This window comes from Podarcis pityusensis (genome assembly GCF_964106645.2).
Source record: "Podarcis pityusensis genome assembly, chromosome: 10".
Classification (NCBI taxonomy): domain Eukaryota; kingdom Metazoa; phylum Chordata; class Lepidosauria; order Squamata; family Lacertidae; genus Podarcis; species Podarcis pityusensis.
In genome coordinates this window covers 26,795,106-26,860,108 of record NC_138035.1, presented here as the reverse complement: position 1 = coordinate 26,860,108, position 65,003 = coordinate 26,795,106, and the positions used below count along the sequence as shown (strand labels likewise).

The 65,003-nt window shown below is 43.6% G+C and overlaps 4 protein-coding genes and 1 long non-coding RNA gene across 14 annotated transcripts in view; 2 read left to right on the top strand and 3 right to left on the bottom strand.

Moving 5' to 3' along the window:
* The first annotated feature begins 6,265 nt into the window (after window positions 1-6,265).
* LOC308457721 lies at window positions 6,266-18,674 on the top strand. Of its 2 annotated transcripts, XR_013977078.1 has the most exons (4): window positions 6,266-6,326; window positions 7,392-7,562; window positions 15,346-15,397; window positions 17,840-18,674. It is a non-coding gene; the product is annotated as an uncharacterized lncRNA (long non-coding RNA). The 2 variants fall into 2 exon arrangements; XR_013977079.1 differs by lacking the exon at window positions 6,266-6,326 and having other exon boundaries at window positions 7,319-7,562.
* Window positions 15,311-17,153, bottom strand: ASCL4 (achaete-scute family bHLH transcription factor 4). The gene has a single exon (XM_080971839.1). The coding sequence runs from the start codon at window positions 16,232-16,234 to the stop codon at window positions 15,668-15,670; it is 567 nt and encodes a 188-aa protein (XP_080827965.1). The 5' UTR covers window positions 16,235-17,153; the 3' UTR covers window positions 15,311-15,667.
* A 4,159-nt stretch (window positions 18,675-22,833) lies between the features above and the next one.
* On the top strand, window positions 22,834-40,873 carry PRDM4 (PR/SET domain 4). Of its 6 annotated transcripts, none has more exons than XM_080971684.1 (12): window positions 22,834-22,853; window positions 27,900-28,033; window positions 28,521-28,697; window positions 29,404-30,192; window positions 31,417-31,566; window positions 32,232-32,279; window positions 33,335-33,453; window positions 34,269-34,354; window positions 36,257-36,384; window positions 36,860-37,174; window positions 37,948-38,116; window positions 39,874-40,873. In XM_080971684.1, exons 2-12 carry the CDS (start codon window positions 27,901-27,903, stop codon window positions 40,184-40,186), a joined length of 2,427 nt encoding a protein of 808 aa, XP_080827810.1. In that variant the 5' UTR covers window positions 22,834-22,853; window position 27,900; the 3' UTR covers window positions 40,187-40,873. The 6 variants fall into 6 exon arrangements, with proteins under 6 accessions (XP_080827810.1, XP_080827813.1, XP_080827808.1 ...); XM_080971687.1 differs by lacking the exon at window positions 22,834-22,853 and adding an exon at window positions 23,051-23,377 and having other exon boundaries at window positions 29,509-30,192; XM_080971682.1 differs by lacking the exon at window positions 22,834-22,853 and adding an exon at window positions 23,053-23,377.
* Window positions 40,098-56,383, bottom strand: PWP1 (PWP1 homolog, endonuclein). Of its 2 annotated transcripts, XM_080971749.1 has the most exons (16): window positions 56,218-56,383; window positions 55,024-55,082; window positions 53,476-53,651; window positions 52,245-52,330; window positions 50,984-51,080; window positions 49,791-49,901; window positions 49,051-49,178; window positions 47,958-48,031; window positions 46,738-46,834; window positions 45,094-45,155; window positions 44,568-44,679; window positions 44,007-44,097; window positions 42,413-42,534; window positions 41,717-41,822; window positions 41,217-41,333; window positions 40,098-40,135 (listed from the first exon to the last, which is right to left on the bottom strand). In XM_080971749.1, the coding sequence occupies exons 1-15, from the start codon at window positions 56,281-56,283 to the stop codon at window positions 41,221-41,223; spliced, it is 1,500 nt and encodes a 499-aa protein (XP_080827875.1). In that variant the 5' UTR covers window positions 56,284-56,383; the 3' UTR covers window positions 40,098-40,135; window positions 41,217-41,220. The 2 variants fall into 2 exon arrangements, with proteins under 2 accessions (XP_080827875.1, XP_080827874.1); XM_080971748.1 differs by lacking the exon at window positions 40,098-40,135 and having other exon boundaries at window positions 40,221-41,333.
* Window positions 56,384-58,754: 2,371 nt separating this feature from the next.
* ABTB3 (ankyrin repeat and BTB domain containing 3) overlaps window positions 58,755-65,003 on the bottom strand; it is a 250,373-nt gene continuing 244,124 nt past the window's right edge. For all 3 annotated transcript variants that reach the window (XM_080971667.1, XM_080971669.1, XM_080971668.1), the window contains one exon: window positions 58,755-65,003. This exon is cut by the window's right edge and continues 9,622 nt beyond it. The gene's annotated coding sequence lies outside the window, so the exon portion shown is untranslated.

The following is a 65,003-nucleotide window of genomic DNA, read 5'->3' as shown; positions in this document are numbered from 1 at the left end:
TTTGTGTGTGTTTGTCTTTGCTAGAGACTTGAAGTCTACCAATCAACCAAAGCCAAGTGCAAACTGTAGCTCAGGAGGGAAGAAAACCAGATGTGAAATGGTAGCTTAGGGGGCCAACGCTTACTGCACCCTGTGATCCATATGTCAGATGAATATGAGAAAGAAATATGTATTTGAGTTATTACAGATAGGGGTTCCAACAGCCCAGTTCAGCAAGAACAAAAAATGTCTCTCTTGCCAGTTGTTAAATAATTGTTGGAATTGTTGCCAGTTGGAAAGCCTTAACCTCCAGTAGATCCCAATACACCCGACCCCTCCAGTAAAGAAGCACTTCCCAACAGCTTTCTGAACAGTTGTCCGTTACCGTGGCTGATCTCAAGCCTGTATTCTGAGAAAGGGAAGAAAGCAATTCTGTTGGTGTGTCCACCATGTGCCCCTTCCCTCCGTTCCAGCTCTTCAAGGGGATATTTTTCCACAGGTCAGGCCATCCTAGACACTCTCCCAAGCCCACATACCACCTGCCTCTAAGCTGGTGGTCCTTCTGCACAGTCCTTTTTAGGAGTGTGCAGTTACTCCTCCTTGGCAAAGGCAGCTGCACTGTTGCCTTTGTTCTTGTATATTATAAATATGCTTAACTAGCTCCCTGCTCTCTTCAAAGAGAGAGCCTGCCTCAAGCATGTATCAACATGTGTGCGAGGCTTCAGCCGGAAACCTTCCATTAAAGAGAGAGCGAGAGCCTGGTTTGTAGCTGGTATTTCTTTCCCTTTGTCCTTTTCCGGTGATGGGTTAAGGCATGGCGGAGACCCAAAGCTGCTAGCATCCTCAAAGCGGTTTTTAAAACTTAACCGGCCACGAGTTTAGCTTCAATGCAAAAAAGAAGGAAAAAGAAAACATGATGAGGTGCTGAGAAATTAATGGAGGGGGGAAATGTGCTATGTTATGGCCTGGCATGTTTCAAGTATGATAATTATATGACCCAACGGCACAAGGCAAATCTATATATTTTGGAAAGCTGTCTGTCTGTCCTTCTGTTCTCTGAATTTAAGCTGTCACAACCAAAATTTTACATAGAGGTTCCTGAGATCAAGGAGTGTTTTTTTTGGTCTGTGCTTGGATACAATGAGACGCCGTTAGAAATCAAGATGGCAGTTGGAATATTTCGAAACTGCACTGATTTTAACTGCTGATTTCCAAACCACTGATTTTTTTTTAATGGTTTATTAGAATTCCCAAGCAATGCTCGCTACAAGGGTATTATAAAAATTTAAGAGAAATAGAATGCCTCAGGTGTCAAAATAACTTGGCTGGCCTTTGGTAGTATGCACCTTGACTCCAGCATGGTGGTGAGGTTCATTGGTTGGTCAGTCTCAGACAGCAAAATGTCTTTCCCAGTGCTGCTCCTGTGCTTCAGATACAGACGGCTATCTTCCATCTTTTACACTGCTTGGAGGCCAAGACCCAACAGTCCCTTCATATAACTTCTCCTTTACTCCTAACATTGCTGAACAAACCAGTTCTAAGGGCTAGATGGCACATTTTTCTGGTCGCCATACGTGAGCCATGCTGGTCTCCATGCAAAGGAACGAAAAAAGTGTTATGATTTTTTATTTTTTTACCTGCTAGAAGCCAAATATAAGTTGCACATATTTTTATTACAGGGCTTTTGCCACCCACAAACAATATCCTTTGCCCCTTCCTTCCTAGAGTAGAACATAAAAGTGATAATTTTGAACTTTCTAATTGTCATCTTGCAAGCTGCATGCTTAGCTGCCACTGATCATTACGGGGGATTATGCTAAGCGCCAAACTGTTGGTTTGGGTTTCTTTTTTTAATGGTGCAGAAAAACAATTTGGGCTCAGAGACTGCCGTAACTTTAACACAGAAGTCTTTTCATCCTAAACAGGAACAAAAGGAGCTCAGCTGCCTTGTAATCAGCAGATCCAAAGGGCCATTCGGCAGCTTGTTATTCCATGTCCTCACTGCCTTAGGTCTGGGACCTTAAATCCTTAAACTGGAGCAAACCTGGAGCATTATGCATGCCAAACATGTATGCATGTAGAGTTCTAAGGTCATACATGCAGCCTAATTGGGGGTGTCAGTTATGCATTGGCAAAAAACAAAAAAGGTGGGTTGCATCACAAAAAAAAGGGACACAGATTTGCATGCAGTCATTTTTATATATACCGTATTTTTCGCACCATAGGACGCACTTTTTCCCTCCTAAAAAGCAAGGGAAAATGTGTGTGCGTCCTATGGAGTGAATGCAGGGGGGAGGCAGGTGGGAAAAGCCCCCAAGAGCCGCACACAAGCTCTGTGCACTCTTGCGGGCTTTTCCACAGGAGGGAGAAGGGATTGACTGGCAGCATCAGTCCCTTCTCCCACCTCCCAGAAAAGCCAGGAGAAGCCGCGATCTCTTTAAAGGGGTTGCGCGGCTTCTGCGGGCTTTTGCGAGAGGTGAGGGAATTCCCCCACCTCCCAGGAAAGCCAGGAGAAGCCGTGCAGCCCTTTTAAAGTGTGCGCGGCTTCTGCCGGTTTTGCGGGAGGTGGGGGAATTCCCCCACTTCCCAGGAAAGCCAGGAGAAGCCGCGATCTCTTTAAAGGGGTTGCGCGGCTTCTGCGGGCTTTTGGGAGAGGTGAGGGAATCCCCCCACCTCCCAGTAAAGCCAGGAAAGCCCTGCGCAGCCTCTCCCGGGAGGGAGAGGCTGCACGGGGCTAAAGAGGAAGCCAAAACAGCGAGCGGGATCCATCCTGCTCGCTCCCTTGGCTTGTGCCATAGCCGCGCGCAACCCCTCCGGCAAGGAGAGGCTGCACGCGGCTATGGATTCTTTAGCCCTGGGCAGTGTCTCCTGGCAAGGAGAGGCTGCATGGGGCTAAAGGGGAAGCCAAAACAGTGAGCGGGATCCATCCCGCTCGCTGCTTTGGCTTCCTCCATAGCTGCGCGCAACCCCTCCGGCAAGGGGAGGCTGCACGGGGCTATGGATTCTTTAGCCCCACGCAGCCTCTCCCGGGAGGGAGAGGCTGCACGGGGCTAAAGGGGCAGCCAAAACAGCGAGCGGGATCCATCCTGCTCGCTGCCTTGGCTTGTGCCATAGCCCCGCTCAACCCCTCCGGCAGGGAGAGGTTGTGCGCAGCCTGTACGCTGCTCTTTGGGGCTGGGGGGGGGAATTTTTTTTTTCTTTATTTCCCCCCCTAAAAACTGGGTGCGCCCTATGGTCCGGTGCGCCCTATGGTGCGAAAAATACGGTAGATGCAAATTTAGAAGGGATGACTGTAGTGGGAAAGACACCAGGTGGTCTGTGTGCCTGCTCAGTCAGCTGACCAGGTTCTGCTAATTATGGATGGGCAGCTTTAAGGCTCCTGCTCTCCCTTCTTATGGTTCCATATCTTTCAACCAGATTTGGACCAGATAGCCCTGAAACAGAGAATCCCCTCAAGTAATGTCCTCTGACAGCCCTTCAAAACAGAGAACCAACCACTATATAGTAGGACATATTGTGACCGTCAGCATAATAGGTTTCAAGTTAATTGCATTAAATATTAATTATAAAATAAACTTTTAATTCTGTAATTTTTTAAAAGAAATGCTCATCATTTATCCCAGAAGGCAGAAACAGACTTCCTTCTTAGTGAACAATTGGTGAGAATTTTGACATTTTGCTGCCTGTCTTTATATATAAAGGGCTAGAGACGTTTTTGTATTAAGGTGATAATTCAGTGAAAGGGCCTGGAATATTCCAAAGGAGAACTGGATTCCTTTGGTGCTTTGCCACTGAACTATTGCTTCTAGGCTGGAAACTTATTTAGCGGTAAAAAAAGAGGAAATGCATCACAAGTTTCCTTCCCAAGTTTACAAAATGAAAAACCTAAGTGTCTTATTCAGCAAGAGAGTAACATTTTTCATTTTGAAAACTTGGGAAGGAAGCTGTCACCATATTTAAGATTTACGGCAATGGCAGCTTTATGGCCTTCACTGCAGTCCTTTAAAGGCAGGGGTCAGAAATCAGAAACTTTACAGATGCAGCAGAACTTCAATTCTCATCCTCACTGGTCATACCGGCTGAAGCTGATGGGAGTGGTAGTCCACCAAGCCCTAGAGGTTGGTTCCCCATCCTTGCTTGTAGGGAACACTGAGCTTCAAATCCCTTCTAACTCATGAGCTAATAGGCCCTTCAGTTGTTGTTTGACTACAACTCCCATCAGCCCCAGCCAATATGACCAACGGGATATGTAGTCCATCAACATAGAGACAGCCACAGATTCTCTAGTCCATCACAGGAATAAAGGCAGTTTCTTATAAAGTACTACACACACTAAAAGCAGAGTAAAACTTGTTATTTCACTTTTGTATCAGCAGTTTAGTGGAAGGGGAAATATAATAGTTGGTGATAATGATACATCAGTGCCTGTTCCCTTTATACACTGAGAGTCAGATAAATGAGAACATGTCAAGGAAGCTGGAAGATGGGGGAGCTGGAAAACCCTTGATCAGAGATCAGAGCAAAAATAACTCCAATCCTATTACAGCATAAACTGGATTAGAATAATTTTCAATTGTTTTCTGGTTTCAGAAAACATCAAATGAAAGTCAGAACCCCAAGCACTTGTGTTTTGAAAACAGTCACATCCTCCTTCCATGGAATCCTCAGGCTGGAGCTCATAGCTCTTCCGTTAATGGTTACCAGACTAGAAATAGACAAGATCTTCAGTGAGAAGCATATGGCTCCTTTCCATTAAAAAAAGTGCATTAGAACTTTCTGATAACTATCAGCAATAACAAAAATTACCTCCAGGGATGTCTCCAAGGGAAGATACAGATCCCCCCCCCCCCCCCGGAAATGATGGCCGCTTTCTTAGAGTTATGCGTGGTCTTGGTAGTTAAGGTTAGGGATGGAATAAATAATACATTTGGAGAAGTGGCATTAATTTGGATCGATCCATGTGCACCCTGCAGCCTAAAGTAACAAACCTAAACGGTTCAGATTCTAGGCAAACCACTCTTCCCATCAGCTCCTGCTTCATATTTGAAGGAGCCCCCACCTCACACCCTGCTGTGTTCCAGTTTGGGTTCCCCCTGCCCCACCCTGGAGAAACTTTAATTTTAAAATTCAAAGCCATAATAATGCTGCTGGTGGAAAATAAACCAGACTACCTTCTGTTTTACATAAGAGTTTTCCAGGGGCAGCTCCTCAGAGCAATGCTGTCCCTGGCCAGCTTCAATTCCTGAAAAAGACACACGAAGCACATTGTTCAGAGACACACGTCATTTTTTTAAATGCAGTTTAAAAAACACACCATGGAGGGGGAGAACAATGGATATATTTTCCCTGCTAATATAGTTGACTTCCTTCCGAATATGTCCCTTCCTTTCCTCCAATCCTTCCTGTCACTTGGGGAATTCTAGTCTTCTTGCCTGAAGAATAAATCATTCTTTTTCAGACAATAATCTCTTATCTGAATATCAGCAATGGAGGCTGGCCCACTGGGGCAAAGGGGGCAGCTCCCCACCAAGCACAGTTTGCCCTGCCACATCAGCCTGCCTTATTCCTTTTAACCAGGCCAAGGGGTAGTCCTGACTGTCAGTTTTGTGCAATGCTATTTGTCTAGAAAAAGAGGTGCCTGAACTCACCACAAATGCCTCTCTTGTTCTCTTATAATAGCAATGACACCCATCTGAGAGGGGCAGGGCTGAGTTCCAGTGAGTTCCAGCTGACTGAAAAAACTGTTGGGATACTGCCAGGGAGACAAAGTCCATCATGGCCCCCAAGCCGGCTGCCGGACGATCCATCGATCTCCCGTAAATACAGTATCAGCAATTAGCGACACGAGTTTCTAGAAATAGCTTGCCACATTCCAGAGCTCATGCACACTCTATCAGCAGATAATTCACAGCAGAAGTTGCACGCAGGAGAGCATTATTTACAAGTTTATTCAGCGTTGGTCAGAACAAAGAAAAACATGACTGCCTGCATCAGTGTCTCCAGACACAGAGAGAGAAACGAAAGCAATAGAAAACGTAAACTTCCTGTGAACAGGAAATGCGCAGACTCTGTGACTCACAAAGCCTGCTCCCTTTTAGGGTGGAACGGAAATATCCTAACAAAAACCACCCTGGTTTTGTGGAAGATTAGCAGCCAAGCCTAACAAATTCATGAGAAAGAGCTAATAACGCAGTGCTGTCTTGCTGATAGGCAGCTACTCAGACCATAAAAATACAATTGGTAGAGAGGCTTCTGTGTGATGTCATTTCCCCTCCTCTCCTGGAGAGGAAGGAGCACATAGTCCTTCCTGTTCCTTTTTCTCTTCCTTTGACCAGCTTTGGATGCTGGTAAGTAAGTAAATCTTATTTTTAAACTTACTTTACAAGTTGCTGCCTGGTTATTTGTTAAGCGGGGTAAGAAGGGGGAAGCCAGCTTACTTCCTTAGCTGTGCTTGCTCAAAACAAGGCTTTGCAGCTTAATTCCTATGCTTTTATTTTTTTTCTTCCAAGGATGGGGTTTTAAAAGTCTGTTCAACCTACACACGTGCACGCCTGGAGAGATAAATTGCAATTAATATATCCTCTCCTACCTATTGAAACCCATCCCTCAAGCTTCCTCCTCCTCAGTTTCAGCATTGCCATCAGAGAACACCATAGGGAGGAGCAGGGGGCAACACTAGAATTGCCTGGGAAATATTCCTACGGTGTGGGGAGGGATACTGCTGGAACAATCAAGGGGCAAACCTTTCCACCTGCCCTGCCCTACCTCTGCAAATGTTTATCCCTGTATAACTGCTCCATAAAAACAAGCAGAAGAAATGCTCATTAAAGACCAAGCAAAGTCTAACTACCCTGTAAGCATTGTGCAAGCAAATCGGGAAGAATGTTGAACGAGCAGGTCATCTGGAGGAGCCCAGAGGAGCCCAGTTCCAGTCTGAGAGCTGGTCACAGCATTCTGCACCAGCCGCAGGGTCAGATTCAAGTAGATAGTTGCTCTAGCAGAAGCCAGTGCAATGAGTCCCGCTAGTGCAACTGGCTTTTGCCCCTTCTCCTCCCCTTGTGCATTCCCAATAGGCTCAATGGGGGGGGGGGTGTAGAACCTCCCAGAACAGTGCAGAAGGGGGAGAAGAGGGGAAGTCCTTCCATCAGGCAAGCAGAAACATTTGCACTGACGGAGCGATCTCCTTTGAATTCCCCCTGCAGTTGCCAGTCAGGTTTCAAAGGCAGACCCACACAGAGTGCATTACAGGAATCCACACATGACGCGGTGTTGCCACTACCAAGACATGCTGCCTTTCCACCACACCTTAGAACAGTATATCTGTTTTTATTTAGATCAAGCTGTGTTCTGCAGCCACATTCTGTCTATTCCTTAGTGACTCATTGTCTTAATTTTCACTCATTTGATGCTAGTGATAATACATAATACCAGCAAAGTGGTGTTTGTTTATCCTGACCTGAAGCCATGATGTTGTCAGAAGAAACTGATATGGGAGGTGCCAAGGAGAAAGAGCTGCTTTGGAGAAGGAACTTCACCTTTGCTTTGAATTGTCAGTACATCAAATGGAAATTTCCCTTTTTGAAGTGAGTTTTCTTTTCATCTCTCTCCTTTAAAAAGAAAAAACAACCCACACCCCCAAGTAAGTAGATAGCTTGCTTTCATTCGCGAGTAAATGATCTGTTACTGTTTACAGTCTGGAAGTGGCAGAGGAAAATACCTACTAATGTTCCACACTGCTGAGTTTACGGGATGAGCACCAGAGTGGCTTGTAGCCACTGCTGGATTCGCATGATAGTTTGACATGTTGGGCTTCCTCCAGAGATCCTTGTTATTGTGCATTTGTGATTACAGTATTTGTTCTCATGATGCTATCTGGGCAGCCCCACACAACCCCATGTTCAATACTCCTGGCATCTGCAAATGTTTGGGGTGGTCACACTGCGTCAGTGCATATCCAGTCAGTGCATATCCCATAACACCCTGCTCAAACGCCATAACTTTTTATACCACAAATGTTTGGTAATACAGTGGATGCTCAGGTTGCGAATGTGATCCGTGCGGGAGGCACGTTTGCAACCGGCAGCGTTTGCAACCCGCAGTGGCACGTGCAGGTTGCGATTCGGCACTTCTGCGCATGTTCAAAGTGCGATTTAGCACTTCTGCGCATGCGTGACCACTGAAACCTAAAGTAACCCATTCTGGTATTTCCGGGTTTTGGTGCATCCATAACCCGAAAAAATGCAACCTGAAGCAACTGTAACCCAAGGTATGACTGTAAAACATTAAAAATGTTTCGTTTTTGTCCTGCTTTTGTTGCAATATAACCCCTCCCAGCAGCAACAATGTGGTAGCATTGGGAAAGCATTGCAGTACAAACCAAAGCAGAATGAACCCACCACTAATGCACCATTATTGTGTCAAAAACAGGTTGCAGAATGCACCCACATAAAATGTCATCCTGAATGAGACCTTAATCTAGTTTCTGAGCCATATTTATGCATTGCAATAGCTCCCTCATGCCCAGCATGGTTAGTATTCAGATGTATAAGCACATGCAAATGCAACATCAGGGTACCAACCTGTTTACTTCAGGAAGTAAAATGTCTTGGGCTGGCCTTGTGTATGAGCTTGCTGAGAGAGGGAGCAACAATTCTGGTCACCAGCAGTAATGATAAACCTCTTTGAAGTGGACTCTCTGCCCCTAAAAGCCCATTGTGAATTGAGACACTTTCCCACACATCACAAAAGAATGCAGGACTTCTCACTTCCTGTCCGGTGGGAGAGACAGAGCCTGCTTTGGCCTCCAATACCTTTGGCAAGCTCAAGGCAGGACTCAGGGAATGGGTGGGCCTCAGTTCTGCAAGGGTCTTTGCAGAGGTACACTCAGGGTAGACCTTAAGAGACAGAAATCCAATGACACTTTCAGCAGAAGGGCTCCTAAACACTGCAGAGTTGGATCCCAGTTGCCATAGTGGCCCCAAGGAATAGAGGGCAACCAGCGGTAGCCCAGAACTTGTGGTTGCCAGGAATGCAAAGAGAGAAGGGGCATGTTGCAAAAGCATGCGGTCTGCAGGAGCGTTCGTTGAATAGCTGGAGGCTGGTTCTCAGTTCATGGAATTTCAAACGGATGTAATTATCACTTGGATGAGGTTCAGGTCTTAGAGGAGCTGCCAGGTCTTTCATGAGAGAATGAATCCCTCCCATGGAGAAACCGTAGAAGAAAGGGAAGAAGAAAAGAATGGATGGGTTTGATTTTCCCATTTGGGCGTCGTCTCAAGGTTCTGTCTGAAACAAGGTACCTCCTGCACTATTCAATATGGAGGTGCCAAGTGGAACTGGAAGAAACAGTTGCCATGCAGAGTTCCAGAGTTCAGAGTTCCAGCCATCTTCCAGACTACTCCATTTCATTACTCGCTCCCTCTTGGTTCTCCATGCCATCAATCGGCATTACAGGTCTACTGAACATGCTCAGTCTTCATTGAGCTCCCCTACCCCCAAAGTTTGGTCATAGTTCTGCAAGCTTTGGTACTCCCCCAAAACCTGCTGATACTCCCTCTTTCATGTGAGTGATGCTTTCTTGCCTACTGGCACTTGGGGAATTGAGACCACATTCATATATGATAGATAGATAGATAGATAGATAGATAGATAGATAGATAGATAGAGTGGTTTCTTCATAGCAGTATTCTTTTGTCTTCTAGTTGTGGGGGGAAATGAAGTTAGTGTAAAAAGAAATCTGGCAAACAAATTTTTGGGGAGCAGATCCGTCTCACATGAAAAAGATTCTTCAAGCCTTATTTCAGATTTCCAGGGACATACGTTCTGTGTGGATACAAAAATGAATTCCTTTTGAAGCTTACCCTGCTCATTCCCAAGTTCTAAATAGATATTGAGTGACTAATTACTTTTGAGTGCTTTATTACGGCTCCTTCTGTTTTTCTTTGGCCGTTTACTGACACTGAGTAATGCAACTTGAAAGGAGCTAGTTATTCCTGAGGGGGAAGTCAACTTTATAAGCTATTAGGGGTTTCAAAACAATCTCATGGCTCGGATTATACATCTTTAAAATAGTGATAGTATCAAAGTGCTGGTTGATTTGTAATTTAATGGGGATTTATTTTTCTTTTTTACCCATGTTTGATAGATAGATTAAAGTGTGCAGAAAGCTGATAAAATTATTGAGCATGTGTCTAAGAATATCTGTGAAGTATTTTTATGGTAACCAGTAATCACACCACATGGAGAAACATCTCCTGGTCTGTTTTTATTAAAACATTAATTCCAAGAGTGACAAGTTGGATCACTATCTTTCAAAGTTTGGTAATGATATGCTCTGCAGACTTTGAAGAAAACCTTTGTCTAGACAAAAGACATCTTAGGAAAGATTTCAAAATGTACAGTTTATCTGAAACCTCTGCTGACTTTGTTGCATTTATGGCTGGAATTATCTGTATTTGGGAGATCTTTAGGGGCCAATATACTGTGCTTTCTCAGGGTTTTGGCATTTGAACTGCAAGAAAGCAGATCAAATTGACAAAATGCAATCTACCGAAAGTTAGTCTTAACCTTGGCTTAACACGCCATACATTTAAAGAGCATTTCCCCTCCCACAAAGAATTGTGGGAACTGTAGTTTACTGTTCAGAGCTTTAATTCCAAGCACACTCAACAAACTACAGTTCCCAATATTCTTTGGGAGAGGAAATGTGCTTTAAATGTATGGTATGAATACAACCATGGCCCCATTGAAAGTAACAGAAGTTCATACTCCTCTGATTCTAGCACACCCTCACTGTGCTCCCACATGAGATAAGCCACAATCCAAATCTATCTTTTATCTAGCCTGTTGTTTGTTATGTGTTTTGACGTATTTCCCCCCCAAACCAGCTTTGATCTGAATTAGGGAGAGCGGGGGCCAGAGAGATAGCTCTGAACTTGGAGACGGAGAATGGGCTTTGGATTCCCCCTCCCCACCACTCCAAGGCCCCTGCTCTGACATTGCAACATTGGTGGGGCAGAATAAGGGGGGAAGGCCAGAGGAAGGTTTGGATCCATAGTCTTCTCAGTCCCCCAGCATGCCTCCAAACCAGGTATTGACACCAGCCCAGGGGCTAGTGCAGTTTCTTCCAATGTATTATTATTTAAAATAATTTATTTGGTTTTTTAATGGAAAGAAGCACAATAATGCTATTCCACCCACACACCAGTCTTACGGGTGACAGCCCTGCTGGGGTTGGACGAAGCAGTTCCTTCCTTCCAGATTTAGGTCTGCAGGCTAAGAAACGGTGCTCCGGCTGGCCCACCCACAATACCTCTTTAGTCTGGCTTTTGACACTTGAGATGTATATTTCAGGACCCCCCCTTATTTCTATGACAGTAAGTTGTTTTAAACTGTTTTTAATGTTGTGCTTTAATTGATGTAACCCACACTAGGACTCTAGGGTGAAAGGCAGGTAAATTGTAATAATACTGTAATCACAAGGCATTAAAAGTAACCAAAAAGACACCCAGAAAAGGTTGTTCGTTATATGCATAAAGCTAGAATGCTTGGGTAAGAGTCAGTGACTTCCTTTCATGTAGCTAAAAGGTAATATTGCGCTTTTTGCAATCCAGCAGTGTATAATTTTTAGGAAACAAATGAACAGTACTAAGGCAAGTTGGCTTCTGAATGATGTAGCCAGGATTATTTCCTATAACCATCTTCAAGAGTAGGTCTGGGGAATCCTATCCCTGGGGCCAAATGCCTCTCTTTCTCTGGCTCCCAGAATTCTCTCCAGGCCACACCTCTGCACACCCTCTCCCTAAACCACATCCCTCACCAACTCTGCTTTGATCCCTCATTGTGGGTCCTTGACTTCTGAAACAGTGGTACCCCGGGTTAAGTACTTAATTCGTTCTGGAGGTCCATTCTTAGCCTGAAACGGTTCTTAACCTAAAGCACCACTTTAGCCAATAGGGCCTCCCGCTGCTGCTGCACCGCCGGAGCACGATTTCTGTTCTCATCCTGAAGCAAAGTTCTTAACCCGAGGTACTATTTCTGGGTTAGTGGAGTCTGTAACCTGAAGCGTATGTAACCCGAGGTACCACTGTATTGCCTGGATGGAGGACAGAGGAGTGTGAGAGTGCTGTACAAAGGCAACATTTACATTCATTGGCCCACCCCCTGGGTCTCCAGCAGGCTGCCCAGAAAGGAGGCAGCCCCCAAAGGGGCTCTTTTCAAGAACTTCCACTACCATGAGGCTTAGTGGTTTGCTTCTTCCAGTGACTCTGTTGCTGCTGCTGCTCCTGCTGCTGCTGTTACTACTACTAAAGCTAATAACGAAGATAATTACACTTGTCTAAGGCTTTTCATCTTTATGGCACTTAGCTACCAATTTTGCCTCAGAACGTTCCTGTTGTGCTTCTGAATGTAAATGTCCATTAGTCATAGGCGATGAAAGGCAGCTTCAGCACGGCTGTTTAAGTGTAAAATGTGATTCGCGCCACACACACAACCTCACTCCCAGGTAGTCCACGTTAATCCAGGATAAACACCACCCTTAGCATTGTACACAAAATTGTGGGTGTGACTTGGAATCCTCACTTTAGATATAATGCAACAAAACAGTGGTAGAAACCCACTCTTGAGCTACACTGCTTACGGATACAGGTGGGCACAGTGAGGTAATTTTAGGGCTTATCCACGATGTTTGCCCAACTGCTTTCCCCTGGGAAAACCTGCAATTTAGCACTGAATTAGAGCAAATGGCAGTCAAGTTCCCCATGGATTGTCTTTGTTCTGAGTGGTTTTCTGGGGAGAAGAAGTGGGGCAAAGACAAAACTGCTTGGATCTGTGCTTCTAAGCATAGGACAAGCGGATGTATGGATGAACCCTTGTACTCTAGACATAATGGTTTTAGGGAGCCCCTTCCCAGTGATGGCTGGCACCTATTGGAACTGGTAAGGCAGAAGGCCGGAAGATCAACAGTAGGTGGAGCCAGAGCTAATGACAGGCAGATCCAGCTAAGGCCGATTACACATTACTCTGGCTCCAGTGCACTCCCATGGTGGCATTTGAAGCGTTTCTCCTCAAACTACCTTCCATCCAATTAAAAAGCGGAGGTTTACGCATTTCAGATATCAGGCGACAACTTCATTGAATAGAAAGGTGTAGAGAAACAAACCGGGTAATATGTGCACAGCTCAGTAAAACGCGACTTGAAATGCAGCAGGAGGAAACGACCTCACTGAGCTTTAAGCCACTAACATGTCCATGCCCTAAATCTAGTTTTGTTCCCATCCTCCTCTTTGCTGAGTTGTACAGAGAGCACCACTGAGGCTGCACATACACCATACAGTTTGCTCTGTCTCAGCTTCTGCCAACCCAGCAGTTCAGAAGCACACCAGTGCAAGTAGATAAATAGGTACCGCTGCGGCAGGAAGGTAAACAGTGTTTCCGTGCGCTCTGGCTTCTGTCATGGTGTCCCATTGCACCAGAGGCGGTTTAGTCATGCTGGCCACATGACCCGGAAAGCTGTCTGTGGACAAACACCGGCTCCCTCGGCCTGAAAAGCGAGATGAGTGCCACAGCCCCCAAGTTGCCTTTGACTGGACTTAGCCGTCCAGGGGCTTTTTACCATTTTTTTAAAAAAAAATTTTTACAGATAAAGCACAATTTCAACAAAACTTGGTTGAAGGCAGGCTGGTTGAAATTGTGCAAGCTAAATCCAAGGCAAGGTAGAGATCTTAAAAGCTCTTTTTGTACCTGGTTTGCTTGGGGTTACCTGGCAAGAGCTTTTAAGCTCTCTCTACCTTGTTTGAGGGCAAGGCCTGCTCAGTGCACCGGCTCTGGGATGCAAACGATAGTGCACTGTAACCCAACAACCGGTAAACTTGAGTTTGTGTTTGCCCTCCAGAGTGATTGGCTTGATCCTGGTTTGCAGTTTTGGGTTGCATGGCAAGTGATAATCACAGTTTGGTGATGTGGATGGAACAACAAAGTATAGCTGGTGCTGAAAGGTAAATAACTTAATCTGAGCACACAATGAAAGGAGAGAGCAGGAGTTAGCATTAGAGAGGCCATGAGCCCATGGTAGGTTCTCAGTTATCTAAGTCATGACTTTGAAGGGCCAAAACATTAAATTCAACCATAGCACATTTAGGCTTTATATTTTAGCAAGTATTTCTAATCTTTAAAATGCCCACATTTTCATACAGAAGATGTGGGGTTTTTTCCTGTAGAATTCCACTGGTGAAATTTTAATTACGCAGAATAATTATTTATTCAAATTCACTTTGTGACCCTCCCCAATAGAACAACTCCCATTAGTTAATCACATACAAGTTGCTTGTTTGTTTAGACTTCTGATCACCTATTTATTTTGGATATCATCCACCAACAAACCACACCAAATGGAGTGTTTTTTTCTTCCTGTTTTCCTTCTCTCACTCTTACATGCTAGCGTGTTGGCATATTTCACAGTGGCAAACCTACATTTTGGGGGGCCCTGAAACTTGAACTGTCCTGGGGGACCGCTTCACAACCAGCAATGAGGTCTGGGTAATAACTGTTACCTGCTTCAGTGGGGTTGTTCCACAACAGATCACCACATTAAAAGAACAAAACTATTACATCTCAGATTTTGATTAAAATTGGTGCTCTGGATTATCTCACATGTCAAAGTCATTGGTGTGAATAAGATTTTTTAAGCGACTAAAGTCGTTTCTGGGGCCCTTCTGGGATTGAGGACCCTGAAGCTTAATTAGTTTCATAGTAGATCTGCCCCAATATTTGACACACATGCACATGGAATCCGTCTCACAGTAACTGATGTTATTTTCCCGAGGCACCGCAACAGAAGCAAAATAGATCATGTTTCTAAATTAGAATTATCTATAATGAAATAATAGCTAAACGTATGTTAATGATAAAATGTGCACTGATTCTAAAGGGACTTTGGGTTGGTTGTTAACTGACTTATTACTTAAATAAGTGTCTGTAAGGATGACATCATCACTATTATTATGACATTCATTGAAATCACAGCCTGATGAAACATAATGGAATCTCTGTTCTCATTTTCCAGCCTCCAAACACCTTGGATGAAAATGCCCCGATGTGTGTGGGATTAAATGTGTTTCAATGCCATTCTAATCAATGGAATAAGTATATCACAATGAATTTAAGTTCCATTGAAATCATGATATTTGTGGCTTTAGTCCCATGGATTTCAATGAGGCTCAAGCTCAACTAACTTTCTCTGGATCGGGGTGAATATGTATTTAGGAAAAAATGTCCTACTAATTATTTATCATATATGAATACCCACATATAGATATCTTGAAACCAACTGTTTCACTTGGTTTTATTGTTCCCTTTGGCTGACAGACAGAACAAAGATCACAGAAAGTGAGGAATATTTCAGATTTCAAAAAACAAGGTCAGTTATTATTTCCCTCTCTGCTCTCTCACACACAGTTGTTAATAGCATAAATAAGAAAACAATAGGAACAAAAAGGAAACATTTTAGGAAGAATACAGATTTTTTTTTTCTTCCTATGGCCAAAAACTGACCAGAACAAGTAATGAAGATACCTTTTTCATCCCTTTGCTGGGGACTAGTTTTGTCCTTTGAAAAACAATGTAGCTCTTTAATATTAATAGTTAAAAGGCAGGCTTGAAGAAGGTGTCCATTTCTGAAGATGTTTTCTTAACTGCAGACTTCTTCAAATTCGCTATAGGGCGATGAAGCCAATGAAGTTTTCGATTCTCCATCACTGTTGCATTCCCTTCTTAAGCTAAGATCAGAAGCACCAGTGGCCTCTGCAGCTGGGACTGCTATTTTAGGAATTGTCCCTAAAGGCTGATGGTCCAGCAAATTCTGGAGGTGTTTGATATAAGTGATGGCAGCTCTCAAAGTCTCCACCTTGCTGAGACGCTTGTCAGCAAACTCCTTGGGCAGGTGGTCTCGGAGGCGCGTGTAGCCCTCATTCACACAACGAACCCGTTGCCTCTCCCTCTCGTTCCTCTTTCGAATGAAGGCAGGCTCAAAAGAGTAGTCATAGACTCCTACGTACCCAGAAAAGGGCAAGTAAGAGAACCTTCCTGAATATCCACCGCAGGCTTGGTGGTCCCAGTATGCTGGGTCAAAATGGAAAGGAACACCAAATGGTTCTCGGAGTGGTAACCCATGGGAGCTGGGGTGGCCGTTTCCGAGGGATGCTGGCCCTGAGAATGAGATCCTGTTCAGTAGCCCCTCGTCGCTATTACTTCCCATTTTGAAGTGATGCTGTGCCAACGTCCAACACGGGCTCTACGGAGTTAATCCATTGATGAGAAGGCCAAATGGACCAGATATATCTTTGTGGTGGTCAGAACAGTAGTATACGCCCAAGGTTTCTTTTGTAGCAGCAGCAACGATTCCAGAAAGCCGCTGTTGTGTCTGGATATCAGCTCTGCTCCTGGATCTGTTATTATAGAGGTAGGATGGCTTCTAATTTATAAGCAGGCTTCTAGGACCATCACTCCACACGTTAAACCCAGGTTTTCCTCTGATCTTCATATTTCAAAAGATAATGAGAGGGTTCCTGTGTTCCTTTTCTCCTAGCTTGGATGTGTGACTATAGAGGCAAAGCCAAACATAAATAATCTTCCAGGCTGTAAACACTCCTCATGTATTGTAATCCATAGTGCCCTTTGATATTACCCATCTCCAAAAGGATGGGTAACTTGAAAAGTTTACAGGCAGCTGCCAAGTGTTGCCAGAGCTCCTCCTTCTCAAGAAGCAAGGATCTCCTGTCTGCTGAAAAATTAGCCAAGGGCTTTCGATACCAAAAATCCAAAGGGGGTAAGGTCAGCCTTTCTGGCTTCCGCTGTTCTAAAGAAACTGAAGAAGCTTATAGAAAAGTTTGCAAACTTATACCATTATCTGACTACTTTGGGATGAAGAGTGGGGGGGGGGGGGGTAGTAGGATTCGGAGATATAGAAAATCAAGGGAAAGAGTGCTCCCTTGTGGTTGAAAGCTGTCAGGTGAAGCATGTGCTTTGCAAACACCAGAGGGGCTGTGAACACAATCTGGTTTACTCTACATTCAATGCATTCTTACCACTGGTTTGTGAAGCTGTGAACACACAGTGTTAACCATAATCCACATCTTTGCTGCGGTTTCTTGTGAAATGCTGCATTTTGATGTGTTTTCCCCCAAACCAGCTTCAATCCAATTTGAAAACACAAGCCATATGAAGACATCCACACTGCCTCTCCACCCGCTGGTGTGGACAGACAGGTGAGTTGAAAATACATCCCTCTGTATGGATGTGTACAACACATCATGCAAAAGTTTGAAACACAGCAGAGGGAAATTACCTCGCTGCATTTTAAGGTGATAATGTGTACAAAGTCGGGGATTGTTTTGTTTTCTGGTGTGTTTGTGCAACAGCTAAAAAGGAAATATGGAAGCACAGTGGGTGGTTATGGGGTTATGGGAAGTCCAGGAGGAGGACGCTCTCCCACTCGTGATCCCCAGTTACCAGTATTTAAAGGAGAAGAGGATGACAGAGGACAAGATGGTTGGATAGTGTTCTTGAAACTGCCAGCATGAGTTTGACCAAACTGCGGGAGGCAGTGGAAGACAGGAGTGCCTGGCATGCTGTGGTCCATGGGGTCACGAAGAGTCAGACATGACTAAACAACAACAACAAAGGTATACAGCTCTGATACTGTAGAGAGTATACCCATACACAGTCTAGTAGTAGCTGCTGGTTAATAGTGCAAATAACTTAAGCTGCAGTGGGACCATGTTCTCCAAACCCTTCAGCCAGAAGTCAATTGCCAGAATTACATTTCATTATTGTAGTGTAAACTCTCTCTCTCTTTCTCTAGATATTAGACGCCCTACTTCAGTGTAGACTGTACACTCACCTGCTACTCCTGAGCTGAATTCTAGCCCACGATCAAGATGATTACATTTTCCATTTAAAAAAAAAGGTTTATAAATGTTTGCAAGAAAATTAATGTAAGCATAAAGGTGTCATCTTGTGAGATTAGAGAAAATGATATGGTCTTTTTCTTTTTGCAAGCGGTACAAAGAAAATAGTCTTGAACAGGTTTGTGGAGCACTCTATCGCCCCCAAGAAATGAAAGTAATTACTCTGGAGTGTAAAATGCCCCATTGGGCATGTCATCTCTTGCTTATGAAGGGGGGTGGGGGAGAGCAAGAACCGGCTATCCAGGCTGTAATATACAAAAAGAAAAAGAAAGCCCACAAGCAATTTCATTGTGCCAGATATTAATCTGAACAAGGCTAGTCCTGTTTCAGAATAGGCAATACTTACCAAGGACTAACTTCTCTCTGAAGTTAGCAGGCACGTTTCTGAGCAAATATGCATTGCATTGCATCTTGGCCCCCACATTCTTCTGTGTTCCTAATACCCTAGTTTCCTTTTTGGATGAAATCCTAGCTGTGCTTAACAAAATATGATGAGAGAGGGAGGGCGAGGAACTTGCCTTGCTTTATTTTAGTAGAGCTGGGTTTCACCATTCAACCCCTTTCATATATATATATGATATAATGGATCGGTAGCGGCAGAGCACATGATTTGTGTGCAGAGGGTCCCAGTTCAGTCCGCAGCATCTCCAGGTAGAGATGGGAAAGATTCCTGCCTGAATCCCCAGACACAGAGATGTTGCCATCCAGTGCAGACATCTCAGTACTGAGCCAGCAAACATCTCAGTACTGAGCCAGCATAAGGCTGCTGCCTCTGTTCCTAATCCTAGTAAATTCTTAGCAGTGGAATCCTTTCACACAGCAATATAAATCATAATTAACTTCATCAAGCCACACCTGGAAAGAAGGGTAAATGGTTATTTAGTTGTTAACCAAAGTGGTTAAAGATAGGAAAGGTGCATTACACTGCAACAAACCGTTGAGGGAAGTAACATTTGATTCCTACTGTGCCTGAGCATTATTTAGCTGAGCAAATTCACATTCCATACCAGGTAATTATGAGCTTTGGCAACAAAAATTCATTAACAGGGAAGGATCAAAGTATGTTGTTGGGAGCTCCCAAGTGTAAATTTTCGGATTTCCCTCCCTACTTTGATTGTAAATCTTGCATTTATTTTGTTGTTATATTTATCTTTTGCAAAAAATTTTTTTAAAAAACCTTAATCAGGCTTTACACACACAAAAATACACATGTTCAGGCCAACTTTCTGGAAGTTTTGAATTATACTGTACTGAATAGATCGTTTTCCTCCTGGGAGAATCCAGGCTGCCCCTTTATTGATATTATGACACACTTTGAGAATTGCTGCCGTTATAGGGAAAATTAAGATGCCAACATCAGGCATCCGAGCTGCCAGCTTCCGATCATGGCATGGAAACCCCATGTGATGGTAGAGATCTGCACAGTAAACCAGGGTACATATTGCAGTTGCCACATGGCAGAGCAGTCAATGGAGCATGCAAATACTGCTTCAAATGGCTACTGCAAGGCATAGACCAGAACTAGCTTGGGTCATTTACAGCACAGTGCTAACCCTGTTTACTCAGAATATTGAATTCAATGTGGCTTGCTTCCAAGTAAATGGAGTTAGGATTGCAGCCATAGAGATTTCCGATTTAGAAAACAGACCCCCCCAACCTCATTTGAGTAAGGGGTTGATGTATTCCTCGAGGCAAATGCAGAGAGCATGAGATACTCCTGCGTTAATTAAAGAATTGTCAATTTGTTGTTTATTGGGCTTGTTTATTTACTTTTGTAATTTTTGTGTATATATATATATATATATATATATATATATATTCTTTATTTGTTCTGCACTCTGGGACTGAAAATATTAAATGAAAAGCAGGCTATCAGCACTCCAGATTCAACCATCCCTATTCATATTATGACTTTGTTTGCTGTATAGTGTTTTAACTCTGTATTCATTTGAGGAAAACTTTGTCATATCGATGAAGAAACCAGTGGAGGTGACTGAGAACAGGACCATCTCTGGAATGTGGAGGTGCACGAACATTTTCAAAGCATTATGATGCACTATAGGAAACTGATAGTTTGGCACCAAATAATCTGTTGAGTTCTGAAAATGTTTTGCTTTTTCCCTGTGTTTCCTGTTATAAGAGCAAAAGGCAGAAGTGCAGACAGCTGAATAACTGCAAGTTTCTTCCTGCACTGACATTCTCCTCTGGCACTTCCTTTCAATACTGCAGTGGCTGCAAATTTATCAGATTACAAAAGCACACGCCACCACATTTTGCGGGAGAAATTTGTGGATTGATTTAAGTAGCATTTGCAACTTGCATGCATGTGTCGTCAACTGGTAGTACAGTAGGTGATTGTGTGGGTAGCTTACAGTTCATACAACACCACCATGACGGCTGATTGCAAGAAATAACATGACATAGTTTTCTAAGGATAGTCTGTGAATAACAATTTAGTCACTATCTTTTGAGTTGGTGTTTTAAATTTTGGCAGCTTTCTGGCTCTAAAGAACGTAGCTGGGGAAATACGATACTGAAACAGAATCTATGATGCTCCACCAATGTCATCTTTGTTTGAAATGTACAGGAACCTATAACAGCCTCTGTGAACTGAATAATATATTTATTTTCTTCTTAGTACTTGAGTGACAATGGATGCCAAAATCACCAGAAACAAAAAGTAGCCTTTTAAGGTCAAAATACACATTTGATGTTAACGTAGCCCTGAGCATAAAGCTTGCAAAATTATCCTGCATTGCTTGTTCCAGCAGACTCCATCCAAGCTACCTTGGGCCTGGGAATTCCCTGCTCTGATCCAGCAGGTAAGCAATAGGAATCCGTCTCCATGCTTCCTGCAACAGACCACCAATGGCAGATTACCTCCTGGGGGAAATAACAGCATGGAAGCGGGGAGTGATTTCAATGGAATCACAACAGGAGGGAAAGGGACTGTGTGATACAGCATTTAGTGTTGGTCTAGGAGTTGGGAGACCAGGGTTCAAACTCCCACTCAGCCATGAAGATCACTGGGTAACCTTGGGCCAGTCACTGCCCTTTCAGCCTAACCTACCTCGCAGGGTTATTGCGAGGATAAAATGAGGAAGGGGAGAACCATGTACACCTTGAGCTCCTTGCAGAACAAGGTTGGATATAAATGCAATAAACAAACAAACCACTCTCCATGTGGTCCCATTCCTGGTTGGAAATCCCAGAGACTCTAATTTTTAACAATACATGTTAAATACAGTGGTACCTCGGGTTAAGAACTTAATTCGTTCTGGAGGTCCGTTCTTAACCTGAAACTGTTCTTAACCTGAAGCACCACTTTAGCTAATGGGGCCTCCTGCTGCTGCCGTGCTGCCGGAGCCCGATTTCTGTCCTTATCCTGAAGCAAAGTTCTTAACATGAAGCACTATTTCTGGGTTAGCGGAGTGTGTAACCTGAAGTGAATGTATCCTGAAGCGTATGTAACCCGAGGTACTACTGTACATGCACACTTTCAAAGATGATAATAACTTTTATTTACCACTAGCTTGCTGTTTTTTTATGTTCTCAAGGAAATTTTAGTACTGCCCACTCACAGTGTGTTACTACTGTCGTTCTGTTTTCTTACTGAGGTATTCTAATTTTTGTTCATTATAGTGCATCTTCTTTTTATTATAAGTTCATTGGTTTCTGTTTTACTGGCAAGAAAAAATTAATTAAGGTACATTCAAGTCTCTTGAGCACTCCTTCTGGATGAAAAGCTGGGGCAGAAATCAGCCAATATATCAAAGAAATGTGCCTCCTCAGTCTCTTAAGATGCGACATTAATGTTCCCCACCCCACCCCCAATCAGCACAATCCCATGTGCATCTAAATCAGAAGTAAACCTCACAAAGATTAACAGAGTTTACTTAAGAATCTGAGAGGAGCAGTGCTGGACCACAGGCCCAGCATCCTGTCCTCACAGTGGCTAACCAGATGCCCCTGGGAAGCCTTACAAGGAATGAAGTGTGACAGCATACTCCTCACTTGGCAATTCCCAGCAAAGGGAGCCCAGAGGCTATTGCCTCCAGCAGTGGAGGGAAAACACAGCCCACCATGGCCAGTAGCTGTGGATTTGTCTAATCTTTCAGAGTCGTGGAAGTTTGTAGCCATCACTACATCCCATGGGAGCGAATTCCATAGTTTTAAGTTCGCCAGCACTCGGCTTCATTGTGCGCATCTAGTCTTATGGAGAGAAACGTCTCCCTACCCATTTTCTCCGCACGTCATCTTACAAACCTCCATGCCTTGTCCCCCAACCCTTTCTTTGGGTAATCAAGGACCTTTAACGGGCTCCCCTCCATCCCTTGTCCTGTTTTTAAAGAGCTCCAGATACCATACTCATGGGGGAAAATTTTTCCATGCCCTTGATCGTTTTTCATTGCATTCTCCAAATATATCGCTTTTTTGGGGAGGGGGGGGGGGGAGAAGCTGAAGAGATCAGAGTTGCGCAAAGAAAATATCCGACGCGTAGTGGCAAATAGACACAGGTTTTATTAGGCGATCACTTCCATGTCGTAAACTGATTATAAAACAAGCTGCAAGCTTATCACCCGCTTGCCTGCAAGCAAGCCTCTTCCTAGTTATGTGTGTGTGTGTTTAGAGGGGAGGTGTTACTTGCGAGGTAACTGTATTAGGCAGCACGAGGATCCACCACCAGGCACGCGTATTACCAGCCCTCCCTGCTCCCCAACCCCGCTCGCTCGCCCCCGCCCAATCGCGGCAGGAATGGAGAGCACGAGAGAGAGAGAAAGAGAGAGAAGCACTGCTGAGCATGCGCGAAGGTGCAGCGGCCAGAGAAGCCTTTTCTCGTCAGGACGGAGCCGGCGCGCGCAAGGACTCCTGAGCGAAAGGGCAGCCGTTGCAGCGAAGGGCGAACAGGCCAATCTAGAGAAGAGCGGCGGCGCGCGGGCTGAGGAGAGGAGGGGGGGTCGCTTCCTGGATGCGGAAGGGAGCGGAAGCCATCGCCGTTCTGAGCGCGGCTCCCCCTCCCTCCCCTCCCCTCCCCGGCTTTTGCCAGCGCGCGCGCGCGCGCTCTCTCCCGCTCTCGCGCGCCTCGTCCCCTCAGGGAGCAGCTGTTCTGTGGAGCTGCGCCACCTCCCCTTCCGGAAGGGGGCGCTGTTCCTTCGGCTGCCGCGCCGCGCCTCCTCCCATGAGGCTCCCCTGGCGGAGGCCGGGGCCTGCGCTGAGGTGGGGCGGGAGGCGGCCGTGGCCGCGGCGGCTGCTGCTGCTGCTGCTGCTGCCTTAGGTCGATGCCTGCTCGCTTGCTCGCCTGCCTGGGGCGGAGAAGGGCGGCGGCTGAGCGGGGAGGCCAGATGAGGAGGCGGCGGAGGAGGCCGCTGCTGCTACCGCCGCCGCCGGGTCCCCCTCAGCCCCACCGGCCTCGCCAGGTAAATGCATCACAGGTGAGAGGGCTCACAGGTGCGTTTGTGGGGCCGAGTTTGCGCCGGTTGCTGAGCCTCGTTTCCAGCCCCCGAAGTTGAGCCTTGGGTTATGTGGCGTGGGGTGCCTCTGGGCGCGTCCAGAGTGCCGCTAGACGGATAATCCCTCAGGCTGCGGAGCAAACGGCGATTTTGCAGCAGGCACTTGTGTCGAAGGAGGGAAAGCGCTCCAGAGATGGAGATTTAACGGGATAGTCGCAGCAGGAGCCGGGATTTCTAGCATGCTAAGTCTTGGGAAGGGTCGAAGGCAGGCATTGAAGCTCAGAGTCTGCTTTGCACGCAGATGCTTCCAGGTTCTCAATCCCTGGCGTGTTCAGGTGTTGGGGAGGATTTCTGCCTGAAACACATAGTGAACTAGACTTGACTTGGTTTAAGTCAGCTGTGTATTTATTAAACAGCTTCCCAACGGGAGAGGATGGTACATTAAACACTGGGAGTTGGCAGGATCATAAATGATAAAATGGTGTAACGTATATGTGATACTGATGGGTTAACTTTATTGGAATGCCAAACAAAAGGTGATAACTGATGCTCTTTTTCATTGCTGTAATATTGCAGCACTATGTTGAGAGACGAGGTGTGAGAATAATTAAAATAATTTGTGGTTTGAAAAGCAGAAGCTGGCAGTACAGTCATTCCATATTGCCTGTTGGCTTTTTATTCACTGTAATTTCTAGCACTCTCCCTAGTCTGTATCAAGAGGTATGCATAGCTGGTTCTCAGCAAGCACACAACACACCAAAGATGCTGTGCCTTTCAGCTGTAACAGTGCCTTCCCACAGAGTGTTCACCCCACCTCAGGTTTCACAATCCCTTTTGGAAATGCAGTCTGCTTCTCATATTTCCTGTTAAAGTTGTAGTTAAGTTGCCTGATTGATGGACTTGCTGCTTTGGTCCCTACACAGGGAGTTTACAAATTAGGTTGCACCCATGCCATGCACTTCAAGCACTTTTATGTCACTTTTACATAATTCACCATTCATTTTAAGGGTGGTGGAGGGAAAGAACGTCACCCGTAATGTACAGAAAATAATTGTTTTCTTAGAATGGCAATGGCACCCACCTGAGAGGTGCCAGAACTGAATTCTGGCAAGTTCTGCCTGAAAAAAAGAACTGTCTAAAGGCATTTATTTTTGCATGTTTTTTTTGCCTTATATTGCTTAGAGCCGGTGTTTCCCCCCCTAGAAAATAGGTGCTGGTACTCGCCATGAAGTTGTTACATTAAGTGCCACAGTTTTTAAACAACAACAAAAAGGGTACTGTGTACCCTTGAGTACCCCCTGAAAAAAAGCACTGCTTAGAGCAGTTTACAACTTTCACAAGAAACAGTTCAACACTGGAAACAAAAAGTTCATTAAAGACATACAGTATGTTGGTGATGCAAACTATGACCTTAAGGCCACAAAAAAGTGATGTCTTAAACATTTTGTGGATACTGTTAAGTCATTGATCCTTGTCCATATCAGCAGTTTTGAAGAGTTGTGGATGGATGTGATACATCTTCAGGTTTTTGTGAAGGCAAGTGCAGAGCATTGATTTCTTTTCAAGATTATCACAGAGATTATGCAGGTGCAGGGAGTTTTAGAGCAAACTGGAGAAAACTGTAGGAAATAGTAAGAAGTATTTGACTATTTGTCAGAATTGTCTGACAGCATTCAAAGGAAAGGTAAATATTTGTCTTCAGGGGGTTCCTTGCTTCTGTTCTCTTTTTAAAAAATCATTTCTTAAAACTTCTACACCAGTTGCTTCTAAAAAACCACAAAGCGGTTTACAAGACAATAACACTGAGAAAAAATTACAACCATACTTTAAAACACACAGAAGTTAAAATACTAGAACAGATTAAAATTACCTCAGCTTTCTAAGCAACTAGAGTGCTTCTCTGTGTAATGTCTTGAGTGACTGAGCATTTGTAACAGAGTTAAATATTCAGTTACATGAGCAAAGAGATGGAAGAAGGAAAATAATAAAGTGTGTATGTCTAGTTAGGTAATAATTAAAGTTGAAAACTTTAATTAGCTGATTAGTCAGCTTAAAATGAGGGCCAATTTTGTAATCGTTTTGTCTTGTAAACTCGCTTTTTGTTAACAATTGATAGAACATTGTTTCTGATGTTGAAACAAACAAATTCCTTCCAGTAGCACCTTAGAGACCAGCTAAGTTTGCTACTGGTATGAGCTTTCATGTGCATGCACAGTTCTTCAGATACTTCAGATACTGAAGAAGTGTGCATGCACATGTAAGCTCATACCAATAACAAACTTGGTTGGTCTCTAAGGTGCTACTGGAAGGATTTTTTGTTTTTGTTTCGACTACAGCAGACCAACACGGCTACCTACCTGCTTCTGATGTGTTCAGGTAATAGAGGATGAAAAAGGAGAAAAAGTAAAGATGTCCTTTCCTTCTAGCGCTGCACAGTTACTTTTGTTTGTTGAACAGTAACTTCTCATATGCTTCATTTCTTCAAAACCTGTACAGTGGTACCTCGGGTTACAGACGCTTCAGGTTACAGACTCCGCTAACCCAGAAATAGTACCTTGGGTTAAGAACTTTGCTTCAGGATGAGAACAGAAATCGCCCAGCAGCATGGCGGCAGCGGGAGGCCCCATTAGCTAAAGTGGTACCTCAGGTTAAGAACAGTTTCAGGTTAAGAATGGACCTCCAGAACGAATTAAGTTCTTAACCCAAGGTACCACTGTAAAAGAATATTGGGCCATTATGTGTGTTATACACCTGGGCTCCATACTTCTCAAATGCTATAAACTTATTTTTTACTGGCTTTCCCAGGAGGAGGAGTTGAATTGTGGGCAGTATCTAATTTCTTTTTATAACTGTTCTTACTTGTTACGTTTTTATTGTTTTATTATTGTACACCACTATGGTATTTTGTAATGTTAAGCAGTTCATAAATATTCCAAATAAATGCCGCCAGACCTAAGCACACTTAAGTAGGCAAAGGTCCCAAATGAACCCACAAGGACTTATGTGTAAATATCAACAGGACGATACTGCTAGTGTTACTAATTTAGCTTGCAATATTTCTCAATCAGTATCTACACCTTGTTACGCTAACTCCCCTACTACTCTATCATTCAGTGATAGAATTGTTGCACTTTCTAACATGTAGCAAAAAGCTATCCATGCAGATACAGGTAACTTACAACTTGCGCTTATTTAACATACACGCTTGCCTTTTTTGTGATGCAAAAATGGTGTGCACAGGAAAAAAAGAAATGGCACGAAAATGGTGTGAAGGGGGAGGGGAATTGGGGGGAACAGGAAAAAATGGAATCTTCTGGTCCAGAGGATTGAGAAACTCTTGGAGCCGCATGGGAGGTCATATAAGAAGCTGGAGGGGAGGAGGGTGAATTGGTGAAGATGGCCTCCTTTCCCATTCTGCTGAGGGAAGCCTTCATTGGATCAAAGTGCCTTCTGCCCACAGAAGGACATCACTGGACAGGCACCCAATATTAAATAATGTGATTTCTTGGTCCTGCTACACATACAACACTGATTATGCAAAAACCCCAGTACATCCAATGGCAATTGTATGCTGCCAATACAGTGGTACCTCAGGTTAAGTACTTACCGTAATTCGTTCCGGAGGTCCGTTCTTAACCTGAAACTGTTCTTAACCTGAAACTGTTCTTAACCTGAAGCACCACTTTAGCTAATGGAGCCTCCCGCTGCCATCATGCCGCCACCACCCAATTTCTGTTCTCATCCTGAAGCAAAGTTCTTAACCCAAGGTATTATTTCTGGGTCTGTAACCTGAAGCGTATGTAACCTGAAGCGTATGTAACCCGAGGTACCACTGTATTGATGTCGATTTTAGATGGCTGAAAATTCTTTTAAATAAATCACAATAATTGAACTTGTGAGCTTCTCATAGGCATGTGGATGGCCACCATAGAAAATATGTTGGACTAGATTAATCTTTGGTCTGATCTAGCAAGGCTTCTTTCAAGTTTTTGAGTTGCATTGTGCTGTACACAGAAATGTTCTGTATAAATAAGTTTTTTTTCTGTAGACCTGATATACGTCTCTTGATTTATCCTGTCAAAATGTGCAAAAACAAATATTGTAAAAGTCTAGAGAAGAAATCAAAATATTAATAATCTGGAATCTTTTACCATTGAAGAACACAATCAATAAATGACATGCTGAGGCTTGACCTAATCCAGGGATAGGAACCAGCTGCTGTGTGATTTGAGTTCTCATCATCCACGATCACTGGACACATGCTGGGACCCAACAGCATCTGGGGGCACCCAACAGTTCCTCATCCCTGATCTAATCTCTGTGGGGGATGGTTTGTAAGCCCCTTGAGAACATAACACATTGTTGTATAACTATGTAGTGTACTGTTTGCAGCAGTGAATGTATGTAAATTAAGTGGAAAACTTTGGGCAAGATAAGGAGCAGGTCTGAAAACTTGCTTGGCTGGAATTTTATCTGCATGTGTTACACGTTTTCTTTTGTCTAGGATGAATGAAATGAGCCTGAACCCTGTAGGGATGGAGCAGCTGACGGCTTCCTCTGTGAGCAATGCCCTGACTGTCTCGGGAAGCCACTTAGGGTTGGCTTCCTCACCAACACACAATGCCATACCAGCACCAGGTAACATAGCAAGCTGGGGGGGGGGGGCTCTTTTTTGTGTTATGTATATCTTTGTGCTGTTTAGACTAGGAGAAGGTGTGCAGCTGACCAGGCCTAGGAAAGGTTGGAGGCCTGCATTCCTCTGTTCAACGGAAGTTGCTCTTACTTTGGTCCTTTGTCTCGTATTATGGTGCTCCTGCTACCAAAGCTTGGCATCTGGGGATCCTGGTGGCATTTCCATATACTTTCAGTTATATGAGCATTTTTGAAATGTTACCAAAAATACAATGACTACCCACAGTGCAGAGTTCTGCTGTGAAGCAACTCCCAAGAACAGCAGCAAAGGGGGTGAAAAACTATTAAAAGAAGCTTAAGCAGCATTTCCCCCATTGTGGTTAGAAACCAATACTTTCAATGATCCTCCTCATTTTAACCCCCCCCCCCCCAATGCTGCTTCTTAATTTATTGGCAGTATAATTGCATTTTATTTGCATTTTGTTTCTGCTAGGATTACCAGTTGCAATTCCAAATTTGGGGCCCTCCTTACCCTCTGCTTTATCCCTGATGCTTCCAATGGGCATTGGGGATCGGGGAGTGATGTGTGGAATACCAGAGAGAAACTATACCCTACCTCCACCGCCATACCCTCACCTGGAGAGCAGCTACTTCAGACACATTCTACCTGGTAAGTAGTGCGGCTGGATGGAGACGTGTGTTGAGATTGAAGTCTTTATTCAGCAGGAAGGTTTATGGGAGAACCTCTTGCAGGGGGAATGAGTAATAATGTTGGTCCTAAAAGCCCCTGTGGGTTAGATGGCAGGATATATATTTCAGGGAAAGGGTTAAAAACTTGGTAAGTTAAGGAAGTCTCTCCCATTTTTAAAAAAACGTTTAACCATTAGTCATATACAGAAGCAGGCTTTTCGCAGAATTGTATTTGTATGCCTTGCTTTCTTTCTCTCATGGCTTTAGAAATCTTGGAACTGCATAGAATTGCTGTTTGTTAGTCTTAACTTTTTCATGATTTGGGGTTTTTATTTATTAAATTTATATCCTGCCCTTTATCCCAAAGGAGTTCAAGGTGGCTTCAAAGAGCAACAGCCTCTAGAACAGGAGTAGACAACATGTCACCCTCCGCATGTTTGGACTACACTCCCATCGGCCCCAGCAGGTGCTGCCAAGTGATCAAAGATGATGGGTTTGAAGTCCAAAACATCTGGAATTCACCATGTTGGCTATTAGAGATTTAGAACTGTTGGATTTTTATTTGTACATATAGATTGCTGTTAGGTTCAGCCACTTGAAACTTGACTTTTTATTGCAAACTGATCCTCTTCTCACTTTCTCTTCTCTTTTCCTCCCTTCTCTTTTTCTTTTCTCCCCTTCTTCAGGTCTTTTATCTTATTTAGCTGACAGACCTCCACCTCAGTACATCCACCCCAACAATATAAATGTTGATAGTAATCCAGCTTTATCTGTCTCCAACAACCCTTCAGGCCTAGATCCCTACCAGCCCAATGGAACGGTGGGTCTCGAACCAGGCATTGTCTCCATGGATTCCCGCTCAGTGAACACACACAGCACCCAAAGCTTGCATCCCAGCGACAGCCATGAGGTAGCTCTGGATACCACAATCTCCATGGAAAGTGTTTCGAGGGTTACCAGCCCAATCTCTACTGACAGGATGGCTGAGGAACTTACAATGGGTGATGTGGCTGGGGATCATTCACAGATTGCAAATGGAAGCCATAGTCATGAGCCTCTAGCTGTGGATGCTGTGGGTAGCAGCTTAGCCACGGACACTGTAGGTCATAATGGCGTCCTTCCTATTCATGGTAGCAGCTTGGAGCTTCCTGTTGTTATGGAGCCTGACCACATTGCAGGCCGTGTCAGTGGTCTATCTGACAGGACGCTTGGCGACTCCATTCATGCGGTGGCCATGAGCAGCAATTCTGTGAGTGTGGCACTTTCTACCTCACACAACCTCACATCCCTGGAATCTGTCTCCTTACATGAAGTGGGTCTCAGTTTGGAGCCTGTGACTTCCATAAGCCAGGAAGTAGCCATGGGACAAACTCATGTGGATGTCTCCCCGGACAACCTTTCCTTTGTGCCGTCATCGCTGCAGATGGAGGACTCCAATTCAAACAAGGAGAACATGGCTACCTTGTTTACCATATGTGAGTGCTTGTCAGTGTATGCTTGCCTCAGTCTCTAGGTATTTTTTTGCACTGCAAGGTAGAACGTTTCTTGCAGTAAACGTATTTACTTCTGGTGGCAGAGTCCAGCTGAACCATAAAAGAAATCTAACAGAAGTTGGGGAAAACTGGGCTAAATCTTACATTGTACAGAACTGTCATTTAAAGAAACCAACACTTTGGTGTGTATTTTTTCCTTTTTTGTCAGCCCAGTTGATTTCTCCCTTCCAATTACAAAAAACAAGTTTTTTCAGCTCATAGTGCATACAGACATACCTAGACACAGGAGTGGGTGTGGGTTGTTCCACTGTCACTGCTCATTCCCTCACGTCTATACATACAGGCTCTAAAGTGAATGCAGCTCAATTGTTCTTTGCCCCTCCCCCCGCTTTCTAATTGTCCCAAGTGTTTTCCCTGCTTACATGTTTGTTTGGTGTTTTGTTATCTTCATTATTAAAAAAAGAACACAAGCCCTGTTTCCCTTTTTAGCACTTACTTGTATTTATTTGGAGACATTCTTAGCCACACTTCACCATAAAGGCCCAGGGCAGGTTGCAATATTATCTTGCAAAGTTAAAATTGAAACAGAATAGAAGACAATAGAAGCAGGTCCCTTGAAAATCTGCTCTGCCCAAAGAAAGGTACAAGGTGGTTTCCTGTTTGGTGGACCCTTTTGCCAGTTAGTTTTGTTGGGTCAGGAACTGGAAGAAAAACTTGATCTTGACTTTTAAGTGGCTATGTTCCCACAACAGACTTTCCTCTAACTAAAACTATGTCTGTTTGTAAGCACCCTTCCATGTGTTTCCCCATCCCTGCTGCACATAGGAATAGTTCACCTCCACCTGCTACTCAGAATAAAGAACCTGTCTTTCCATCACATTTTAATTTAGTGTAAATTGGTCTTGTCCATGCAGACCTACAGTATGTTAATGATGTGTATTTCCTCCCTCAAATAAATAAATTAAAAATTGAGCAAACCCAACTTCTGCAGTATTTTCTGCCCTGGTCACTTGAAGGCAATTTTTAATTTCCACAAAAAGCTGGGCAAGTCATTACTGTATTTACAAATGTGCAGGATTAGAAAAAGAAGACTGCAGGCTCTTTGCGTTAACTATTTGTAACTTGATTTTTTGTATTTGTGACACCCTTGCCTGACTTGCTACAGTAACAATATCCCCAATGTTCTGTGTCCTCCCTCAACTGCAGGGTGCACACTCTGTGACAAGGCCTATCCATCTGATTGTCCAGATCACGGGCCTGTGACCTTTGTTTCAGACACCCCAATCGAGAGCCGAGCCAGGCTTTCTCTCCCGAAACAGCTTGTCATCCGCCAGTCTCTCATGGGAGCCGAAGTTGGTAAGGATACCGTTAGCTATATTTTTATGCGGTGGGGTATGGTTGATTGGGGAGAGAAAAGGAAATCCCAAGTGAATAAAACCTCTCATGGTAATAGTGGAAAACAAGATAATTAAAAGGTGGCATTTGGAAAGAAATTGGGTCTGGGCAGTTCATTTGTAAATGGGTGTACAAGACAAGAATATGTGTTTTGTGGTCAGAGAACGGTGGGAGGTATTTTTATATTGTGCCAGTGCTTATTGCTAAGTGATTAATGAGAAAAGCAATAACATTGTCGAGACTTGTTGCCTAGATCAGGGGTGGCTACACTGTGGCCCTTGAGATGTTGCTGGACTACCATCATCTGTGACTCTTGACCATGCTGGCTGGGGTCCAACAACATCTGCTTCCCCACCATGTTTGCATTTTCTTATGTAGAACAGTTAACCTAGCTACAGCAACTATTATATAGCCCTATAAAATTTTAGTGCCTCACAGCTCCTTAAGGAAGGTAGTTGATCTGGAGGTGGGGGTTGATAATTAGAAGATCAAGAGTCTAGCAGCAAGTCATTTCACTCCCACTCAATGCAAGATTCTTAATAGGTAGTATTCTCTGTAGCGTATTTTTTATGTCTGCAAAGGTACATTAGTTTACACTAATAGAGATTGTCACCTTTTCTCTTCAGGTGGGCAGTATTGTCAGTTATCAACATGTCTTGGATCTTCCTCCTTGGGTATGGCCACTAGATAAACTTTGGCAATGAAACTCTGACTCAGTCAGTTAGTGGAATTAGGCCTGGGCATTCATAGAAACTTATTGGTTGTATTTATATCCATGTCTTTAAATGTTTCATTTAAGCCCTGTGACATTATAGTTACTTGTGCTTTTGAAAACGCAGCTCCAGATCCGCTAAAGTAGCAACTTTTATTTGGCCTAATCTTCTCTGTTTTGCAAGGGTTTAATTAAACTCAAAGATAAGTCGGTGGGAGGAGTGATGCTTGAGTCCGAAACTGCCATGACATTGTTGCTGCAATGTTCATAAAGGGCTTGAAAGCCCTCAGGCCAATGACTTTCAGACTTTATATCTTCAGGAGACACTTTCTGCAATGACTAACTTGTTACAGAACCCTTGTATGTCTCTTACGGCTTTCAGGAGATCCTGGGGTATCTTCTAAGAGCTTACATTCAATTTATGTGCCACACCATCCAGGTCTGGTGGGTCTGTCTTCTTGAACTGATAGTATGACCTATCTCTCTCCTACAGCAGTACATTTGGAACCCCATGGTTGAAAACCCTCTGCCTTAAGGCATCACTCTCTTGGAGTGAGAATTAACAGCCTGGATGGAAATGTTTAGTGGAGTAACTGGGGAGATTATGGAGAACCTAGTTATTCTAACTGTGCAAAGAATTGGCAACCTGAGATGCTTGCTATATTCCTGGCTGCTTCTGCAGTTTCTGAAATAAAAATTTTCTATTTTTGCAGGAAGTGCCTTGAAAACTTAAATGAGCGCAGGAGGTCAGGACCTCACTTTCACAACTCGACTGAAAGTAAATGATTTGATATTAGAAGAAAAATAGATTGATGCAGTGATTAACAGTTGAGCGTACTCCCAAGAGTGTTATGTGATAGTAGTTGTTCCTGTGACTATCTCATTTTGTAGATGCTTTCATGGGCTGATGCTTAGCAGTAGTCCTCTGAGTGCTATACAACATTACATCTTTGCAGTGGTGGTGTTGGAATTTGTTAGGTGTAATCAGTGGATTGTTGTTTTTAAACCTGTTGGCAGGTGTGTTGGCTAGAGAAACTATTCCTGTACGCACTTGCTTTGGACCCCTCATTGGGCAGCAGAGCCACTCCATGGAAGTAGCAGATTGGACAGACAAAGCTGCCAATCACATTTGGAAGGTCAGTTTGTGTTGTCATGTTCTCCTCTTCATTATTGAACCTTGTGCAAAAAAGACAACTTGGGTTTGCCTTGTCTTCTTTTGTGAGCATGCACAAAAAATGGCAACATGACATTGCATATGGTGAGAAAAGTGGCAAGTTATCCTGAATTAAATGGTATCTGTATGTATCATATTCCATTTTCAGATCTGAAAAAGTGCTTGAGAGACTTGCCTTCCTTTTCCCCAGCTATAATGCTTCTCTTAAGAAATATAATATTCTCTTAAGAAAGGTGTGTGGAGCTTTTGGCTCTCTGGATGTTGCTGAACTACAACTCCCATCAGTCCCAGCAAGCATGGCCAATGACTAGGGAATTCTAGTACAGCAACATCTGGAGGGCCAAAGGTTCCCTACACCTGTTTAAGGCTTGTCTGCACAGCAGGCAAAATTGAGTTTACCACTATGGGCTTTATAGCTGCCTCGTCCTTCTTTCCTTTCATCCTTGTGAACTGAAGCCCTGTCAGGGAGCTCTAGCACATAGTGCCTTACAAAGGTTCAGATCATGGCGTCTTGGAAATCGGGGTGGGAGGGAGAATGTGCTTCTAGAAATGAAGCTAGTCTCTAATAAAGGATGGTCCATAGTATGATGTCTTCATGTTTAGTTTACCCCATCTTTTTAGATTGTTTCCAGTACTTAATAAATTTGTTGCAGGAAAGTCCTGGCTGTAATATTTCCTCCATGTAATATTTCTTCCATGCTGCTGCAGCGACAGTCTCTGTGGAGAGATTTTCCAAACATTTCAACTGGCACTTCTGTCTTACTTTTCTCTCATCAGATGTACCACAACAATGTCCTGGAGTTCTATATCATCACAACTGATGAAAATGAATGTAACTGGATGATGTTTGTGCGGAAAGCCAGGTGAGAAAACGATACACTTAGACAGGGTTAGGTATCTTAGTGGATCAGTCATACTGGTATGATACGCATTCCTCCATGTATTGTATCAGAACCTTATCATTCTATCTCTCTTTTCTCTGCCCCCATTTTTACTTGAAATAGCACTCTTTAGTCCAGGCATAGGCAAACTCGGCCCTCCAGATGTTTTGCGACTACAACTCCCACCATCCCTAGCTAACAGGACCAGTGGTCAGGGATGATGGGAGTTGTAGTCGGAAAACATCTAGAGGGCCGAGTGTGCCTATGCCTGCTTTAGTCCAATATTTTGAACTCAAAAGTGTAATTCAAGAAAACTTGTTCCAACCATACGTGTTATCATAGAACTACACTGGTTAACAGATGGTTTCTGGACCCAACTGAAAATGTTCTGGCTTTTGAGACACATGTTTTGGCTTTTGAGACACTATCTGAATTTGGGGCACTTAGAGCAATGTAACTTTTAGGCTTAGGGACCAAATGTGGCCCTCAAAGCCTTGCTGTCTGGTCCCTGGGATTGTCCCCAGCTACATCCCCGACTTGCCTTGCTTCTCACCCTCGAGTGATTTTGCTTCACTACATTGTATACTTGAACTCCCACGTCATTTATATAAATGGAGGATAGGGGTAGGGGTGTGTTTGTGTGTGTATATAGAAACTAGCCTACTGTAGAAAGGTGAACTTTACATTCACTGCTCTGCCCACTCTTGACCTACCACAGGTCCCCAGAAAGAAATGCAGCCCTCAGACTGAAATAGGTTCCCCGCTGAAGGTTTAAATCATAATAATAAAAATAATACTAACACACCCACACTGGCAACTTCAGCTCAGGTTCACCTTTCATGTACACAGATGTGAGTCAGTAACTATATATTACAAGATCCTAAGCCCCTTTGTTGCCCTGACATGTCCCCAAAATATGCCAGCTTTGGGGCTGGGTTAGTTAATACCCTCCTACTGTGATCAAATGGAGGGGGACAGAGACAGCTTCCCCTCCTGCCTTGGTCATCGTTGGAAACAGTCATAGTTGGTCATAGTTGGAAACAGGGCATAGGCTGTGGTGCAGTAGCTCTGCTATGGATTCTTCACCCATTCCTCCATAGGATTGCTCTGCCCTTCTTTAGGCCCACTTAAACCTTTCACCAGTACAGTAGCACCTCGGCTTCAGGTAACATGAACGGCAAACCTGGAAGTGTTTCACCGCACACATGCACAGCAGTCCCTCCAGTTGCAGAAACCTCGGAATCCGACCGGAGCTCCGGAACAGGTTCCGTCTGCAACCAGCGGTACCACTGTACAACTAGTTAACCTCCACTTCTAAGCTTCCGGCTGTATTGTTTGGCAAAAAGGGTCAAATGTTTTGGTGCATATTCACAGCAGACTTTCCTGAAATGGGCTGCAGTAAGTTTGGATGCAAGTCGCGGGGAGTAAAATATGCAGGGTGTCAAAGACATAGGATCCAGGAGCCCAGAGGTGGACATTGGGAAAGCTTAAAAGTAAAACAGTGACATCTGAATCTTGCAAGGGAATAATGTGACTATTGGTCATGCTGCCTAGAGCTGAAGGGAGCTTGGAGTCCAACAACATCTGAAAGGATACACATTCCCCACCCCTGTTCTAAAGAAGCTGTCTGCTCCAGGATGGAAGTCACCCACTGTGCGGACCACTGGATGGAATTGAGTAGTATTACAAAGCTGAATTTCATAAAGGTCCACAGCTCCACTTCTTCATTCAGCAGAAGTATTTTTTTTCCTGACAGCTACAAAAGTAGTCAGTTACTGTTTTGAATTAGCTTGTACTAAGAATGTTAAGCATTCCAGAAATATTGATAGAATAAATATAAATACTATGTCACATTTAAATTGATTTCCTCTCTGCATATAACAGGAATCGGGAAGAACAAAATCTGGTGGCTTATCCTCATGATGGAAAGATTTACTTCTGCACCTCACGCGATATCCCTCCAGAGCATGAGCTTCTATTTTACTATAGTCGAGATTATGCCAGACAGATTGGTAAGCAGTTTGATGCACTTAATTGAATGTATCCTTTAGAAAGCATCCACTTGCCTTCAGTTTGCCTCTTATCAGAGCTATGTTTGAATGGATTTAGCTCCATATTGTTAATTTTATTCATGTCCAGAATGTGGAATTCTAATTCTAGGTATTTTACAAAATGTTTGCCAAGCTGGGTTATTTTGCAGGCTGGGAAGCTCAGTTATGAGCTTTGAAGCTTGTGCAACATCAGTTACCAAGGAACAGAAACTCTGTAATGCCCAATTTGCACATTATTGGCTTTACATCGCTATCTGACCATTTGTTTGCACAAGCTACTAGTTTTTAACTTTTTCTGTGCCTTCTTTTTAGTCAGGAATATTTTCTTGTCTTTTGTTCCTGCAAAATGCACTGAATAAAAAAGGAAGACCAGTCACCTTTAAGCAGAGCCAAGCTGTGATGCTTGAAACTCTGAAATCTTGTTTTTGCGTTAAAGGTGTTCCTGAGCATCCTGATGTGCACACTTGTCACTGTGGAAAAGAATGTGCTTCCTACACAGAATTCAAGGCCCACCTGAGTAGTCACATCCACAGCCACTTCCCCAGCCAGGGGCACAGCAGCAACCATGGACCAGGCCACAGTAAGGAGAGAAAGTGGAAATGCTCCATGTGTCCTCAAGCTTTCATCTCACCTTCTAAGCTTCATGTTCACTTCATGGGGCACATGGGCATGAAGCCACACAAGTGTGATTTCTGTAGCAAAGCCTTTAGTGACCCTAGCAATCTCCGTACACACCTCAAAATACACACAGGTAAGTGAAGATGTTAAAGTTCTGGAGTTGATAACGTGAGACTTGAGTTGCCTTGGTTGTTAATGAACTGTATTGCTGTGGACAAATTTCCACAGGCAAACTCAGTATGAGCTCTCAATATAGTTTTTTATTTCTGTGAAAGAAACTGCAAATTTGTTGTTGCTGAGTGACTTGGTTAATTTTTTATTAGCATTCTTTTTTTGCCTTTGTCAGAAAGTCCAAGGTATTTAGCAGCATCCTCCTTCCTACCAAGCCTCTTTCACTAGAAATGAACATTGTATGCTAAGTTCCAGCTGTTGCATACTGTGCCCCAGAGCCCTGCTTAAAGTCCCCTGCACAAAATAGAAAGAACATATGGAAATGAGCTTTATTATCTTGCTTACAATGCCTTTTCTGTAGATCCTTCTATCCCAATTTACCATTTCTGTTCAATACTTATTTGACTAAATGCTCCGTTTTTAGCCTTTAGCCAGATTTGAAACATTTTTCCAAAGAGGAAACACAGGGAGATCATGTGTTATGATGGGAAAGACTGTTGTGTGGCACTGTGATGGATCACACTGGGTGTAGGATGATGCAGTGTCCTGTCAATAGTAAAATGTGAGCAGAGCTCAGGGATACATACTCCCTGGCATGTGAACATGCAGCTGCCCCACATAATCATTCCTTGTTAATGGCAAACAGGGTGCTGGCTTAGGTTTTAAAGTGTTCATACAATTATGTAGAAGGAACAATGTAAAATGGTCTTATACCCCTTGTTTAACTAATTCCAGGTCAGAAGAATTATCGCTGCGCTCTCTGTGAAAAGTCCTTTACTCAGAAGGCCCACCTGGAGTCTCACATGGTTATCCATACAGGGGAGAAAAACCTCAAGTGTGATTACTGTGACAAACTGTTCATGCGACGGCAGGATCTCAAACAGCATGTGCTCACACATACCCAGTAGGTACCGTATTTTTCGCTCTATAGGACGCACCAGACCATAGGACGCACCTTGTTTTAGAGGGGGAGAACAAGAAAAAAAAATTCTCCCCCTCTCTGCCCAGCGCCCCTTCAGCAAAGTGGCAGGAGGCACTGCGCAGAGAGGGGGAGAATCTTTTTTTCTTGTTCTCCCCCTCTAAAACAAGGTGCCATTCAAGGTGCGTTCAGTCGCCTTCAGGCGGCTACCTTGGAAGCCTGGAGAGCGAGAGGGGTCGGTGCGCACTGACCCCTCTCGCTCTCCAGGCTTCAGTGAAGGCAACCCAAAGCCTCAGGAGTGTGGCAGGAGTTCCCGCTGCGCGCCGGAGACTTTGGGTTCCTTTCGACCTGCTCTTTGGGGCTGGCGGGGGGAAGAGCACGTCGGGAAGAGCTTGCTCCGCAAGCTTCTCGGGGCTGCCGGGGAAGCCTGGGTCCCCTCCCCCGAGCCCCAAAGATGCATCCCGCTCGCTGTCTTGGCATCTGCCATAGCCACACGCAACCTCTCCAGCTGGGAGAGGCTGTGCGTGGCTATGGCAGTACCCCCACCTCCCGCAAAAGCCCACAGGAGCCGCGCACCTTTAAGGAGTGCGTGGCTCCTGCGGGCTTTTCTACAAGGAGGGAGAAGGGACTGACTGGCTGCGTCAGTCCCTTCTCCCTCCTGAGGAAAAGCCCGCAAGAGCCGCGCGGAGCTTGAGCTTATGTGCGGCTTTTGGGGACTTTTCCTGCCTGCCTCCCCCTGCATTCGCTCCATAAGACGTACACACGTTTCCCCTTACTTTTTAGGAGGGGAAAAAGTGTGTCTGATGGAGCAAAAAATACGGTAACTTGCAGGGGAAAGATAATTTAGAACACCAGATTTTCTACAGAAATGCAGGTGTTGTCTCTTATGCACCTCTCCTCTGCGCAGAACAGAGGGAGCGTGGTTGTTCAATAGTGCTGTGTCTTTACTCCCAGGGTGATTGACCACCCTTCCCAGGCTACGGCAGCCAAGTGCACAAAGCCTCTCAGGCTCTGTTCACAAGGCTGCCTTCGCACAGGTGGGCTACTGCTGCTCCTGGGAGAAAGAGGTAGCCCACCCGTGCCAAGGCAGAGGTGGTTGAGGCAAGCGCACTGACCTGCCTTGGCATGGGCGGGAGGAGAAATCTAACAAAGCCTCCACCCCGCTTGTGCAGGCTGGAGGTGGAGCTGTCTTAAGACTTCTCCGCTGAGGGGCAGCCATCCAGGCACCTCTTAATGGAGTAATTTAAATAAGCAACTGGTGGCAGAGGGAGAAGCGAGTTGTCTTCTTTAAACTGCTCCTCAGCAGAGCAGTTTAAAGCCCCAACTCTGGCCCTGTGGGGGCTCCATTAAACTGCTCCTACCCCCCCCCCCCAGCAGAAGGCAGTTCAGGCAAGGAGCCAGGGTGGGGACAGCCTGTTCCTAGCAGTGGGAACAAGCTGCACTGTCCCCAGCCTCATGAAGTGCTGGGGTGAAACCACCTCAGCTCCTTTGTTAAGAGTAGCGACAGTTTCACCGTGGTGCCTCACAGGGCTGGGCCCAGTGCAGCTGCTTGTTTCAACATCACTGTGTATTGCTGTGTTTAAATTCTGCTATCACCCAGCCCTACTTTAAACCACAGCTTAGCTCAACTGGTGACATGGAAACCAGATCAATAACTGTGTTTTTTTAAAAAATAGATATATTTATCTCTATCAGTCCACATTCAATCATAATTACAAATGCTTCTTTTCTTCCTTCTTTAGAGAACGCCAGCTTAAATGTCCCCAATGTGAGAAGCTGTTCTTGAGGACAAACCATCTAAAGAAACACTTAAATTCTCATGAAGGGAAGCGGGACTATGTCTGTGAAAAATGCTCCAAGGCTTATTTAACAAAATATCATCTCACTCGTCACCTAAAAATCTGTAAAGGACCAACCTCCAGTCTCTCAGCCCAGGAAGATGACGAGGATGATTCTTCAGAGGAAGAGGAATTGATAAACTCTGTAAGGAGTGACACCTGTAGGCTTAATACAAACATGTATGTGACAAATGACGCACTCTCTTGCCACAAATAAGAAATGGAGGACTTAAAATATAAATCGACTCAACTTCCTAAAATCATGTTTATTACACTACAGTGAATTTCTGGGCAAGGACCAGATCTCACCCCCTTATGAAAATGGCGTATGCACTCAGAGGTTTCCAAGAAGGGTAAAAACAAACTTATCACCTATCCACTTCAAGTGTGGAAACTGCTACTGGTGATTTGGTTGAAGTGCAATGCATGACTTAAGAAAAACTGGCAGATACACCTCTCTGTATTCTAGTCAGCTGCTTGGCACAAGAGCAGATACCCTCATTTACAGTTAATAAATTTGATTTGTATGCCATCACAGCAGAACAGTGCCCTGACTCCTCCCCCACCCCAAATGATGTATACATTAGTTTGGGCTCAATATGAACTTACTTAAATCAATATTCATTGTACGCCAATGAATTGCCCATGTGTTAAGACAACTAGTATTTGCAGATGAGACTGTTAATATACAGTATGGGATCAATACAGGAAAGCATGCTTATAATGCAGATTTGGTTTTAGCATGAGCCAGCAATTTGCTGTATATAGTGCCATATGGTATTACCTGTATGGTTACTAATAACCATGTATTTTGGGGAGTTCTGCTGCTAATATATTTATGGAATGACGATTCATTTAAAATCTGTTTCCTTATGGAAAAATTAAAACACTGCTTTTTAACGCATGCATTAATTACCATTCTTTTTCTGCTCATGTAGGAATCTTTTCTCCCCCCTTGAAGCACTTAAGGACTTCTTGATGAAGTTAGATACATATTTTAAAATCTTCACTTCCTAAAGAATGAATACATTGCATGAAAACCAAATGCTGAGGCCAGGTTTTTTTTGCAATTTCCCTTTCTGTTCACTGCTCATTAGAGAAAAAAGCTTGTATGGGCAGCTTAAGCTTTTACATTAACAGATTGTAAGATTAGATTTGCCCAATATCCTCCAAGGTGTAGATAAATCATTTTGGCACAGTCATGGCATCAATATTCACACTATATTATACAGTGCAAAATGTAATACCAGATCACGGTTCCATTACAGCATCTGGATCACTGCTGCAGCCACTAGCAGAATTTTTTGCTTCAGAACTTGATGTGGCAACTACCAGCCTCTGTCGGTTTCCAAACACTTCATTCACTGTAACACAAATAAGAAGAGTAGTTCTGTTAGTACTACTACATAAATTCTGGCCTTGCAAGCCATCTTAATGTGTTTGTTGCACACTTCTTTTAAACCAGGAAATAATGCAATGACATCCACAGATGCAGTACATCTTTGACAATCCCTTCCCTCATTTACAAAAGAAATTCAGGAAGCCTTAGGAGTTTACTCTACCACACTTGGGAGCAGCTGGCATAATCTCTTGTAACAGATGGTAGGGGGTGCTAAGTTGATCATTTCTCTGACATTTTATACCCTATTTTCCTGTGGCAGTTTGCCTAGCCAAAACATCGCTTTCTCAGGATTGAACACGCCAACTAGAACTAAATCCTAAATGCAGATAAAAACAGCAATCTCACCTGCAGAAATTGTGCTTATGTCCCAAACACGTAATCCTTGTCTCTCTCCTCCAAAGGCATAAACAAATGGTAAGTCTGGGCAAGGTGCTGCACAGAAGAGGACACCCTGTGGGCAAAAAAAAGCATAATTAGTTTGTGATCCCCTGGAAACTCAGCTACCTACATTTCCTAAGAGAGAATAGAGAATTTATGCTTAATATGGACAGGTGCTGCTACAGCTTCCTGCTACGTATCCAGTCTCAAGCTAGTGTATAAAACTTTGCATTGGAATCATAGTATCAATAGTTGAAAGGAGGAATGAGGAACCTATAGGCTTCCAAAGGCTGCTGGACTACAACTTGCATAATCTTTGGACACATTGCCCTGGGGCCAATGTATTCTCCACTAAATGCAGTTACTGATCTTTCAGTATTTTAAATGTTCATATTTAATACATGTGCTTTATATAATACTAGCATTTGTTTTACAATCCTTTTTGGGTGGACGTGTACTACTTATTTGATATTTTATTCTACACCCACTTCCAAATCTTCCATGGGTGTTGTGAGTGTGCAATAATTAAAACTCTGAAACTCTTCATACATTAGATAATTCTTAAGACTGATCTGCACCTGGTTCATTCGAATGACCAATATGCCAGACAATCCTAAAAAGAGAAGACTGGTTGTTATTTTTTTTTAGAAAGATTGAAATTACCATTTTCATGTCCCTGGAATGAACCAAACTAGGTTTATCTCCCAGTATGTCCCAAATTTTCACATATTTGTCTGCAGATGCTGTCACAAGACATCCTTTAATCTGGCTGCTTAACTGTAGTCCTGCAAAACACAAGCATACATTTCTACTGTAGCACTTTTTAAAAATAAATCACAATGAGCTAAAATCCAAGTTTTGCATTATAACAAGGGCAGGCCTAGAGGTTGGCAAGGCTAGATATTTGCCAGAGTACCTACTGACCCAATAAAAAACATTGGCGTTTGGGATCCAATAGGAGCATTACTGTCTTGAACACACACCCCTCTCTCCTTTTCAAGTTAAGGGCACACACTGAGGACTCTCAAAGTCCTTGGTTAGCAGTACCAACCAAACAATCACTGTTTCCCCTTCCTCTGGTAAAAACAAGGTACAGTGGTGCCTCGCAAGACGAAATTAATTCATTCCGCAAGTCTCTTCGTCTTGCGAGTTTTTCGTCTTGCGATGCACGGTTTCCCATAGGAATGCATTGAAAATCAATTAATGCGTTCCTAGGGAAACCGCCTTCAGACCAGGTCCGGGGACAGTCTGTCCCCGGACCTCTTCTGAAGGCTGGGGGGGGGGGGACAAGGGCTTTTCTTCCCACCCCCAGCATTTTAAAAAACCCCGGGACAGCGGAGGACTTCTCCGCTGTCCGGGCGATCTTAAAATGCTGGCGGGCGGCATTTTAAAATCGCCCCGGGACAGCGGAGGACTTCTCCGCTGTCCGGGGCGATTTAAAAGCCCCTGGGAAGGCGGGCAGGGGGGACAAAGACTTTCGCCCCCCGCCCGCCTTCAGAAGGTGTTCCCGCCCCCCGCCCCGCTTCGGAGCAGCGTTCCGAAGCGGGGCGGCTGGGGCAGGTGTTCCCGCCCCCCCGCCCCGCTTCGGAACAGCGTTCCGAAGGGGGGGCGGCTGGGGCAGGTGTTCCCGCCCCCCCGCCCCGCTTCGGAGCACCGGGAGAAGCGATCTCCCCGCAGCCCCTTGCTTCAAAAGAGGTCCGGGGACAGCGGGAAGCGCTTCGCGCTGCCCCCGGACCTCTTTTGAAGCAAGGGGCTGCGGGGAGATCGCTGTCCCCGGACCTCTTTTGAAGCAAGGGGCGGTGGGGAGAAGCGATCTCCCCGCAGCCCCTTGCTTCAAAAGAGGTCCGGGGGCAGCGGGAAGCGCTTCCCGCTGTCCCCGGACCTGGGGCTGCGGGGAGAAGATCGCTTCTCCCCGCCGCCCCTTGCTTCAAAAGAGAAGACCCGCTGTCCCCGGGGCAAGCTTCGTTTTGCAAAGCAAGCCCATAGGGAAATTCGTCTTGCGAGGCAACTCGAAAACGAAAAAACCTTTCGTTTTGCGAGTTTTTCGTCTCGCGAGGCGTTCGTCTTGCGGGGTACCACTGTATCTTAGATTTCCCATTTCATCTGTCATCTCTTATACACTGCACAATGGCAAGTACATGTTTGTCTCAGGCATGTCTCAGGCATGTCTAACTAACCCCCATCCCAGTTTATATTGGATATACTGTATATAGAAATGAGACCTAGCATTTGTTTGGGGCAGAAACAGAAAATTTACCAGATACTTCTTCGTTATGAGCTTTCATTGTAAATACTGGTTTATGTGAACGAGCATCCAGACAGTATACAAATCCATCTTCTGTGCTGGCCTAGAGAAAACAGTTCCAAGCACTGTTAAAAAGCAGAAGGAATCAATATGACAATATCTGGAAATGCGTGGGTCAAGCTCAGCCCCACAAATGATGCCATCAGGCCTCACACAAGCCATACCCAGAAGCAAAAGAGGGGTGCGGATGAGCAGTATCTGCAGCAGTAAGGACTCGGCACGGATTCTGGGAGAAATTGGGGACAGTGTCTGGCCCATCACCATTGGTGGAAGTTTGTTTTTGGCAGAGCTTGTTGGTAGTAGGTACAGTGGAACAGCAATAGATAGCAGACCTCAAGCCTGCTGATTAGTTTAATTTCTGAGGGTGGCATTATGTTCCAATTGAGTATTTGCTGTCCATTCATTTTGTATGTTTAAAATAGCCTCAAGGACCTTCATTAGGGTGAGGTGTAAATACATAAATAGAGGGGGAAACACAAGGCAGAAAAAGGTAACAGGGAACCTTGTACTTGCCAAGAAGTGGTGAGGGGAAAAATGATTCCAAGTCACTCTTTCAACCTGCCCACTGAAGCGCCAGGTTCGATGGTTATCCTGTGGACTTCTGCAGTCATACAAAATTGCTGATCTGGAAAGCAGAATCAGAGCATTGACTCAAGCAGGGTATCAAGTTCTTCTATTTGGTCAAATGCAGATAGTTTTTGTTCAACCTTCTCCCTCCACACCCATGCCAAACTTTTCAAAAGCTCTTTAATTCTAGGTTAAGTAATTGAGAAAAGCATAGCATACCCCAGAGGTTGTAACGGTAAGAAAATCAGACTGAACACTACCGTTCAGAGATCACCGAGGAAGGAAGTGTAACCAAACCAGTGTGTCAGACAACATAAGGTTAACAAAAAGAATAAAGCCAAACCCTACGCTGAAGCAAAAAGTGCTTTATGATTTCTGTACTCCACATTATGATTTCTGTACTCCTGTTACAATCATGCAGCTCCTACACTGTACAAGTAGAGCAGGGAAAGTATAACATGCCCTTCCTTACTTGTCGTAAGAACCAGAGACGAGAGTCTGTGTTTCAAAAGGATGAAACTGCAGTGTCTGCACCTGCAAAGAACATTAGATTTGAGAAACACAGTTCAACTGAAATTCAGTTGCACAATATCTACTGTATATGATCTCATTTTGTGTAATTCCCGATACATGGAATTTTTCTACAAACAGCCAGGTTTCTGGAAATCTGGTTATCTGCTACCTTTAAACAAAATAGGTCCATTCCTTAGCATGCAAAATAAATATCGGATCAAAGCTGCAGATGTTGGAGAAAGAAAGAGTCCTGGTGCCTGGTCAAGAATTTTATTTACTTTTATTATTTACAGTTTCTGACAGTAGCAAGCAGGCATTCCTACAGCACTCATCTCTCTGCAATCTAGACATCCTGATGGAGAGCATTACAAGCTGAAATGGTGTTTCACCTGATTAATCAAATTTGATAGTTGACCTCAATTTCTACCACGGAGCTGCCACCACCTGCCCTTCTAAGAAAACTGTAGCTAAAGGTAAAACCCAAAATTAAGAGGCATTTTCCTTTGTGTTATAGTTTGGTTGTGAAACTTAAGTTGTTTCGTATACTGCTAAAACCTGTCTCAGTGGTATTTGCACTTAGTGTTGCACTTAGCGTTACCAGAGGCAAGGGATGGCGGGCCTGCTGTGATTTTAAACAGCAGAACAGAAAATGGCAGTAGAGGCTGTTTTTCATCCTTGCAGCAACATTAAGACAAGAGCACCTGCTGAAACACCCCGATCTACATAGCCATTATTAAAGGAATGAGCTCCAGCCACCTTTGGATTTGATTACTCTTGTTAGACGTGGTGTGACTGAAGTGTGAATTTGAGGTTTTGAACTCAAAGCTGCTTTTTCCCATCTTCATGTTTGCCTGCTGACATTCAAATCTGATTATTTTTACAAAAACAACTCTTTCAAAATCTGTTTCATTTCAGTTTTACAACTGGCAGACAACATTTCTCTCAGGTCATAAAACCTTGCTTGACTAGTGCCTCATATTCCATACCTCTTCTAACCTGTTATTTCTTTTTTCCATCTAAATCAAGAACTAATGAAAACTCAAAGGAATAAACATTTCCCTCAAATCACATTAAGTGCTTATAAAAACCTTCCTACCATTACCTTGCTTACACCTGGAAGGCTGTGCTATTAACAGAGTACCTGGAAAGGCACTATTCATCTTACCAGCTCCCAGAAGGGAGAAGAGCAGGAATACACCATCAGAGCTTGCTTTTGATATACACCCAGAGTTCTAACTGCTTTTTCAGGCAGGGCTCCTGTCCTTAAGAACTACAAGACCAAAATAATGCAGCAAGTAAAACTTCCTCTGTGCCGGGGGCCTTAATAAACTCTCATTTGCCACACAGGTGCTAAATGTACTGCCAGCAAAGCAGTGAGAAGCTGATTAACCTAGTTACCAGTAACACAAATTTTCCATGAAGCCAACTGGCTGGTGGGCGCTCTCTTTGCTGTTTTCTGGTAAAAAGTTAACACTGGGGGGGAATGGGTTACCAAGTCCATGGCAGTTTATGCCTATAGCTAGACTTTAAATGCGCCACACATTTCTTTTGTTTTGTTGTTGTAGAAATACTACAGTCTATGGTTCTGGAATCGTCAACATACCTTGTCTGTGTGAAGAGAAAGCGTTGCTGCTGGTGTGCCCTTCGACATATCCCAAAGAATTACAGAGTGGTCCGCTGACGCACTCGCCAACACAGATCTGAAGGAAAGAGTGTGTGGATTCATATGAACAAAGTGAAGGCCCAGTGGCCCAAGTGTAGACCCATTCCATACCCATGCTGGTCTCTTTTCAACTCTGCTGCAGGCTCAGAGATAGAAAATACAAAAAAATGTGTGCATATCGTTTTAAGCAGTCATTCCAGCCACTGAAATCTGTATGCGTTGTTAATGGCTTATATTAGTATTTGAAAGGTGTGCTGACTGCATTACAAAGGTAAACAAAGATTGGCAAAGGCTGGATGCAATTTGCTTCCTGATCCCAGCATCCTATCTTAATGTGTAATGTAGTTCTGTTTCCTAAACTATTTAATTAACCTCCACAAAATGTAGGAGATTCCAGGGGCAAGCTAGTGCTAAGGAGCAGCCTGCTGCTGCTGCTGCCTACCTGGCAGAGGTTTCAACTACTTACCCAACACTACCTAGTCTCACAGCCAACAGCTAGAATATTAAAAGGGCAAGGCCCTGCGGTTTGCTGACTAAAAAGCATCTGAGCTAAGAGCCATCTGCTGCAATTGTCCTGGAGCAACTAATAACCATGATTCCTAATAAACCAGACTGTCAGACTGGAATGGGGACCTCTGGAGAGTGGAGACACTAAAAAAACCTAAAGCAATTAAGGTTGCCGGTGAACTCCTAGCAAAAAGAAACACAAAAGCCTTGTTTAGACATTAGATCTAATCTGACACACACACAGGAGGTGGCAGCAGGTACTACCTCTACATTCAAATGTACATCTACAAGCACAGGCTTGTACATGCCTTAGCACATGGGCACTGCGGATCTGCAGAGTCTGCCCCTCACCCCCCGTGTGGCCTTTTACGCACAGAGGACTAGACCTAATATCTGAAAAGGACTTAAAATGGAGCTCCAGAGAAATATAGAAGTTTAAAATACATATCTACACCAGAAATTGGTGCAAATCTCTCTTTCCCACATAGATTAATTTTCCCCTTAAATATCTATGGCACAGTGAGGGCAGAAATCAATTTTCTACCATATTTCCAATAAGAGATATTGAAGAATTGTGCGCAAGTATGAGAATACACACACAAAAATATTTCTACAAATTATCTTTACACTGTGTTACCTTAATTTTTACTTACCTGAGTTGCTTATTCCATGAAAGGTCAAGCACTGCATCGGTATGCCCTTCTTGATGGTCTTCTTTAGACGCATTCTTTATATAAAAACATTAAGAAGTCCTTTATAGCTTCCATATTTACCTCAATAAAGCAAGCAAGCTCAAGCAGCCAATTTCAATGCTCCTTTACATGGAGCAAACATGGAAAAAACACAGGGTTGTAGCCAGTGCTGATCCTACTCAGAGCTGGCCCACTGAGATTAACATGAATAACCTAGGCCCAATCATTTCAAGACACGCAGCCCTGGTCCAGAGAGTTCCTACAGCTTCTGAGGCAATTCCAGTTTATATTCTCTTGCCCCACTTAGGAACATGGCAATCTGCCTTAAACCAAGTCAGACCAGTTGTCCACCATCTAGTTCACTGTTGCCTATGCTGAATGGCAGCAGCAGTGCACGGATTCAGACATGAGTCTATCCCAGTCTACCTGGAGGTGCCAGGAATTGAACGCTAGGCCTTCTGCACATATACCATGAGCTACAGCCCTTCCCAAGATACAGCCAGTCTCTTTCCATGGGCAGAACTTGCAACCTAAATCCTTGGTCTCCTTCCCCCATTCTGCCCTTCTGCTGACAAGCCCCTTCACAAACTGAAGCTCAAAGAAGAGAGACTAGATGCCTCAAGGAAATACTTTTGGACTAGTTGAAGATCCCACAAGATGCTGCCTGCCCCCGCCTGATTCCAACCACAGTGCCCCCAATCCCCACTTTTCATCTTTGTCAATGTGGCTACCATCACTGGGAACTAGTCCCACCCAAACTCTTCTGAATTAAATCCAAGTTACCTCTCTCTGTTCAGACCTATGCATAGAGACACTCCTAATGAGTTATGGCAATTCTCCAATACTGAGTTCCCAACATGATCAATCAATTCCTGCCCCCCTTGGGTATCTGTAAACTGTTTCCAAAAGAAACAAAACCACTGTCCGGTGGGTCTGAAAATAACAAATATATCCAATGGTTTGAAAATGCAATGTGTAAGCACAGGCAATTTGGGTCTTCATCCCAAAAGGTTAGTACTGACTATGATATTGATAATAAAGTCAGCTTACTTACCTTTTTCCCTTTCTTCTTCGTTTTTGCTTTCTTGCTTCCAAGGGAAAAGACTGGCTCTAAACTATCCACTACGTCAAGGTCCCACACTTCAATAACAGGACTCATTGTGCCCACGGCAACATAATTCCCTGATGGAGGAACACCCAAGATAATCAGGAGTTACTTCATGAATCCTACACATTATTAACACATTGCTGGTGTCTGCTATTTCCTCATGGAACTACCTCAATAGGATTCAATTTTTAAATCAGGTCATCTCATGAATTCACATTGTTAGATTTCTATTGGTACGCTGTCTTGAGATTGATTTTACTATAGGTAAGGAGGATATAAATGTCTAAGTAAATTAACCACTTCTCATTAAAAATAGATACTTGTTCATTTTTCTGTGGTACACACACACACACACACACACACACACACACACACACACACATATTATATACTACCAAATATGCACATATATAACACACACATTGTTGTTGCATTTACTTCATATTTTCCCCTTGGGTTTAGAATATGTTCCAGTGTGTTTTAATATGCTGTACACTGCAAGGTGACTGCATGGTGAAGGATGGTATAGAAATGCATAAATAAATACAATTCCTGAGCCATTAGTCTTTTAAAACAAGATTTTTGGGGGGGAAGGAAGAGGCAGGGAAGTGTGCTAGCCAGATGTGCCAAAACTGCTATCCAAAAAGCACCAAATGGAATTTAGAAAAATCTTGCAATTAACTCACCTGCAGAATCCTCTGGGTTAGGATCAAAGTTCAGCCATTCCGCACTCAAAGGATATGCTGATAAGAGGATATCATGATGGACGTAAAACGAGTCCTCTTCATGGTTATAAACTGTATGAATTAAATTTTGTAATTTATATACTTTTTGTTTTTGTCAATAATATCATCTTAAACTTCTTCCACTTATGTCAAGGTGACACACAATATGATAAAAACAGCTTTAAATAACAGCTAAAAACACAGAAAACAGCAGCAAATGAAAGAGAGACACCGACGGCAGAGACCATTCTGCTAGGAAAGCTTTCATAAGTACTGTATGTTGCTTAGACATAATAATAATAAAAAAAACCTCTTGTGGAGAAAAAAAGTAGACTGGTTAACAAAGCAGACCCTTGAATATGAAGCAAACATGCAGTTATGCCAGTGTGCACCAAGTACTGAAAACACCAATGTTAGGTATGTGAAAGCACTTTCCAATATCCTTCAGCACCACAGTATAATTTATTTAGGTCAGGCCCACACAATTTTCAACTCAAGCCTAACAGGCATGAACTGTGGCCTGACAAGTTCCCTCTTTCTATAGTCCCTTGTAGGAGGCGGGGAAAACTGATGTATTGCAGAGTTGCTGACAAAGTCTCCTAGCGCCGTTAGCGAGACACGAAGTTGTGTTGTCAACAGCAACAGTTAGACTTCTGCATTTAGCAAGTTTAACCACCCCGAACAAGAAACACACTGGGCAAACAATAGTGCAAGCAAAGGTGAAAGTTGACAACTCAGGCGTGTTGTGGCCCTAGATCAGGATTCCTCAAAGGAAGATTCCTCTGGCAACTGCAGCTACAAAGAAGAGATGGATCCACTCTGTGGTTTATGCCATATGGGTTTGGAGATCAGAGTATCCTGAGCTGCAAGGAAACACCTCTCTCACTGGACTCTGACGGTTGGTCTGCAGACTCCAACCCATCAACCACCCTGACTCATGAGGACATTAGGCGATTCTCATCTGCCAAAGTCAGCTCGCAAGCGTGGGAACAGATGCAGATCTGGCCCACCAAGCCAAAAATGTTCCCTAGCCTAAAAGGCAATGTCTGAAGTTAACTCGTTTTCAAATGATGGAAATCAATAGGCGAAAGAAGCAGTTGACCATAATACCAGATAAACCAAATATTTGCTAAAAGCAAGAAGACTTTACCCACCGTGAACTTCTAGACTGCAGTGGTCCTTATCAACTCTGCCACACACGACAAAGTTGTCACTGGGCTTAATCATGAAGTCTTCATGCTCATATTGCTCCTAAAAGAGAATGCTCAGTAGTGTTAGAACACTGCTGTACACAATGGTCAGAATCAAAGGCTATTTTAGGTGCGTTCAAACACTTGGGAATGACCAGCATGCCCCCACCCACTTCCCCATAGCTACTTACTCTTGAAATTCCCCACTGTTTCAAAAGCAGTTGCCATGTGATACAGTGAACTGCTGCCCAAGGGAACAAAATCTCAGTTGCTTTGGGTGTACTAATAAATTAGTGGCTTGATTCTTTGGATATCAGCTTAAGCTTCTATGAATATAGGGGTCAATAAGCATTCAAAAACAGCACTGTGCCTGATGGGATAAATAAGGGTGCAATCCTAACCATGCTCTCTCAGACGTAAGTCCTAATGAATACAATGGGCCTTACTCCCAAGTAAGTGGGGTTAGGATTGCAGTCTAAGCATTCAGAAAGAGCTTGAAGATTAGCAGGAAGAACTGGGATATCAGTGCCCAAAACTGAAACCTCAAGTAATATTGTTGTGATTATCACATACCTAACAAAATTACTACATATAGAGATTATATATGCATTTAATCATAATAAAGTCAAGATGCACCATTACATTTCATCCCTGCCATCCCTTCCTTTTCCCTATATTTCAGAACAGCACCACCACAGAGCATACAAAAAGAGTAGCAAGATAATCCACCTCACCCCAAGCCTCCCAGAGGATAAAGCAGAATGTCTTCAGACAAAACTGTCAAAGAATCATACAAAAATATGGTTCCGTGTGTGTGTGTGTGTGCATGCGTTTTAACTTTGCTTTTATTATGTGATGAAGAGAAGTATATAAATTTAATATGCGTAGTTAGTGGGATTTCCTGATTGACTTTACTAGGATTTAGACCCAAATAAGTAGGAAATGCAAGGGATGCATGTGGCGCTGTGGTCTAAACAACAGAGCCTAGGGCTTGCCGATCGGAAGGTCGGCCGTTTAAATCCCCGCAACGGGGTGAGATCCCATTGTTTGGTCCCAGGTCCTGCCCACCTAGCAGTTCAAAAGTATGTCAAGTATGTCAATACACAAATATGCAGGCTACATGCACATGTCACCCTAAGGGTAGCCTGCATGATGTGAATAGATCAAACAGCTAGGAGGAGTTTAGAATGTTTTGCTTCCACTTTTGTTCAACAAAAGTACTCACTGTATCTTTAAGAGTGACGTAAGGATCATTTTCATTGCTTCCATACACTGTGAGACCTGCTAGGGTCTTTCCAAGACTCTCGGTACCTGTAAAAGAATATTCACAATTTCACATGGCAGACTGTGCTAGGTAAGTCAAACTTACATAGACGTGAAACCTTAGCAAGCAACAGTTTCCTTAGTAAAATTACTGGTCAAAATGAAGCACAAGAGACAACATAAAAGGTTTTATGACTGAACAATGAAATGTTATTTGAATTGTCATAAAACTGTCTGCCTTTAAAAAACCAACATTTTAGCAAAAAGCACAACTCTCCTTCAGGTTTTAAAAGCTGGAGCTTAATGAAAATTCACTGAAATATATTTACTATGAACAAATTTAAGTGTAAAGAGGAGAAAATATCCACCTATTGTGGGGAAATCTCGCTACAGAAAAAGTGTTTAGAGCACAAAGCATCTGGGTTCAAGACTGAACCAAATAAATTGATAATGGATACCTAATTATTTTTATTCTGATGCTTCAGTTGCAGTAGCTTTTTTTCACAATTTTTTAGAAATTTTCCCCATCCTGTCCTAATGGGGAAGAGTGATTGCTTTTGAAAAAGATTTGGTGGATCAAGTTTTCCTCCACACTCAGTGTTTAAATAATTGACAGGCTTAGTGATAAGAGTCCTCTCCTGTGATAATAAGAAGAGCTTTGTAAGATCAGAGCAAAGGTTAATCAAGTCCAGCCACCCTTTTTCCTCACAGCAGCAACCAGATACAAATCATGTGAAGGTATTCATTCAACTTGCAAGCTTTGCAATGTAATCATATCCATGCCTTCAGAAATAAGTCCCACTTAGTTCAATGTGCCTTATTCCCAGGTAGATTCTTAGTTTTTGATCCTGGGACTGGAGGATCCTTCTCCAAGGCAGATTATCCTGTCCACGAAGCCCTTTCTGATCTTCCAAACCCTGTGAAGCCCAAACCTCCTTTGCATTATCAAAAACAGATGAAAGTCAAGTAGCACTTCAAATGAAGCTCCTTGCCCATAAAATGTATAAATCCATTTCCCTTGACTTCCTAAAAAAGTACTAATTCCTGTGAGGTGTTTTCAACTCTATACTCTTTCCTTTGCAACATTGAGCCTTTGTGATCTATCTTCCAATACTCAGAGCAAACATATTACAACATCTTGTGAAGAATTTGCTGGTGGATGGTAGGAAACACAGAAACAAGTCTAATGTTACCTTCATCTTCCTCATCATAATTATCCAGGTCATATTCTGCCAGTTCATCGTCATCCAGCTTTTCATTTTCTTCATGGTCCTCATCGTTGGGAGCTGAGCTAGTTGCCTCAGCATCAGCAACATCCATGGTGCCTCCTGAAGCCTCTTCCTGTTCATCATCATCATCACTAGCATCTCTTTATGTAAGAAAAGGTACAACATACTTTGCACAACTGAATGTCACAACTTAGTTTTTAATCACTAACACACAATTCCATATCACTTCTTTGCCACTGACTCTGCAAGTCTTAAACACACTTCTTGTGGAGCAAATCGCATTGAACTCAGTGCAATGTTCTCCAAAGTAAGCATTCATATGGAAAGGATTCAGTTGTAAGTCTCACACCTGCTTCCTTGAGGTTCACTGGTGTATTAGTACTGAGTAGCAGCAGCAACCACCTTAATGACAGAAATGAACAGGCCACACATCGCAGTGCCAAAGCTGCAGCTTTTACTCTTCTCCTAACATGAGGGAACCTGTGTGCACCTAAACTGAACCAAATACCCTCCATATAAGCCACCTCATCACTCAAGTTCATAGGTTCACTATGACCTTATACACAGTGGCATGCTCAGCTTGTGTAGCTTTATTTTATTCCCCTCCCATACTATTTTCAAATGTTTTGCTTCCTCTATGGACCAAAAAAGTTACAAAGCAGGGATGTGAAAGTTAACATTCATATCCTTGCTCTTGGCAGGTTTACTCCTGCAGATGCAGAAGACAGTATTATTTTCCTATCCTGGGCTGAGAGATGTTCTGCGGAAATCAAGTACAAAAATGTAACACATGAGCAATAATCTTTTAAAATTATTATGTCTTTTGAACATGTGCAAGCAAAGGTGTAACAGAGAACAAACCTAAAAATACACAAGAAACGGTTTTCTTCTTTTCTTGCTTATACAATTCTATGCTTCTTCACCATTCATGTAGAATAAGATGTCAATGGCTACCAGCCATGAAGGCTATGTTCTGCCTCCACAGCTGGAAGCAGTAATGCTTCTGAATACCAGTTTCTGGAGACCACAGCAGGGAAGAAGGCTCATGTGCTCAGTTGCTGCTTGTAGGTTTCTCACCGGCATCTGGTTGGCCACAGTGAGAACAGGATACTGGATTAGATGGGTCACTGGTCTGATCCAGCAAGCTCTTATTACGTGCTTATTCAACTCACTCTGTTAACCTGTCCACCTGACAGGTGCTGGAATGCAGTAAATTTACAGTTTATCTAGGCACGTCAAAGCAGCGATTCAGTTAAACGTATTACAAACTCATATAGGGAAATCTGGTAGGGAAAGACAGGACTCCACAGCGTCACCTGATGTCACAGTGTTATATCATATATACAACACATATAAAACGCTTTTTCTTTACAAATCCAGCTGAGTTCCTAGATTAACCTGTCTAGGATTAAAAACACCAGGGGTTTTGCAACAAATTAAACCTTCACATAGATATGGCCTACAATATATTAACTTTTCCCTAATTTCTGCTTCAATATTACAAAGACTTACTGCAGTCTCTCTTTGGCTTCAGAGACCAAGCGTTTCAATTCATCTGTTTCAAGATGAACCTGCAAAGTGGATGCACAGAATACAGAATTACAATTTAATTCATGTCAGGTAGTTTTTCTTTAAAAGGACATTTGAATAGGTTTGTAAAGAAGTTCTATCAACACAGTCTAGCAGACAGTAGCATCCTTGACTTTTTAAAAAGTATGCTTTTATTCAGCCCAATCAAATAAGCCATTGAAAACAAATGGAAACTGATAATAAATAACACCACGGAACAGCTGTGCAGTAACCTTAGAACAATATTTTCAACAATGAGAGGCACTGGATGGACAAGCTGGAATTGGAGTGTCCCAAAGTAACAGATATCCACATTCTATGCAACTTTTCATTATGACTAGAGACTTCTCCAATAAGGCTCCATCAGCAATCCTCAAGCAAAATCAAGAAGGCTGCTGAATGCTACAAGTAAATACTGGGCCAAGGCTTGGTGGGTGAGGGATGTTACACAAAAGAAAAGGGGCAAAAATGGTAAAAGTAGCAACATGGCTCCATTAGGGGCAAAAGAAAAAGAGGCAACAGGTATTTTTATGACTATTCCCTTGCTGGGGTTTAGATTGATTTTACATGAAAACAGAAGTTGTTCTAAGTCACGTTATAAACTTTACAATGAAAGGCAGGATATAAATATTGTATAATAATATATACCACAATGTATTAATCAGGACATGTCTCACCGGGAGGGCACTACAATCCAAGAAGCAGATCCTAATAAATGTTGCCTTTTATATTTTCCAGGAGACAGGAGATATGGCTTCTCTATTCGTACGGTCTTTGCTGCCATCCAACACCCTTTCCGACACTTTAACACGCCCAAGCCTACTTAAGCTCCCAATACAAACACACACACCTGGGAGTAAGCCCTACTTAGCTCGACGGTCTTATTACTGAACAGACTCGTGCAGGACTTGCGCTGAAAAATTCCACAGCGCTGCTGCTGTTACAAACTGCAGACCAGAACTTGCTTCGCCCTCTCTCTCTCTCTCGACCATTTTCCTGCCTGAGCACTGATAAAGCTCCCTCGTTGCATTGGTAGCCCTGTAAGTGGTTGCACCGCTGCCGCTTCGGACTAACGAGAGAGACGCTCAGAGGCAGCTGGTGCCAGGAAGGAAAGCCGCTGGCCGCTTCCACGCTCACCTTGTCGGGCGTCTCCTTGGCGACGCCGCGAGGAACCCAAGCAGCGCAGGTGACGGGGCAGCTCATGGCCTCAGCTGGCGAAAGGGAGAAGCCACGCGACCCCGTAGGAACCGTCCCCCGCTTGGACACGCGCGAGCTTCTTCCGGCAAGGGCCCGCTTCGCCCCGCCTCCCGTTCCGCCTCCACCCTATCAGCTGCCGGCGTTCCCATCATTACGGCAGGCGCACGACCTATCGCTTTCTCCGGCAGGAGAGGGCCTTAGCTAAAGGCCTTGATGTCATCAGTACGCGCCAAGCACCCGAGACGCAGATTCCTTCACCCTCCCAGCTCCTCCCTCTCTCGTGGGCGGGGTGACGCCGGCCCCTCCCACTCTTGCAACGTCACCCGCAGACGCTATGGAAGGAGTGGGGCAGTTGCTGATAGGGCACGAGCTGTGCTTGCGTCACTCCGGTTCTTTCGTTTTGTGAGGCGACGCTGAGGCGGGGAGCGAGGGGGGGTGTTGCGCTGATGGACTCCAATTCCCATCAGCCCCAGTCAGCATGGCCGATCGTGAGGAGTGATGGGAGTTGTATTCCGGCAATTGCATAAATACACACACGTGTGTACATACAGTATAATTCTATTACCTATGCATATTAATATAATATAAAAAATCCCCGAAGGATTACAGGTTTACCGTATCTCCGTTGCGCATTTATTAGGAAGCAAGGAGCATTGAACTCAACATGATTTAATTCCAGGTAAACATACACACATACAGAGTCGCTCTTCCCGATTTTGCCATCTTCAGGCGGGTGGGGGTAATCTGTGGCGGATCTGAAGAGCACTATGGTGAGGGTAGTTTAATGTATCAGTCAGACAAACATCTAGGGTTCCAGACCTCTCCCCCATGGAGGTTTTGTGTCTCTTAGCACAGTTGAATGACAGACAGAAAATCAACATGTCATGTCCTCTCGCCCCCCCCCCCCCCAATCTGCATATTTTAAGATATGTCTTGAAACGTTTGTGGCCTCACATCTTTGGGAAACTGCCCTGGGAAGTTACTACTGTATAGCCCTTTCCATGTATGCAATACCTTTAAGGGTAAAGGTAAAGGGACCCCTGACCATTAGGTCCAGTCGTGACCAACACTGGGGTTGCGGCGCTCATCTCGCTTTATTGGCCAAGGGAGCCGCCGTACAGCTTCTGGGTCATGTGGCCAACATGACTAAGCCGCTTCTGGTGAACCAGAGCATCACACGGAAACGCCGTTTACCTCCCCGCCGGAGCAGTACCTATTTATCTACTTGCACTTTGACGTGCTTTCGAACTGCTAGGTTGGCAGGAGCAGGGACCGAGCAACGGGAGCTCACCCCATTGCGGGGATTTGAACTGCCGACCTTCTGATCGGCAAGTCCTAGGCTCTGTGGTTTAACCCACAGCGCCACCCGTGTCCCATGCAATACCTTTAAAAAGGTAAAGGTACCCCTGCCCGTACGGGCCAGTCGTGTCCAACTCTAGGCTTGTGCGCCCATCTCACTTAAAGGCCGGGGGCCAGTGCTGTCCGGAGACACTTCCGGGTCACGTGGCCAGCGTGACGAAGCTGCTCTGGCGAGCCAGCACCAGCGCAGCACACGGAAACGCTGTTTACCTTCCTGCTATAAAGCGGTACCTATTTATCTACTTGCACTTGGGGGTGCTTTCGAACTGCTAGGTGGGCAGGAGCTGGGACCGAAAGACGGGAGCTCACCCCGCCGCGGGGATTCGAACCGCCGACCATGCGATCGGCAAGCCCTAGGCGCTGAGGTTTTACCCACAGCGCCACCCGCGTCCCCTTTAGGAGGTTCTAAATACTTACTTGGTTACTGCACTTTGAATTGAAGTTTTATATGCTGCTATCTTATTTGTTATTTTAATTATTGAGGCACTTAATGGACTGATTATTTAGCCTGTATTATTTAGTGTGTTGTAATTCGCACTGTAGAGGTTTTGCCAGAAACGCAGGCTAGAAATCTGTGAAATAAATGGATATAACAGCAAAATCAACAAATTGTCTCACATTCCAGAAAGATTGGTGAAGGCTGATGCCATTGCTGAAGGCTTAATTTGCTAACAGGAGATACAGCTTCAAATCTGAACTCACTCCATGAAGCTCACTGGACAGCTTTGGGCAAGTCATCATCTCTCACCTTAACCTACTTCACAGGGGCCTTGGAAGGGTAAATTAAGCTGTGTGGCAAAACATTTCACCCACTTCAAGCTACTGTAGAAATTAATAATAGCAGAAATATATACATAATTTCCTTTGTCTAATATTGGGGGCATGCTGCTGTACTGATTTGACTTCTTAATGAGGATTTGGGCTAAGAGAGAAAACAAGATGAGAAGCATTGATTAAGCCAAGAGAGATATACCTCACTTTGCACACATACGGTACCAAGTGCAAAGAGACTATCACTGCATACATACTAACCTATTTACTCACCACTTCCTAGTGGCTTTGTGAAATTGTAAGGATGACTGTGGCATTTCGCCAGCCCCAGCACACTAAATGACAAGTTTATTATCCATAAAAACATATTTTAATGCCAACAACTATTTCAAAGTCAAATTCCAATGGTGCTCTTACAACAGAAATATACAATTTGCACAAAACATGGCTGATCTGACAAGAATGTTTCGCAGGCTAACAATATATATAGATATATGTATATAGATGTAGATAACTTCCTTATTAAAGAATTTTATTATGCCAGAAGTCATGCAAATAATTTCAGAGCAGTAAACACAATAGGAACAATCACTTGTTGACATTTCCAAAAACCATTCAAATACAGAAACATTAGGCTATAGATAAATATATACATACACTTATATTTTTGTTGCTGTTTGTGTGGTCCCTTCTGTGTTCCGTTGAAGCACCCCACTCTACCCTATGGGGTCCTTATTATAGACGTCCAAAAATAGGATTTGGAGTATTTAACTACCGATACAGACCACCAATATAAACTCTTTGAGATTTCTACCTTAGATCCCTGTAAATGAGGCACTTAACCATTGGCTGGGAGTTGGGGCAGGAGTCAGCAACACAAGTGTCCACCTCCAAAGCCAATATTGATTCTAATCCATAGTCCTTGGATCATTTGAAGTGAGAGGTTGCCACATACATCCTCTTTTTGCTTGATGCCAAGCATGCTGTAGTCTGGTTCTAACACCCTTTAAACAATGGTTTTCAAACTCTGTTCCAGAGAATGATAGCACCTACAGTGATGGGCAAGATTTCCAGTAAAACTTGTCCACCATAGCTGATTTTTTCAGCAAGGAATCCTTGATTAGCACAATTATGACAAAGAAGCTTACCTGAAAGGTTGCCCACCACTATAATCTGCTCTCTCAATCTGGAGTTGCAGGGGAGTGTTGTCTGTTTTCCAAGGGGCACTCTTAGTTGATGGGGAGTAGTAGGTTGCCTCAACATTTAGTAGTGTTCCCAAGAAAATGCCCCCAGATCCTCTGCAATAATGGCCTAGTTCACACACAACACTAAGTCATGGTTAATTAAACCATAGTTTCTTAATCCATTGTTTATTTGATAACCTGAAGCCTGCCTATGGTTTGTTTACTACCCAGAAACCACAGCCATAGTTTGTTGTTGGGTTATGAATCTTGGTTTGTTTTAACTATGGCTTGGTGTTATATGCAAACCAAGCACTCTGCCTTAACCATGGTTTCTCCCTCCCCCAAACCCCGACACTAATCTACAACAGCAAAAGCAGCTGGAAAACAAATCAAGCTTTGGAGAATCAAGCCATGGTTTATTTTAATCATCTGTGGAACAAACTGGTGGCTAAACAAACAATGGCTTAATGTTAAATGTAAACCAGGCCAATGGCAGGTGACCAGGAGCCCTTCAGTACACAAGCTGATGTGAAAAGGCTTCCCTAAAGGTAGAAAAGTTGAAAACCACAGCTTTAGAACCACATCCTCAAGAATCTGGATCCCTTTAATGCAGTAGTGCACAGCACCATCAACAAACTAATCCAGTATGAATAGAGGAGGACTTGTAATGTATCCTCTGGTGTTTAAATGTGCATATTAATATATACAAACAAGCTTCATTAAAAAAAAAATCAAGATGCAACACATTTTACTACTTTATTTACCCTGGTATGCTCCAAAGAATGTTCTTTACCTTATTTTATTGCGAAGTCGCTATAGCCATGATCCACATAGCAGTTAAGCCAGAGTGCTGGCAGTTAAAGCAGACAAGGCTAATGTAGCTTGAGTCCAGCTATAGAGGCTTAACTTGTTTGTGCTGCAAGACCATTTTACAGAATACAAATACAGCCACTTGTTGGCTACCTACCAATGCAACCCTTGTGAAGCAACAAAACTCACCCAGTACATGGTAGATTGAATAGGCTACAGTCACCTCTAATGTCACTCAGCTGACTTTCAGATGTATACAAAGTAGGCTGAATTGGCACAAAAACTACTTTTTTGTCGGAAGGAATTGATTTCACTGAAACTAACTGATATTGTGCCTACATTCAGACTGTGATGACTGAACTATAGACACCAAATCTTGCTCACTGAAATCTTGAACCTTGGAGTAAGGCAAGTAAGATATGACCTCAGTGAATCCCTTTAAAAACATACACACACCAAAAAACTAAAGCATTAAGTGTCATTTCCACGCTCTCTTGATATGGGTGGTCTACTTCCATATACCAATCTAAATGTTGATTAGCAGATGGACCAGCTCTGCAATCTCATAACATCATGTCAATAAGCCTGAACATTGCAATTGCTATTGTTTTAAGCATTTCAATAACGTCCTCTCTCACAAAGCCACACAAAAACACACACATTGCTACGTATCCTGATTTGGTACAGATAATACAGGGGAAATTCCAATCACATCATGAATCAAGATCTATCCCTTTCAAAAGAGGTATATAATTTGGATTTGTAAGGCATAAACAGGACCTTCCTATTATTTTCCATTTTCTTCTTTGCCCCAGGTTTTTTCCATGAATTTTAATAGCCTATGGCCTGAATGTTGATGTTTGCAACCAGGCAAAACCTATGTTTGCATTTTTAACTATCTCCATCAAGCCATGAGTAGGGTTCATTCAATGACATGGGGCCTCTGAACAGGTCTAGGAGATGAAGCCAACTCAGGCCCAGGGAATTCAGCCAGGGCAGGCAAGGAGACAGAACCAATGAGGGGACCCCTATGGAATCTGACATATTTGGGGAAGCAGAGTAATTGCTCCTTCTGAAAACAGCCAGGGGAACAGGTCAATTAGAACAAAAATTTAACAAGTCCAGGAAACTATAGCAGAATGTTTTAGGGAGAGACAGGATGGGACAAATAAGCTCTGTGTATGTACCTACCCAGGCATTAGGGTAGATTTAACACAGGGCTTGTTTACTGACGAGCACTTAGGGGTTATTATCCAAGTCAAAATACACACATAAGACTTTCCAGAGTCTTCTACACCAGGCTTCTTCAGCCTTGTGTCCTTCAGATGTTATGAACTATAAGTCCCATAAGGCTGTTGTAGAAAAATACCAATACAGTGGTACCTCGGGTTACATATGCTTCAGGTTACATACGCTTCAGGTTACAGACTCCACTAACCCCAAAAAAGTGCTTCAGGTTAAGAACTTTGCTTCAGGATGAGAACAGAAATTGTGCTCCGGCGGCACGGCAGCAGCAGGAGGCCCCATTAGCTAAAGTGGTGCTTCAGGTTAAGAACAGTTTCAGGTTAAGTACGGATCTCCGGAACGAATTAAGTACGTAACCCAAAGTACCACTGTACTGGACCCCAGGCAAGTTGCACTAACAACTCCATACCTTTCAGTTTTTTCTCTAGACCAAGGATACAGAACCTAGAAAATCATACCAGGTGAGTACAGTTTCCATGGGAAAGACCCATGAGTTCAGTCACAGCCCACATTAGGGGGGGTGTCATTTAAACTTTGTAGAGCAGTACTCATCTAACTTGTTCACTCCCACACAGTTCAGATAATGTTTCAAGGGTCTTTAATTCCACAAAGAAGAAGTGCTAAATCAAGATCCCCTGATCTTTCCAGGGCTCTTCGCACTCTACTTCTTGAAATTATAAGCAAAAGAGGTTGATGGAGAGTTCAATGGCTAATTGTGCAAAGTGGCCTCTAGTGTAGCAGAGAGCAATGGGCTTTATGGCTCAGAAATTTGCGGCGTCCCAGAACATGCCATACAGTCTGGAAGACATATAAAACATTTTCTTATTGAAACTTCTAATTCTAATTGAGAATTCATACAGACCTGTGAAAATTTAAAGAGATTATATGTGATGGTGATGCATTTTGTCCTACTATGAGCCCTCTCCCTCTCCCAGTCAAGTCAGTAATAAGAAGATCTGTATGGGAGGCAGGATTCATCTTTTAATGACTGTATAGTATCAGTTAAACCTGTCTCAATTATCTTCTTGAGCTACCAGCTTCTTGGCTTTAGATCAACCAAGTCACGTACAGTTGGCTCCCGGGAAAGAGCTAATGATTTTACGCCTGAAGAGCAAATCAGATTAGCCCGTTTTTGAGTAACACAATTAAAATGACAACTTGCTTGTCTCAAATGTTGCTGTGCGTCTAATACAATGTGCAAAACAGATTTGCAAAATTACATTTGGCAAAAGTATGGATCCTAATCTCGTTGAGAGGGTTTAAGAGAATGAGCAAGAGGAAGACTGGTGCTTAAAATATTCTAAGGTGTGCTCTTGGAAAATTACATGAGACATTCAGCATCTAATTGCGTGATTGAACATATGTGATTCACTCCATGCCGCCTACTGAATATATTATGCTGAAAACAAAACCTTTTGTTTTGACAGTTAAAAAACGCCAGTTCAATGCTAACGTCAAAATGGTAGCGTATTAGCAAACCGACATTCATATGATAGGCTGCTGGCATTGTGTACATGGCATCCTCTTTTTCTGCTTCCGAGAGATGAGTAAAATAAATTGCTGTCCTTGCATGTTTATTTCCTTAGTGCAGGAAGCTTGTTCCATTACACTATTTGAAAAAAACAAAACCCCTTTTCTATTCATAATGCCGTCTTCCAAATAATTTGCCTCTACTTGATTGCCATCTGCACAGTGGACATTGCTGCTCAATAACTTGCATGCCAAAATAGTAAACATATTTACCTGGAAGAAAGCTTTGCAGTTTCCCACATGCTACAAAGCAGTTCTTAGGATTAAAATCTAAGGATGTGATGTAAGTTGCCCTTGAGTATTTGTTTTTTCTGTAACCAATAGCTAGTATGGAGGGCCTCAAATCAGGTCAGAACCATGACATGGGGGAAGGGGAGTTTTAACTATTTGCCACCACTTTGGGCTCAAATGAAATTGGCCCCCACTCTGCCTGGGCAGAAATCTTCCACTGGAGCTCACACATTTAAAGTACATGGCTCCCCCCAAAGAATGCTGGGAACAATAATAGTCCATTAAGGATGCTGGGAACTGTAGCTCTGGGAGGGATAGATGACAGTTCCCAGGATTCTTTGAGGGAAGTCATGAGTGTTAAAATGGTATAAATGTGCTTTAAATCTATGATGTGCATGTGATATACCAATTCCTATTTAGAGTTTTGTATTAAATATTTGTGGATATTTAAGTGTTGCACAAAGATAAATCTTTTGGGTATCATGGCTAATTAGTGCTTGTCATCAGGGCGAGCTAACTGTAATTGAGAGGCAGTCTCCCTGGAACACACAACTTCCTGTAACAGCCACTGTTTGCCTATATTCACACAGACTATCTATGTCATAGAGGAAGAGATGACTAAGGCATGCAGTCCTATTATTCCTTTTAGTTTTGACACGGCTTGACTGATCCCTAACAGCAGGTGCTAACATTTTGTCGAATTTGGGAAATTCATCTTTCAGATGCCCAAATGCATCAGCAGCATTCAAGAAACCCAAACTAATGGGAACAACGACACATTCTGCCTTTGCAGCTTCCAAGGTGGTTTGTGACAACATACCCACACTCATGATTTCACCATTCTTGGCAAAAACAATTGTATCTTTCCATAAACCACTCGGGTTTATCTCCTCCATAGACATTCCCCAATGTCCCCCACTCCTCTCCCAAATTTAAGCACAGAAGCTGGACCTAACCTCATGACAGATGAGAATCATCTTGGCTAAGGTGGGAATAAACTGTGAAACTAATTCGACCCATTAGAGCAAAAGGTGCAGAGAACAGACAGCTTGAAACAACCATTTTTGAGTTTTGAGCTAATTAGGAAAGTTACAGAGAGATTTCAAAGGTGGAGGATCTGTTTGGAGTTTACTTACATTTGCTCTGGGTTGATAAAGCTGTTTGTTCTGGGATCCCTGCCATATCTGCTCTATGAATCTGAAAACAAACTGATTATAGAACAGTTTCCCAGTGCTTTCTCCTCCAAAAGTAACCAGGTCCCATGAAAAGCAGCACAGCTCTAGTCACCCAGTCTATGCATCGTCTATGCACTTTTAAAAAAAGTGCGCACACACACAGGACATCTAGTTTGGTGTGTGTTCACAGGTCGTATTTTGGGAGACAGAAGGAGCAAACAGCCACCATATGGCTAATGCAGAATCTCCTTCTCAATTGCAAATCAGTTCATGAAGTTGCAAATCATGAAGTTCAGGATCACCCATTAACCATCACAGCTGAGCAACCTGTGGCATGAGTAGCAGGGAAGTGTGGCACTCCTGGAAAGGTCACGGCAAAAAGCCATATCTACAGTTGTGCTTGCTTCTCCAACACTTTTCA

What these genes read in the sequence shown, in the direction of transcription:
- ASCL4 (XM_080971839.1), bottom strand. Translation starts at nt 16,234, where the DNA reads ATGGGAAGTAATAGCGACGAGGGGCTACTGAACAGGATCTCATTCTCA.
- PRDM4 (XM_080971682.1), top strand. An exon ending in CAATGCCATACCAGCACCAG is followed by an intron (nt 28,034 to 28,520) that starts GTAACATAGCAA and finishes TGTTTCTGCTAG; the next exon opens with GATTACCAGTTGCAATTCCA. An exon ending in CATGTGCTCACACATACCCA is followed by an intron (nt 38,117 to 39,873) that starts GTAGGTACCGTA and finishes TTCCTTCTTTAG; the next exon opens with AGAACGCCAGCTTAAATGTC.
- PWP1 (XM_080971749.1), bottom strand. Translation starts at nt 56,283, where the DNA reads ATGAGCTGCCCCGTCACCTGCGCTGCTTGGGTTCCTCGCGGCGTCGCC. An exon ending in CCAAGGAGACGCCCGACAAG is followed by an intron (nt 55,083 to 56,217) that starts GTGAGCGTGGAA and finishes TCCACTTTGCAG; the next exon opens with GTTCATCTTGAAACAGATGA. An exon ending in ATTCCAGGGACATGAAAATG is followed by an intron (nt 41,823 to 42,412) that starts GTAATTTCAATC and finishes TTTTGCCCACAG; the next exon opens with GGTGTCCTCTTCTGTGCAGC.